Source organism: Castor canadensis, chromosome 3 (assembly GCF_047511655.1).
Source record: "Castor canadensis chromosome 3, mCasCan1.hap1v2, whole genome shotgun sequence".
NCBI classification, from domain to species: Eukaryota; Metazoa; Chordata; class Mammalia; order Rodentia; family Castoridae; genus Castor; species Castor canadensis.
Genome location: NC_133388.1, coordinates 141,873,647 through 141,945,735, shown reverse-complemented (window position 1 = coordinate 141,945,735; position 72,089 = coordinate 141,873,647).

Sequence of the window (72,089 nt, the reverse complement as noted above, 5' to 3'; positions counted from 1 at the left end):
CTAGTCACCCTTAAGCAATCATTAATATACTTCCCTATTCTGAAGATTACTTTCATTTTCAGGAGTTTTATATCAACAGCCCCAAACACTGTTTATTCTTTTTTGTCAGGCTTCTTTCACTTGTTTTAAGGACTTTGTGGTTCATTTATGTTGCTGTGCATATCAGTATTTTTCCCCCTTTTTAGTACTTGAGTACTAAATATATGAATATGTCAAAATTTCATTATATGAATATGTCAAAATTTATTTCCCTAGTCACCTGCTAATGGATATTTGGTCTGATTATAGGTTGCTGTTGGCAGTACTGGAGTTGGAGCTCAGCATCTCACACTTAGTAGGCAGGTGCTCTATACTTGAGCCACATTCCCTACCCCATTTTGCTTTAGTCACTTTTCAGGTAGTATCTTGCATTTTGCTCTCAGGGGACTTAGACAGTGCAGATAAGACCATAGGTATGCCCTACTGCACCTGGCTTGATTTTAATTTTTGAACAACTGCAAATCTGCTATAAACATTTATGTGCAAGACTTTGTTAATAAATATACTTTCCATTTTCTTAGGTTCATATACAAAAAGTAGGTGACTAGAGCACATGGTAACAGTGTGTTTAAATTTATGAGAAACCAATGAATAATTACAGAGAGTGACTGTATTATTCTTGCATTATTTCTGTTATCCATGAAAATGACAGTTATTCTGCATATTCACCAACTACTGGTATTTTAGATTTTATTATTATTATTATTTTGAAAATTCTAATAGTTGTTTAGTCTTATTTCATTTTTATTTTAATTTAAATATCCCTGATGATTTATATTGCTGAGTATCTTTTTATATCCTTATTACAATTTGCATATTTTTCATAAAAATCTCTTTAATTTTTTCTATTTTAGTAATTGGATTGTCATCTTATTATTCGATTGTGTTTATTTTATTTATAAAACTCCATTGTCTGGTTTTACCTTTACACATATGTCCCCACAATGTAAGTTGGTGATGTTAAATTAATCAATTTTTAAATTTCTTTCATGCTTTACAATTTTTGTTTTGTAGATAAGACACATTTGCTTATCACCAAATTGCAAATATTTTCTTCTTTTTCCCACTAGCTTTATAGTTTCATGTTTTATTTTTAGAACTAAGCTATGCTTTTACTTAATATCTGGACATGGTATAAAGTAAGGATTAACGTTCATTCTTTCCACACATCGATGTTCTATCAGTAAAGCACCACATGTTGAAAGAGCTTTCTTTTTTCCACTTAATAACCTTGGCACTGTTGTCAAAAATTCTTTCAACATATATGTGTGGGTCTACTTCTAGGCTATTGATTCTGTTGTGGATTTATATGTCTATCTTTTTTGATGAGAGCAAGAAACCTTGACCTCTATAGGTTTATAAAAGATCCAGTGATCTTTTAGTAACTTGCTTTAGGTATCCTGGTTCCTTTGTATTTCCATTTGCATTTTAGAATTAGCTTATCAAATTGGTACAAAACAGAAATTACATTTAGTAGGAATATAAGTTTTGGGAGAATTATAACATTGAGTTTTCCAATTTTAAAACATGTTTTCTCTCTTCATTTATGTGAATTTTCTGTAGCTTTGATCAACATTGTTTGTAGTTTCAATGTAGAGGTAATATTGTAGACAATATTCAGTGTAGAAAATATATAAGTGAATGGGGATGGTTGCATTCTAATTAAACTGTATTTACAGAAATAGAAAGTAACTTAATTTACCTGAATAGCATTTATTTGCTGACTTATGGTGTAGACTATAAACATTTAAAATAATCACCAGTATGGTTTGATTAGATCTACATTTTATTATTTGCTTTCTATTTTTCCTCTCTAGTTTTGCTTGTCTCTTGCTTTTCTTTTGCTTTTGCAGTGTTGGTGATCAAACCCAGGGCCTTGGGTATCATAAGCAAGTCTCTATCACTGAACTGCATCCTCTGTTTGGCTCCATGTTCTTAATTTCTTTTCTTGTCTTCTTTCTGATTAATGTTTTGTTAAGAATTTAGTTTGATTATTAGATTTTTTGCCATGTCTCATTGTATTATAATTTTGATGATTGGTCTTCAGACTTTATAATACATACTTGAATTTTCAAAATTTTTGTAGAGTTGTACTACTTCCTATGTTATGAAGAAGTGCTATAACCTTATATGTCTTTCCAGCATATTCCTTCATCATTGATCTTTATGTTATGTTTTTCATAAGAGTTACACCTACATAGATTGAAGTTCTGCCTGGCACTTTGATAAGTTTTGCTTTAAGAATATGTATTGTAGCATTAATCATATTATTTTTCTGAAGATTTTGTGTCTGAATCCTTTTTGACTCCAGGAAAACTACCCTTCCCAAGGAATAACCAGTTCCTAGAGATGGTAAACAACTTGCTGAAAGTGCAACTTTCATATGCAAAGCAACCAATCTAAAGAAGCCCATATATAGTACCTCCATACTCTGGCCACTATCCCCAGACTCCTATCATCCCAGGATCATGGACTAGAGAACTGGGACAGAGCTTATACCCTAAAGCTTACTGAAATTATTCAACCTAGCCAACCCTAAACCTGTTTAGCCTGCTTGTTATGCCTTGCCCTTTCCTTCCTGTGAAAACCAAAATAAATGCCCTTGCTCATGTTTTTCTTTCCCTCCTCTGTCTCCTCAACAGCACAGATACTTCCCCATGTGTATCTGCATGGCAAAGAGTGCCTCCTCTTTGGAATTGTAACAGAAGCTATCTTTTCAATGGCAGTCAACTTCTGATCTTCTGGCCTAACCATACCTTATTAACAATTAAACTTACATTTTGAAGTTGTCTTTTAGATTCACCTAGCTGTTCAACATTTCTGGTACCATTCCTGAAACTCCAAGTTTCCTTCTGGTATTATTTCTTTTCAGCTTGAAAGATTTCTATTAGCATTTGTTTCGTAGTACATCTGTTAAGGATGATTTTCCTCACTTTCCTTTCATCAGAGAATCTCTTTATTTCTCTGGCCCCCATGGATTTGAATAAGAAATCAACACTCAAATTGTTGTTTGCCAATATATAAGGTGCTATTTTTTCTACTAGCCTTCAAGACATTTATTTTTGCTTTCCAGAAATTTAATTTGTGTACGTTTAAGTAGGAGTTTCTTTGAGTTTGCCGACTTTATTACTCATTTAGTTTTGTGAACTTATAAATGTATGTGTTTCACCAAACTTGGGAAACTTTTATCTATCATAGCTTCAAAGATTTTTCTTTTTCTGGGACTCCAAAAATTATTTTCTGGACTGTTTAAAATAATTTCCAAAGGTTTCTGTGACTTTGACAATTATCTTGTAAATATTTTTCTGTGTTTTTCAAATTGGATAATTTCCATTGATCTATCTTCATATTCAGTTCCTTTATTATCTGTCTTCTGTTATTAGTCTATTTAATGAGTTTTTGTTTAAAATATTCTATTTTTTTGTGTTAAACATTTCCATTTGATCCTTTAGGATCAAATTCTGAGAATGTCTCTGCTTTCTTTCTGCTAAGAATGCCCGTGTTTTTATTCATGTGAAATATATTTTCCTTTCACTTCTGATTCATGTTTTAATGACTGCTTTGTGGTGTCAAGTTGATTGTTACAACATCTGAGTTATAACTGTTTCGTCATGTTAACCTATTGATTGCCTTTTCTTTTGGTAACTGGTTACATTTTCCTGGTTCTTTATAAGTCCAACAATTATGCACTTTATCCTGGATACCGAAATTGTTATATTGTGTTGACTGTGGGTTCTGTTATAATTTATTAGAGATATTTTTATTTAGATGGCTATCAAAACAAAAGTATATGTAGAGTTTAATGTCTAAAAACTCTACATATTATGTAAGTGGTCATTAAAATATTAAGCTATTTCAGTGTTTTATATGGTTTCTCTAGAAATTATTCTTTGAAGAACAATTTTAGTTCAGTTTGATTTGGAGTTTCTACTTTCTTTTACATATGGAACACAATTCATTATGTACAAATCACTAGCAAAGCTATCCATTTCTTCCTCCAGTGTCACCTTTTTTGATTACTTGAGTAACAAACAACAAATATTGGTAAGGAAGTGGGGAGAAAAGAACCCTCATACACCAATTGTGGCAATGTAAATTAGTACAACCACTATGGAAAACAGTATGGATGCTCCTCAAAAGACTAAAAGAATTGCCACATGATCCAGCAATACCACTCTAGAGATATACCCGAAGGAATATAAGTCAGGTTACAATAAAGGCACCTGCACACCCATGTTTATTGCAGCATTATTCACAATAGCTAAGCTATGGAAATAGCCAAGACACCCCACTACTGATGAATGGATTAAAGAAATGTGATGTTTATATACAATGGAATTTTACTCAGCCATTAGGAATGAAATTTTGTTGTTTACAGATAAATGGATGGAAGTAGAGAACATTGTTTAAGTGAAGTTAGCCAAGCTCAGAAAGCCAAAGACCACATGCTTTCTCTCACATGTGGAATAGAGATCCAATACAAATACAAGCAATATTATGAAATCAGGTTCCCCTAAAGTGAGGTCACATACCATAGGGGGGAGGTAAAGGAAAGAAGTTAAGAAGGTGAATATGGTTGATCTACTTCCTATACAAGAATGAATACTGAATTTTTAAACTGTTGAAATTACTATAAGAAGGGGACTAAGGTACAAAGGAGAAAAATAGAAAGGATGAACCAATTTTAGGTATAATACATATATACATGGAAATGTCACAATAAAACACTCCATATAGCTATCTTATAGCAAAAATGGTTTTATATATATATATATATATATAAAAATAAGAAATAGGAAGGCAAAGCAGGTTTTATCTGGGGGTTGGTACCAGTGGAAGTGGGGTATATTAGGAAAGGTTGTAGGAGGGTGAATATGGTGAAAATATTATGTACACATGACTATAAATGGAAAATGGGACCTGTTGAAACTATTCCAGGAATGCAGGGAAGGAGGAATAAAGGAGAATTGTGGAGGGGTTGAATCTGTTATGACAAATTATAAGAATTTTTGTAAATGTCACAATGTACCTCCAGCACAACTATAACAAAAGTAAAATTTTTAAAAATGAAAGGCTTTTCCTGCAACAAAGTTGGAAATTAAGCTTGTTGTTAGAAGAGTGCATCTTCCCTAAGTCCAACGTTCCTCCTATGTGGTAAAAACTCTGCAGGCATCTGTTGCCTCACATCTCTTTTATAGCTTCACTTCTTAGAAAAGAGCTTTGCTTTCATATAATTGTTAAGCTCGAAATGTAAAAAAAAATACGAGCATGCTCAACAGAACTTTTATTTACTGCTTTGTGCTAGAAGTGACATGTTCACAGGAAACAGCTGACTGATGGCTAATTTAGTCTGTTCAAAGAGTGAAAATTGGGAAGTCAATATGCCTGCAGTTTTCTGTAGAATCAGGATTCACCAGCATATAATTCTAAAGTATTTTGGTTTTTTTTTTAACTTTGTACTTTAATAAAACTTTTGACTAAAGAAGAGTTGCAAATATTTTACAGTTTCCCCTAATGTCAACATTCTATCTAAGCATGGTACATGGTCATAATAAGAAATTAACACTGGTATAATGCTAACTAAACAGCAAACTTCATTAAGATTTCTCCAGCTTTTCCATTCTTATTTTCTATTCCAATATAATATTCCATATTGTCATGTCTATTTCTCCAATCTGAGGCAGTTCTTTAATCTTTCCTCCTCTTGCATGTCTTGACACTAAAGAGGATTGGTCAAAAGGCCCATAAATTTGTTTTTGTATGATTATTTTTCATGAAGGATACATTGCATAATCAATGTACCCTTCTCCTTCTGTCACATCAGGGAGTATGCATTATCTGTTCATAAAACCAACCTTGATCACATTGAGGCAGGATAGCTCAGGGAGAATGAGACATGGGAAATAGAACCCAAGAATTCAGAAATAAACCTTGTATTAAGGAGCAATTTCACTCAAAATGCATAGGCACTACTTACTTTTATTGAAGATTTATGCTCCCCCATAAAGATGCAACATTTAGTTTAAAAAAAAAAAGAAGTAAGAGGAGATTCTCTTCCTTTGAACTTGCCCACTTGCTCAAATAGTTTGTACACTCTGGGAAACTGAGCAAGAATATCTCTTAAAAAGACACTTGTCCTGGGAACAAAACATTTGAGAAAATAACTCTTTTGGTCACAAAAGTGTTTGCAAAGGAAAATATTTATCTCAAGGATAGATACCTGTTATGAAGGGAACATCTGATAGAACCCATCCTTTGTTTAAAGGGATGCTTAGACATCAATTCACAATGTTCCCAGATTTAGTAAACAAACCATACTTGATATATCTGGGTTCAATTAGTAATGATTAAATGTACCAGGTGTCCAGAACAAAGGGGAATACTCATTCCAAGGTAAATTTAAGCCAAAACCCCAACCCACTATTTTTTTTAATCATTAAACACCCCTGATGGGGTAATACTTACTGCACCTGTTAACAGATATGCTTACACCATGTCTTGGTGGTGTACTACCCTTTCTATACTTTGCTTTACTAATTAGCTTTTTTGGTCTCCACCTTGTTGTGTCCTAAAATTCTTTTTCTGAGACACCATCATGAACTCGGTACTTAAAGGCCAGGTAGAAGCCTCCTCCCTTTTGGAGACTTCCTCCCTGGAGCATCACAGGTCCAGTAACAATGTAGTCCAGGTGGATCAGTCATGTTTTTCTGCAATGACGTTATTACCTTTCTTTTCTCATGTTCATCTCATTAGAAGCGAGTCACTGAGATCACTAAGCCCAGAGTACACTTAAGAGCAGAAGAACAGAGAAGTTAAGCTCTATCTCCTAGAAGGTGAATTATCAAGGTATTTGTGAATACATGTTAAAGTTGATGTAATAATAAACATTTTAAGGATTTACTTTTAAGTTTTGCAAGTTTTATGTTTCTTCTTAAACTTTTGTTCATGAAAACTGCTAACAGACACATCATTTACCCTGTTTTGGAAAAGAATGGAAAAAATAACCAAGTATCTAGTCAGAGAGCTCTATTCCCTCTCTAACAGGAATTTTTTACAGGTCTTCTGGGCACTTGGATTTGTGTTATCGATAAATCATTAGATAATGTTTTATAAGTTTTAGTTTCTATACCTGTAGAGAACTGTTTGGGGAAAACAAATTTATTTCTTGTGGTGGAACTGCAAGACCTACCAAGGACACCATCCTTCTGGTTCATCCATATATTTATTCCCCACAGATAAATGGAGCTTCAAGTTATGTAATTTTCTATATCCAGTGATAGGTACTTTGAACTTTCATTTTATCCTTTTCCTCTGAGTCTGAAAATAATTCTTTACATGTCTGTACTTTAACATCCCTGAGGCAATTGGGTTTTAAACTGAATCTGTTAATGGGACAGATAACATGGTCTCTAATAACCAAATGAAGACATTGGTGTTCAAGATTATAGAACTTGTCTAAAAAAGCTGGGTTTAGATCTGAATTTTATACTTGTTAAAAATAGTACTTTTTTTTTCATGACATCATGCTATAGCTTCTATATTTACAAAAAATATAAGATACTGCAAATTCATATTCTGAAAGGTTATATGAGAACCTTGCCAATGAGAAATAGATATGGAGTCATGGCCTGTATTTTTTTTGTCTGTTTACTTTCTCATAGCTGTGTAATGACACTTTTCTTCTGTTTTTCTCTTTGCAATTGGATAAAGTGCAAACCCTTATGGAACTTACCTGCAGTAGGTTCCATAGGGGTTATGTCCATCTCAATTGCTTCTGAAGTGAAGAGTAAATAAATACATGTTACATGACTATTCAGCCAAATCATCCTAGACAGCAAGACACTGACTAACATAATCTAATTAAGGGGACTATATTTTAATTGATATGGATTTCTTGAATGTCATTGATGCTTGATAGACAATTATACCTTGGTTTATGACTCAGGCATTCAAAATCTTATTAATAAGGTGTTCTTTGTAATCTATTTAGTCATATGAATCATATATTAAGCTAATATTTTATTTTATGGACTATTAAAATCAAGGCATATTGGGAAAGGCAGAGGCAATACAAGTGACTACACTTTAGACATAAATCCTAAGCTAGAAGATGGTGCATTTTAGCACAAAGTAATATAGAATTAAAGGCATGAACTCTATCACAAGACCAACAATGTCTGCTCATTTTGTGTCCTTGGACCAGCCTCTCTTCCTTTTATTGTTTTCCTTATTTATAAACATGATTTTAGTGAGATTCAGTGGGGCAGCATTTCTGATGCCTATGGTAGTTTCTGGCATAAATTCTTACTGTATTGCTAGCTGAAAGCATGTACTAGAGTCATAGCACTTTAAGTCCACAGTATCTGATGTTTTGAACTTAGCATTTCTACTTCATTTAGTGCAGTTGAAATAATGTGGACTTTAGAATCAAACAGAAAAATTCTACCACTTAGTGGGTTTTTTGTAACTTTGTCCATTTTATATAATATGTGAACCTGTTTCTTCATCTATAGAAATAAAAAAAACAAAATTGTAAATATTTATTGAAAGCATATTATTGCCTCTAATATTATATTTAAGGCCTCCCCACACAATTTGATATTAAAGAGTTTTTATATATAAAGAATTTTGTATCTTATCTTCCATGCTATTATGTTTTGGATATATCTTGATTTTCTGCCCTTTTCCCCTGTCACCCATCACAGACTTGCACATCTTATATCAATGATCAATTAATCCACATAGTTAATCAATTTATATACAATGAAAATCACTCTACTCTTCTTTGGTGCCACTGTCTGAATTTTAAAAAACATGGATTAATGACACCTTTTCTGAATGCTATATATGAAGCATCTTCCACCATGCCTTCTGCTTCTGAAGCATGTAATTGATTATTCATTATCTTTTCTTCTTTGCAACTTGCTCCTCTCCTTAAGGTTAGAAATGGTTCTATATGCTAACTATATTGCTGAACAAGAAGCCATGTTATAAGGACACATTTACAAGGAAGGATTAGGTCTATTGTCCCTCAAAAGGCATGGTAAAAAGTTTTCCCTCTGGAGTAGTAAAAAAATTTGAAGAGCATTGTATAAACTTTGATTTAATCAAAGTAATCCTATAGAAACTTAGATAAATAACAAATGCTTGTTAACCAGGGTCCTTAATTTTAATATCTTTAGTTACATTGTCTTAAAATGCTTTCTAGATTCAAGGTAAAAATAGAGCAGATTTGATTAGCTTCCTAGTGTGGATTATAATAGTAACAGACTATAAAGGTAGTATATTTTTATGTGCCAACTGTTTGGAGGGATGGAAGAGTGTGTAGGTTTCTCTTTTGTCCCAAGGCAAAGCATTTTTCTACCTAAAAAGTATAAGTTGGTTCCTGTGAAGTGCCTTTGATGGCCAATTGATATTTGCTGCCTCTGATTTTCTATGAAAAATGAATAATTTTCCTTTCTGTGGTTTTTGACTTAAATGGGAACTATTAGGACAACCAGGACATTTATTGTTCTTTTCATGACCTTGATATATACTGTGATACTTTCTTTAGGAAAACATATGGAAGAAAATTGTGATTTCATTTAGCAATGTAGTTCAATCAGTTCTTGTATAATGAGGTTCTTTTAACTGTAAGGTAATGTCTAAGATGAAGAGGAAGAGAGATTGAGGCATTAACATTCTTTGACAGAAAAATCTTCTACAGACAAGTGGCCCAAAAATATTTCCAGATGTATGTCCCAAGCAGTATCTATATACTTTTATCTTTAAACACCCATACTACTCTCTGGAGCATCTTTTAGGTTTCTTTGTGTGCGAAGGAGAAAGAGAACTGGCAAACTTCTGCTGAGGAATGAAGTTCTGGTAGACCCTTATTGTGTTTGTAAATTGGCATTTATGCACATAATACACAGACTACATTTTGGTTTTAGATAATGACCCTTCCCATTTTCAGCTACAATGTTTCAGATGGATTTGATGCCTTTCATCAGAGACTGGCATAGGCTCTGAGTAGTCTTGCAAAAAAGAATGTCACAAGACCTTTGTTAAAGAGTTGATTAAGAATGGACTTGTGGCTCAACTAGTTCCAATGAGATAAAATGAAACACTTTCTGAAATTTTTGAGAAAGAGAATCTCATTCTTTTTTTGGGCTGGAGTCAAAGAGGGCAAAAATAATAAAGCTGCCACTGCAATTTGTTATCACATATAGAACACTGCTACTTATGGATCATATATATCCATAGAAGCATTATTTGAGTTTTCAACTTGGCTTTGCATAGCTCACCTCCCAGATTTTCTGATGTATATGCTAACATTCATTTAACCTTATGATTTAAGACCACTTGAGTTGAAAGTTCTGTTACTTTTGTTAGTTCAAAAAATGGGCAATGCAGAAAGGCCACACCTCTTCATTTTTCTTTCCGAAATGGAAGATTCTTGAGAACTCCTTTGGTTCTAAAAGAACTATTTGGGGACAAAATAGTTATAAAAGAGTGACAGAGGCTCATCTCCACAATCAATGTGTTCTGTGTAGATTGACATTAATTGACTGAGAGGTTCAATAGACTGTTGTGTCCAGTGGACTTGGCCTTTCAAATGCAAAAAGCATTACTTCCTGTGTTATAAAAGCAATTTTGGTGTTACTTTTCTTCAATTTTCCCTTCCATGCTAGTTATATCCATATTAAATAAGCCCAAAGGATACCATAAATGTTTATTCAAAAATTTTTTGTGAAAAATATATGCCTCTGCCCCTCATGACTGAGAAAACAATTGCAATTATTTTTTTAATTACCAACTCTAACTTAGAGTATAAACAGACACAGTCATTCTAGAAAGAAATTGGCAGAATTTAGTGAAATAATTCTACGTATTTCCTGGAACTCAGAAACCACCCTTCTTGCTTAATATTCCAGGGAAACTCTGGCTCAAAACATTAACTATGGAAGCTGATTTTCTGGGTGTTTCCTGGGAAGGAAAGCAGAAAGTAAACCAGATACCCACCAAAGGGAATCTAGTAAGACGTGGAATTTTAGGCATTCTGTAATGCCTAAAATTATGTAATGTAACAGTTGTAGGATGTGAATATGTCTCAGAAGCACTTGAAAAATGAACATGGTTTATAACATATTATTTCTATAAATTAAAAAATACAACCATGCAAACATGTCCCATATTTTAAGTGGTAAACATATATTTAAGGAAACAGTTAAAACATAGGGGTTGTTGAATAGAATGAGAGAGAAATAAGTTTGGTTTAGAGAAATATTAAAAGCAGAAATGGTAATACATGTCAGGTAAAAAATGTGATTAAATCAATTCTTTGCTACAGAAATCATAGCAACATATGAAAAAGAGCTCCTGCTGACTTTTTATCAAGGGTACCTTTGTAAAAATTTACCATAACACAGGTAAAACATTCATATGTGATAAGAATATGAGCTGCCTATACTTGAGAGTTCCCTCATCTATGGTTAAATAAAGAGACATGAACACATAGCAGAACAGTAAGTATTGATAGGTTTTCTGACATGTGCTTTTAGAATACTATATGGTGATGGATTACTTTTGAGACATAGAGACTTGCTTATACCATTGCAAATTAATATTTCATCAGGAACTAAATATTTATTGATATTTGTAACTATAAATATAAATTATTTCATTTACTTTTTAATCTGCTTTTCCTGATTTCAAAGATAGTACATGCACATCATAAAAATTTAGAAAATATTGAATGTTTTTAAGAAGAAAATGAAAATAATCCATATGTATCCATCAGGAGATAAACAATGTGACACATTTTAGAGGTGTATTTTTCAAGACTATCTGCATGTGTGGATTGTCAACACACACATACACACAAACACACACACACCCCACTACATTTTCATATACAACAGAAGAAAGAAAATGTTATAATGCTATTTTCCTATACAGTTCAGTCTACTATAATAAAGAAATAGACTAGATGATTTATAAACAATAGAAATTTATTTCTCACCGTTTTAAAGCTGGAAGACTGAGATTGGATATCAGCAGGGTGGGGTTCTTGTAAAGGCCCTCTGCTCTGTCAGAGTGCCATCTTCTTGTGTCATCACATAGAGGAACGAGTGCAATACAACTCTCTGGAGTCTCTTGTATATAATGGAACAAATGCCATTCCTGAAGGCTCCACCCTCATTACTTAATCACCACCTAAAGACCCTATCCCTAATACCATCACATTGTGGGTTGTGATTTCAGCATATACATTTGGGCAGACATAAACATTCAGTCCATTGCAGCTATTTTTGTAATTTTTAGCTGTGAAATATATTATGCAGATTTCCATATTTAATTAGCTATTCTTCAGAAGATATTTGTAATGGCTTCCTAGTATTCTCTGTTATACTTATTAGCTAAATTTATTTAGCAAATTTCTTACTGTTGGATATTGAGGCTTTTATAATTATTTACTATCATAAACAATACGGTGGGCGGCATCATGGAAAGTTGTAGCTTATTTTTTTCTTAGGATGTATTCCGAGAGGCAGTTTTGCTGAGTCTCAGGTGCATACTTGGCAGTTTTCAGAATAGGACATGTCATAAAGTAGAACTTGAAACTGCCAGGAGAAACGCTTGCATGTTTCTAAGTATCTATAAGCTTAAATTATTTTACATTTGATGGTAAATCAAATATAAAATGACAATTTTGCCTTGAGAATATTTAGATACATGATAAAAGGACAATTTTTAAAGAATGATTTTAAACTAAAGATGAGTGGCTAGAAATTTGCAGCCAGAGTACCTGATATAAATCCTGGCTCTTTTAGTCAGTAATTGCTAAATTTGGAAAAGTCTCTCAACTAATTTGTGTCTTAATTTCCTCATCTATAAAACCCTTTTTAAAGGATTTTCAGGAGTCTATGTGTACACGTATGTGTATGTGCATGTGTGTGTACAGATTCCTAGATCCACAATTGTCTTATTGTTATGGCTCTAAAGTGTTATTGTTTGTTGTTAAAATAATTATTTGACTTAATACTAAATAAAATATCCTAATAGGATTTTGGCACCTTCTACTGTACTTCCTTATTCCATTCTGTCATTCTGGATGAAAGATAAGTAGAAAAAGATCATTTCATCTCTATATGGCAAAACCACACACACACACACACACACACACACACACACACACAGGCACAGAGCCATTGAAAATTCAATTACTTTGATTCTTCCTACAAAGTTATATTCCCTTCTAATTAACACACAGCTCATTTCTCAGAATTTCTCTTTCTAAGAACCCATAGAGGCATAGGAACATTATATGACCATAGGTTGCCAGCGCTGCTTTTTTTTTCAAAACTCTTTAACTCTGGACCCCTCTCTGTTATCTAATGAAAACTAGCTTTAATTCCACTGGTAAAATTTAGTGACTGGAACCATGTTGAATTGTAGTTATTTTAACAAGCTTTACCTTTTAATTAAACACCATGCCTCAGAGGATTTAGTTCCAGTATATGCCTATAATTTTCAGTTAAAGAATTTAGTTCTAGAGGGTTTTGTTTTAGTGAGTTAGGATATTGTCCTCACCTTTATTTTTTGTAGTCTCAATTCTTTCTTTTTTTTTTAAACAGATGCATGGATGCTAATTTTAAATATTATTTCATTCGAAGTAATTTGGTTTCCTGAAGGTAAGAAATTGTTTTGTTTAGTAGTTGTATTGTAAATTCAGTATATTGTAGTAGAAACTGTGAGGAACTTGTGTAAGTCTAAATTGTGGTAACTGGGCTTTGGATAGCTTACAAATGATGTGATGAGGAATGACATATATGTCATATGTACACATAACATTATATGTATCCATATATATATCTTACCCCCTAAAACATTGGGGTACAGTATAAAATAGATTAGTATAGATAGTATTTAAACGTAAAGAACAGGGGCCTGTAATCCTAGCTTTCTTTGCAGGGAGCAGAGATCGAAGGATCAAAGTTCAGGACAAGCCCAGACAAAAATTATTGAGATCTATCTTAAAAACTGAGATGGGTATGGGCACATATGTCTGTAATCCTAGCTAGGAGGGAGTCATAGCTAGAGGATCATAGTCTGAGGCTGGCCTGGGCAAAAGTGAGACCTATCTGAAAAATCAACTAAAAATAAAGAAAAATGGCTAGAGGCATGACTCAAGTGGTAGAGTACTCACCTAGCAAGTGTGAGACCCTGGTTAAAACCCCAGGACCACACACACGCAAAGAAAATTAAGAGCAGGGCGATAACCTATGTTGCAGAATTTGAGAATATTGCTTACTCTATATTACTTTCCTTAATGAGTTCGAAGCAGTTGAGACAGAAACATAGAAGAGAAACAAATGGAGTCCAAGTTGTCAGTGTTGTTTCTGATAACTCCAAAGGTATAACTTTAGAGGTACAGGCAAATGAACTTTGGAATATTCCACATCCATTGTAACTGTTTCTCACATGGAAAGTTTTGAAAGTGTTGAAGCAATGCTGGCATGGCCTGCTTTCCATAGAAAACAGACCAAGGGAAAGCTTCTAGCTAAGGCTTTATTGGGAGATTTAATTTAAGATAGCAATAGTGAGGAATAAAAGGGAAATGATTCAGGGAAGGAAGGAAGGCAAGTAAACAGATGGTGGTGGCCTTACTAACCTGGTCCAAGCTTTGCATGAAGACCTAACTGTGTCTTTGCATTTGGTCACCTTCCTAACAGATGTCCCTGATTCACTGATATTCAGAACAGTGTGCTGGAAGCAGAAGGGGAGATCATTTATTTGTTGCTTCTTCCTCACTTCTCTTTTGCTGGGCAAAATTTGCCCTCATATTTACAACTTGCGTAGTTTAGCTTTTTGGGCACCATCAGAACCTTTGTCAGTTTTGCACTGGGTACTCTCCCGAACATTTAAATTCTGGTCTCCCTTTGCTCTGATGGGAAAGTCTCTTGAGAAGTATGACTTTTAGTCAAACCAAGCCTAACAGTCCTACTGGGGCTCCTCCCCTCTGGCTTGTTGGCTGGCAGGCCAAGAGACATTCAACCCTCAACCTTGCCCTGAAGTTGACTTTGCTTTCTTCATGTGCACCAGGCCCTGGGTCCCCTGGAAATAGGAACCGCGGGACTACATATCAATGAAGCTTCTCTCACAAGGTTTGGGATTAAGTAGCAACACTTCCCACCCACAAAATTAGTCTCCTTCCAAAGAAATCTACCACAGAAAACTGTTTTGACTCTTTTGACCCTTTTACATAGTCCTCATAATGTACCTATTTTAGGAGACTAATATGAATTAGCTAACATTTCCTTTGAAATTTTGACAAGAATCTCACTTTGGAATTTCATATCCTTTGTATCTTTGTTCCCCACTTACATATTTAAATTTGACCTTCTGTAAAATCAGAGTTCAGTGCTTTAGAAAATGAATCTTAGAGCCAGCTGGCTGGGAGTCCATTCTTGGCCAGAATTTTCTAGCTGCTGTAACTTGAGGCAAATAACTTATTATCTGTATGCCTCAATTTCATCATTTGTAAAATACAAATTATATGTAGTAACTGACACTATTATGTGTGAATCACTAAAAGTTTGACATAAAAATTATCCATATGTTGATTGATGTTCACTGAAATTTCTTCTCTGCCATAATAAAATTCTGTGAAAAAAATTACACTTAGAAGTGATATTGCCTCTCCTCTTAGAAAATAAAAACCAAATAAACATGAATTGATAACTGGTTTCTTGCCATATTTTTATTGCTCAGTCTGAGCAGGTGAATTTCTCCTCAATGTCTGGATAGACTTTGAATAGCTGCAGTCAGTTGTGTAATTCTACCAGCATCCTGAAAGTTGGAAACAACTAAAAGCCTATCATGTGTCAATGATCAAGATATTGCAAAACCTTAAAAACTTTTCCTAAAGAAAACCGGTATTCCTACATTCTTACCATTTGGTGAAGATCACCAAGGCTCACCAATGGAACTTAGCTCAGTGAACAATACCCAGCACTCACCTTACTTTAATTATCAAGAGTTCTTTTACACAGTTTATCACTTAATCTTCCTGAAACCCTTTCAACTGTGTTGGTTTTTCTCCTTCTTTTCTGGTCACTCCTTCACAGTTTTCTCTGCTTCTTCCTTCTTTTCTGCTCAGTCTCTTAATTTTTGATGCTCAGTGCTCAGTCTTTAATTATGGTCTATCTCCTCACTGCCTAGGAAATCTCATTCATACCTTTGTCTTTTTAAATTTATTTTTTTGCTTCATGTGTGGAAACTAGATATGTAAGAGAAATGTACATATAGAGAGACTGGTCTTTCTTCTTTCTGAAGGGAGTAAGTGAAGACAGGAGAGGAGAAAAGAATGTTAGAGTGTGAAAAATATTGAAATATTGCATCTGTGTATAGAGAGCATAATGCAATGCACTGTAAGCTGTTGAGTAATAAGAAAAACAGCAATAGTGAAAGAGTAGTGGGAGGGTTAATTTAATCAAATCATGATATATACATGTCTGAAATATCAAGACAAAAACTTCCTTGAACTATTAATATACACTTAAAAATGAAGGACAGGAAGGTAAATAAGTCCTGTCCAAGAGGTGGATACCAGTGTGTATGGGGGGGATGGTGGAAGGACATAATGAAATGGTGAAAGAAGGCAAACATGGTGGATGTATCTTATGTTCAAGTATGAAAGTAAAACAGACCCGTTGAAATTGTTCTAAGAAGGAGGGAGAAGGTATGAGGGAGAATTATGGCAGAAGTGAGTCTAATACATATTGTCAGCATATATGTGAATGTCACAATGTATCCCCCCATACAAATATTTATTATATGTTAACAAAAAACCAAAAAAATTGTGCTGAGTCACTTGCTCCCCCCAAAACCAGTTAAAATGATATATACTATATGATCCCATGTATGCAAAGAATAAGAATATTTGAAATTAATCTCTGATAATAGAAATTAGAATTGTGATTGCCTCTGGAGATGTTAGTATTGACTGGGAAGAAAGAAATTTTTCTGTGTCCATAATAATATTCTGTATCTTGATCTGGGTTGTGTTTGAATAAATTTGTAGAAATTTTGGAGCTTAGCAATTTTTCATTTTGTCATATGCAATTTTTCCTGTATAAATTTTGAAAGAATTTATTTTTGCTATCAGGTACTTCCTAAAAATCTAACAGTAATCTGAAGTCTTCATTGACTTATTTTGCTGCCAATAGTTTCCAAGCCTGTATAGTCAAAGATAATCAGACACAAACTATTCAGGCAGGTACATTTTTAAATTACTTATGCTTGATTATTTCACACAATCCCAACAGTAGCAAAAATCTGGGTTGTTTTTTGGGTTTTTTTTTTTTTTTTTTTGTAGGAAGACAGACGTACTCTTAGGCCATCAAGTAAAAGGGAAATAAAAGGCAACAATTTATTAGATTTTCTTTTTCAATCATCATTCAGAATTCTAAAAATGTCACCCACTTGAAGTCTGAGAAAGTGTGTTCTGTCTTTGGACCTGAGGTTGTGCTTCAGGATAAGTTGTATTTAGTGGAACTTTGCTTGGCAAAGCTTTATCCTCACTATGGAAAGCTGCCCATGTGAAGAGACAGTGTATCTTCACTGAATAAGATTGACAAGAGAGCCTCTTTGACTCAGTAGAAAAATCTCTCCCACCTAACACCACATTGCTGCTCAGGTTCTGCCAAGGTCCCACATAGATTATTTTCTAAGCTCTCAGCTGTTTTGTCAGTTGGATATGTATCTGTTTAGCACACAGTACTTCTATCTTTACTTGGCCCCTTACTAGGCTCTAAAATGATGGACGTTTAGGATAAGGGGCGCCACCTTCTGTCTGGTGTAACCTGTGAAGAACTGTGTAAACAAGGAAAAACAAACAGTAGAATGGAAAAGTATCACATGATTCAGGGCTTGGTAGAGCATAGCATTCTATCTAAAGAGGCAACGTTTCTCATTAGTATGAATTGTTAATACTATTTACAATATTGAACACTTTCTAAGGGCCATGCCAATTGAGGTACAGAGATAATTGTCACATTTATGTGAGTTGGGTTTTGTCATTATCCTTATTTTACAAAAAAGAAAAGTAAAGATTAGGACAATTAAGAAACTTACTCCAAAATTATTGGGCAAGTAAGTACTCTAGGGAAGACTCCATGGTGAGTCCTTGCTATTTGGGGACTGGCAATCTTTTTATGCTTAGGAAATTTTTTATTAATTTTTTAAAATTAAGATGTATTCATTGTATAAGGGGGGATTCATTGTGACAATTCCAAATAGGCTTGTATTGTACATTGATTAGGTCACCCCACCATCTCTCCCCCGTCCAACTGCCCTCTCTTCCCCACTTAAAACAATTGTAAGAGTTTTCCTTGCACTATTTCACATATGAAGTCCATTAACCATATTCCTGCACCTTAATCTCCTTTGTTCACACTCCCCTCTCCCATAAGTAACCCCCCACATACATACTGTGCCTACTAAACACCATTTTAAGGTAAAATCTTCCACACAGATAATTGAAAGGCTTAAATAGGTCAAGGGCCAATCACTGCCCTAAAGCTGACCTAATGCAGGGACCCAACAAGAGGTAGTTACCTTCTTAATTTTCCTCTTGCCTGTTATTTATATTCACATTTTAAAAGTTCTAGCCTATTCCTAACTCTTGATTTCAAAACAATTGCTTTTTTATGATATATATATATATATATATATATATATATATATATATATATATTTATGAATCATTCAAATATACCAGCACTATGTTTGTCACTGCTATGCAATGAACTCACAGATGATAAACTTCTCTTGAAAATAGAATGGTTATCAAACACAATTAGTTTGCCCCTTGGTGAATGTAGAGGTAAAAGTACAACCAAAGGATAAAAGAATGAAGTAAGGTTTATTACGTGTATCAAGTAAGGAGATAACTGGCAATAACTCCCAAGGCAGTATCTCCCCAACAAAGAAAGCAAGTGGCTTACACTTCTGGGGAAAACTCATTCAGATGCATATTAGAATGTTTCCTTATCACATGTAGAGGTACATGTGCCTCTACAAACAAATGTAAGTAAGAGACAAAACCCTATTTGGATAGGTTGCAAATCCTATCCAAATAGGGTAGGATTCTTGAGCATACTTGCTGAAGATATTTCTTCATACACTATGTGTTCAAAAATGGCAGACTGGGGTACTCCTGGGTGAAGAACTTAACATTATAATGAGATTATAATGAGTAGTGCTGCTGGAGGTGTGGCTCAGGTGATAGAGCACCTGCCTTGCTAAGTGTGAAGGCCTGAATTGAAACTCCAGGACACTCCTTTTCCATAAAAAAAGGGAAAAGAAGAGTAATATTTACTCTGGCTCACCTAAAAGAGTAGCTCAGCAATTTTGGCTGGTTCCTTGTGATTTTCTTTAGAGATTTTATCTGGAAAAAAAATCAGCTTTGAAGGACTGTTAAAAGTCATTTAATGGGGAAGCACAGTTTTCTCCCATGTATAGGAGCTTGCTCCAAAAAGTTTCTGCATAGCAGATAACAGAATCAAATGTGATAAATGTTATAATAGATAAATCTACAGAACGCTAAGTTCTTTCAGTGGCCTGGGTTGCAACTTCATTTTAGCTATCGATTATTAAAAAGATTATTTTTTCATATATTTAAAGTTTTAATCTTTTTTTGGTTAAAAAAAAACAAAAAACCTTTTATTCATCTCAGTTTTGAAATTATTCTCCATGATAGTGAAATGAAGGTAAATTAGGTGTTAGTTTTTCCCTGTTACTTATGGGGTCAAGAAGATGTTATTCCAACAACTCACTTCTTATTCATATAACATCAACAAATTGTCTAACTTTCCTGAACTTCAGTTCTTCCCATGTGAGATAAGACTAATAATTATATCCTTGTAGGACTTTTTTCCTCTTATGGGTATATATGGTTTCTCAGCTATTGGTTATATAAGAAATGTTTAATATTGCTCCCTTCTCCTATTTACAACCTATCCAAATAGGGTTTTGTCTCTTACTTCCATTTGTTCTTGTTACAAAACAGCTAATATTCATTCTCTTTACTATTTTTCTTAAGCCTGCACTTTAGACTTTCAACCTGTTCTTTAGAGTTTGGTAATATAATTTTATTTTGCTGTCATCCTTGGTTATATGATCATTGCTATGTTGTCTTTTCAAATGAAAACTCACAAATTAAATCTCTATATAGACATAACAGCTTGTTTATTTATCCCTTCTCATATATTTTTTGTAATTTCATTTTAGAGCTTATAATTCTTTTGGTATAGGATGCCTTTTGACTTGTTTGCTGTAGCTTATGGCTTCATTTTTCTTAAAACATTAAAATATATACCCATTCAGATATATGTCTGAATGTGCCAATTATTTTCATTCTAAATTATTTAGAAAATATTTAAAAACTTGTTACTTTTTTCCCAAGGTTTCTGTCATATCCCCATCATCCTTCATTTTTTTATTATATTTTAGAACTCAGTCCAAAGAAGTAAATTTCTTATGGTTTCATCTATTCTTCAGTGAATAGAATCATTTCAGTAAGACAAGAATAATAATTCATCAAGTGCTCTACTTTCACTAAGCTATATTTCCAAGATGAGTTCATACGACTGAAATTCCACAACACTAGTAGGTCTTACTCTTGAAACACTTTGAAAATAATTTCTGAGAAAGATCACATGACTCCTTCACTTCACAAGCCCCTAACCAAATTAATTGCTTTGGAAAATGAGTACTGAGAAGCTGGAGGCAGAGATATTATTCACTGGTACCTGGGTAGCGAAGTATTCTGCTTTCTCCATGTAATATAATAATTTTTCTGTGGCTGTTTGGCTCATGCGCCAGGTGAATGTTTCCTAAAGACAGATTATCTGTGGTAATTCTTGGTGCATGAAGGTAAAAATGTAAAGATAAAAGGATTGAGGCACAATGAGACTAAAACTTCTCAAATCTAGTAGGTCTCTTTCCTTTGCAAACAGCAATATCATAGTAGCATCTTCTCTTTGTTCAACATTAGGAAGGTGAGGTTAAGTGGCAAAGTTTTAAAATAATTCTTGTTATTAAGTTAGTTATAAATCTTGACATTCAGAACTAGTCTTTGGAAGTTTGAACTAAAAATATTGAGAGGATGAATATTTATCTGTATTTATCTAAAGTCTTTAAGAAATTAGAGTTCAATATTCAGTTTCCTTCTGTTAAGGAAGAGTAATTGAGAGGGTTAGATTTGTTAAAGTACAATATATTTACAGGTAAAATACCAAAGTAAAACTCCACTGAGCGATGAACAGATACTTACTGAAAGACAGGAATGTAGAATGAATCACATTAAGGGAAGGGTTCTAGTGTGAGAGGGAAAATGAAAAGGTGAAAGAGGGTGAATATAGTTGATGTTTTTTGTATACATGCATGAATATGGATCACTGAAACATATTGAAGCCATTTTAGGAAGTGGGAAGTCATTTTAAGAACTCATTTTAAGATAGGGAAGAAGGAGAATAATGGAGGGAATGAACCAAACTGGGGTACATTATAGTTATATATGGACATGTAACAACAAAACTCTCTGTACAACTATTATAAACTTATAAAAATGTCTTTAAAAGTTAATAATGACTATAATGCCCACGAAAATATAGTTAAAAAAGAATTTAGGCAAGTACTCTTGAGCCTTTCTTTGTCTGTTCCTTTGCCTATAATTGCAAGGTATTTTATCTCAAATATAAGGTACTCTATTCTTGTATATATTGCTTTTTAATTTCGCATGTAGGGAATTTATTTTTCTTTATGAGTTAGGTGCTTGAGAAGAATGGCCACATGTCTACATGTTCCTTTGATGACCTTAGTTCATGCTTATCATCCCACAGTCATTGCTAAAAGTCCTCTTTCACTTTTAGAAGGCTGAATATGAATAATATGAACAGAATGATTTCCCCGTGATCAATCATTCTATCAAGGAGAGTCATCTGGACCCTAGATCATGATGCTGATTTAAGAGTTACAAAAAGAAAAGACAGACTTAAGAATTAGGGGAAGGGTTTCAGGATGTAGCTTAGTAGTAAAGCATGCACAAGGCCCTGGGTTTGATCCCTAGCACTACATAAAATGGAGGCGATATTTAAATGTATTACATGGCTTTACACAAGAGTATATAACATGTTATCCCCTCAATTAGTAGGAAACAGAGAAGTGTATTCATGCACACTCGTATCAAGGCCATATTTAAAAATCTTATTAAAATAGAAATAAGTCAAAAACCTCAACATGAACTCATGGCCTATTAAATAAAAGAAGTATGTTTTTGCTCTCTCACTAAAGTAGCTAGAATTTTCTGTATTAGTTTGCTTCTTCCCAGTGATTTTCCAGTGAAACCATGTAATGTTCATTTCAGGCGGCCAGACTAGTAACCAAATCTGTTCTTTGGAGGGAAACTCATACTAAATTTGTAAAATAAAAGGGCAAGGTGGGTCTAAAGCATTTTCTTGAGAGAAAGTAGACCATTCTGACCATGCTAATCAAGAAGCCAATTCTAAGAGTTAAATTGTCTACATTCTAAATAACAGTAAATATGATTGCAATCAAATGAAACAAGCTTGATCTATAAAAGGCTATAAATATTTAATAATATTTGAGAGGAACAAATTACATAAAATATGTGAGGGAGAAATCATATATACTAACATGAGTCCATTGTTTAATGGATTACAAAAAGATACTGTGTGTGAAGCATGCATGTTGGTATATGATCACCCATTAGGGCTTAACAAGCAGCATGCATGGAGTCTGATTTACAGTCACATTCCTTGGCAAACTCTGTCTCAGGACCACCCAGATAAGGAGGCTTTAAGTTAGATTATTGTGGCTTACTGCAGAAAAATAATTTCCCAGGGTAGCTGAAGTAATGACATTAACGGGTATCTTTGGACACTGTTTCCACAGAATTATGACCTAGTCTAGTTAATGCTATTTGACTCAAGAATAGATTGTATTGGATTTCTCCAATTTCCCAACCAAGGCATAGATTATTTAAATTCTTCTTTATTTGTGACTTGTCCTTATAAAGTGATTGTGGTACCAAAAAAACCTATCATTTGAGATTGTCCAATCTGGCAAGACATTGCTTGAAATTGACAGCCCACTATGATATCAGACAGATATGCCATCTGACTGTCCCTCCTGTAAACTCTGAAGCCAAAGGAAGCTGGCTCTCAGGGATCCCATTCTTTCCAGTAATTCTCAGCGTATTTGATTAAATAAATAGGGCTGTAAATGTAGTGATGTAGCTGGCCTGAAAGAACACTTTTTTCTCTCTTGTCATTATACAAATAATATCCTTAAAAATGTGATTTAACCTATCTTTAACCTATATATTTAATGTATATGTCATATTTTTTTCTATTTGCTGTCTTTAAAATTTTCTCAGTACATTAATATTGGACTAAATTATAGTTTTTCATCTTTTCATTACTGGAACATTTATGCCATTTATATATATACTTAGAATGTATAGAATTCATTCTGTGAGAACGGTAGTACCATTTTTAGAGAATAATTCTTAGTGAACCAGATTTTTAAAACATTGAATTTTCACTGCAATTAGATACATGATAAAATTTCTGAGTATTATTTCTCTTCAATTCAGTTCATTTATTTACATGATGGATTTTTCTAAAGTAGTTTGTAGGGTAGGATTTAGGTTTATGGATCTGGATATTTCACTCTGAAATTATCTACCTTTGTAAACTTAAGGAAATAAGTTGCTATTATTATTCAACAAGACAAAGGAAAGATATTGTGTTAATGTGCAAGTCCAACCATAAATCATTGTGTGACAAGTATTTAGGAGTTGAAACAGATTTCTCTAATGCTCAATCATGTCATTTTCTAGCAGATAGATCCTTTCAATTTAATTCCTTATAGAGTTTCTTCCTCCCAAATTAAACTCCACCTTTAGACAGATGGGTCTTTGCCCTGGAGCACAATGGATCACAAGAAATGATTATAAAAAGGAGTAATGTTTTAATTCAAATTGTTCATCACCTTGACCAGATAATTAGGAATGGTACTCCTAATTGTGTTAGGTTTCAGATTTTCACTACCTGATTAGTAGAAACTATTTTACTCTCTGTTGTCTATGTAACTAAACTTTGCAGATAGCTTTAAAAGATACATATGCTTATTGCTGTTTTAACATTCTTATAAGAGAGCATCTTGAACAGTTAGAGATATACACAGATGACCTAATTATACTATGATAACTGGTTATAATCATTTATAGTATTAAAACTATTGCTTCCTTTTGGATTATAGGGAGCAAATTTTGTCTTTTATTAATACATGCAACAAAAACTAGTAATTTTATTGTTTACTCTTCATTGTGTTTTCACTTCCATTTTATGGCCTATTTATATGTTTAATACAGCCTTTCTGCCGCTATATGCGAGAAATATGTGTCTTTTAAATTATTATACCTAATATAAAAAGATTACAGTATTATCAACAATTAGAGATTAGTGTATAAACTTGCTACTTATTCTGTGTTATAATCAGCCAAGCTCTTTATCTTGACAGACATATGTTTACAATTGATCATTGGTAAAGCTAATTTAATATTACTTATTATATGCTTCTATCATCAAAAGAAAATATCTGCTTTTATTTTATCTTTTTATTGTTGTGCTGGCTGGGGGTACATTGTGGCATTTAAAAAAATTCTTATAATTTATCAAGTATATTATACTTGAATTTACCCCCTCCACCATTCTCCTTTATTCCCCCTCCCCCATTCCTGGAACAGTTTCAACAGGTCTTATTTTTCCATTTACATACATGTGTACACAGTATTTGTATTATATTCACTCTCCCACACCCTCTCCCACCTCCTTTCCCCTCCCATTGGAACCAACTCCCTGAGGCAGGACATGCTCTGCCCTCCAATTTTGTAAAAGAAAAAAAAAATGACATTTTTGTTTGCTTAAGATAGCTACACAGGGAGTTTCCTATGGCATTTCCATGTATGTATATATATATATACATTATAACCCAAATTGGTTCATCTCCTCTATTTTTCTTCTTTCTACCTTAGTCCCCTTCTTATGGTGGTCTCAACAGGTTTAAAAATTCTGTCTTCCTTCTTGTATGCTTTTCTGTACAATCTCTTCACAGTAACTATCATTATTTCAAAAGAATTACAAATAAAATATAAATGCATTGATGTGAACAGCAATTTAATATAATGGGAAATATGTCCTTTTAATAAGCACAATTGCCAGCCACCCTGCTTTTACTCACTTCCTTATATTTACCACAGTCCAGTGCTTGATCAATAGTCTTTCTTAAACTATATTTTTATTATTAATTGACAAATAGTCATTGTACATATTTAGCAGGTACTATGTGATGCTTCAATATATGTTTACATTGCAGGAAAAGAAAATTAGGCTAATTAGCATTTCCATCACTTCATTTACTTACCATTTATGGTGAGAACATTTAAAATCTAGTCTTCAAGCAATTTTGAAATATATGATACATTATTATTAACTGTAATCACTTACTGTGCAATAGGTCACAATAACTTACTCCTCTTTATTTTGTTTTGTTTTGAGGGTCTAAATTAAGGCCTCATGCTTGCTAGGCAGGCAATTTACCACTAAAGTCACATCCCCCAGCCTTTTTTTGCTTTAGTTATTTTTCAGGTATGGTCTCCCATATTTTGCCTGGGGCTTATGTTTCTATTGCAGGTCTCCTGCATAGTTGGGATCACAGGCATGTAGCACCACACCCGGCTTATTGATGGCGGGGGGGTGTTGTCAACTTTTTGCCTGGGCTGGCCGTGAACCTTGATCTTCCTGATCTCTACCTCCTGAGTAACTGTGATTACAGGCATGAGCCACTTCACCCCCTGCCCCTTATTTCTCTTACTAATGGAAACTTTGACTAACATACCTCCTTTCTCAAACTATCTCTCCTCCAAGTCTCTGGTAATTTCCATTCTATTAACTACTTTGATGAGTTTTACATTGTAGATTCCTTATCGAAGTAAGATCATGTCATATTTGTTTTGTCTGTTTTGCAGTTTGAGGTCTTATATTTAAGTCTTTCATCTATTTTGCATTAATTCTTGTACTAAATTCTCACATTTAGTAATTTATCACTAAAATTTGGTTAGAAATATTTTTAGTTTTACTACACGGACATCCTTACAGTATTGAAAGTATTTTAAGTATCCTGAAAGTTGAGAATAAAGACATTATTATGTATTTAATCTATGGCTGATGAAACAGTACAGTAAAAGACTGTATAATATTATACAAAGATAGTCATAATATAAAATAAAACAATCAAGTTCTCACTTGTTATATCTTTCCATTTTTTATTTCATGAAAATCTTGTCTCTTCTATTTGTTAGTTAAATACACCTGGGCACACACACATATCTGACAGGAACTGTGGGACATAATCAAGAGATAAAACCTAAGAATTCATGGAAGGAGCTGATTAAAGGTACATAAAACCTATTAAGTGAAAATATAGCAGAAAAATTTCCAAATCTAGGGGAAATTATGGACAACTAAGTATAGAAGGCCTTTAAACCTCAAATAGAAAGACCAAAAAGCTTGCACTTTGGACAAAGTTTAAAATGTGCAATCTGCATTCCATACAGCAAGCAGATATTAGAGAAGGAGCTACCAGTGCATTCTTATTCACTGGTGGAGGGGAATCTACTTAGGAGAAGTCTAAAAGTCAAGACTCTAAACTGGGAAGAGCAGATTGTAGAATTTTCTCTGAAATAGATTGCATTTTAGGCCATAAAGCATCTCTTAACAAACACAAGACAATTCAAATAATTTTCTATATCCTAACAATATTAGGATAAAATTAGAAAGCAATAACAAGAAAAGCTTCAGAAACTATTTGAGTACTTGGAGACTGAGCAGTACATCTTTGAATGATCAGTAGGTCATTGAAATAAGGAAAGGAGCAAAAAAAGTAACAGAATCAAATAAAAATGAAAACAAAACCCACCAGAAGCCATGGGACAGATCAAAGGCAGGAACAAAAGGAAAGTTTATAGTTATGGATGCCTATATGAAAAGTCAGAGAAATGAAATATGAATAATAAAACGATGAACCTCAAGTTCTGGGGTAAACAAGAACAAACCAAACCCCAAACCAGCAGATAGAAATAATAATGAAAATTAAGGCAGAAAAGAATGAAATGGAGATTAAAAAATCAATGAAACAAAGAATTGGCTTTTGCAAAGATAACCGCATTGACAAACCTTTAGCCAAATAAGCCTAAAGACTGAGAGAGAAGACCTAAATTAATAAAATTAGAGATGAAAGGGGGGATATTACAACAGATACCAATGAAACTCAGAAGATTATTAGGGAATATTTAGAAAATTGACATTCCAACAAAGTGGGATCTATGTTTGTGGATCAGCAGTACCAATATTGTGAAAATAGTTATACTACCAGAAGTGATCTACAGATTCTATGCAACCCCATTAAAATTTCAACCACCTTATCCATGGAAATAAAAAAATTAATCTAAAATGTTTGTATGACAGCACAAAAGACCTGTATTAGACAAAACAGTCCTGAGGAAAAAGAACAATGCTGGTGGTATCACAATACCAGACCACAAACTGTACTACAGAGTCATTAACAAAGACAGAATGGTACTGACTTAAAAACAAACAGGTAGGCCAATGGAATAGAGGACTCATCAAGAAGCCCATACAGTTACACCCAATTGATTTTCAGCAAAGATATCTAAGACATATGTTGTAGAAAAGATAGCCTCTTCAACAGTGGTGCTGGGGAAACTGGTATCCCCATGTAGGAGTCTGATAGCAGATCCTTCTCTCTTATCCATACAAAAATTAACTCAAAATGGATCAAAGACCTCTATGTGAGACTTAAAACATTAAAACTACTACAAGAAAGAATGGGGAAAACACAGAAATATTTAGGCATAAATAACAATTTTCTAAATAGGACTTCAATAGCTTATGAAATAAGAGCAAGGATTGTCTAATGGAATTGCATCAAATTAAAAAGTTACAGCACATCAAAGGAAAAAAATTACTAAAATGAAGAGACAGCTTACAGAATGGGAGAATGTCTTTGTCAGCTACTCAGCTGACAAGGGATAAATAGAACATAGGAATAATTCAAAAACTAACCCCCCGAAGAACTAATAATGCAATTAATAAATGGGAAAAGGAAGTACAAATAACCAAAAATTACAGAAGAAATGTTCAATATTCCTAGCCATAAAGGAAAGGCAAATCAAAAATGACATCGAGATTCTATCTCACCTCCAGTCAAAATGTTTTCAACAAGAAAACAAAGAACAAAAGTTTGTGAGAATGTAAGGGAAAATATAATTCTTATACACTGTCAGTAAGAATGTACATTACAGAAGTCATATGGAAATCAGTATGAAGTTTCTCAAAAAAGTAAAATATAACTAACAAATATATATAAAATATAAATATCTTAGCATAAAGCAGAGATACCTATATACGCATGTCTATTGTGGCAGCACTATTCACAAAGGCAAATTATACAATCAGTCTAGGAGTCCTTCTAGTGATGAGCATATAAAGAAAATGTGGTACATATACCACATTTACATATACATATTTTACATATGTAATATGTAAAATTGAGTGAAATTATGTTATTTGCAGGAAAAGGGGTGGACCTGGAGATCATCATTTTAAGCAGTCAGACAGAGTCAAAAAAGCAAATAGCATATATTTTCTCTCACATGTGGATCTGGATTTCAAATAAATAGACATGAAAGTGGGAAGAGGAACATTTGGAAAGGGAAAGGGGACCAGCAGGAGGGGGCAAGGGGGAAAGAGAAGCAGGAGTGCGAGTATGATCAAAATACAGATAAAAATCACAGAATAAGAGAAGAAACAAAAATAGGTATTATTTAAAAATTATTTTCATAAATTTTAATAAGGAACTTGAACTTTCATCCACAAACTGCTCCCCATGCATAACTTTCAATGATGATTTTTAAAATGTTTGATTGCCACTGTGATTGCCAAATATCATTTCTACAAGTAAGTGATAACTTTTTAAAGACAACTTTGCAACTCTTTAAAACTTTACTATGGCTTGCAGTTCTCCTTGTAGAAGTCATTACATCCTTTGTTAAGTTTATTCCTAGGTATCTGATTGTTTTTTTGTTGAGGCTATTGTAAATGGAATTGTTTTTCTATATTCTTTTTCAATCTTTTCATTGATGGTGTATAGAAAGGCTACTGATATTTTTAAGTTGATTTTGTATCCTGCTACTTTCCTGAAGCTGTTTATGGTGTCTAGGAGTATTTAGGTGAGTTTCTCAGGTCTTTAAGGTATAACATCAAAACCACTGAAAAAAGAAATCAAAGAAGACTACAGAAGATAGAAAGTCTCCCATGCTCATGGATTGGCAGAATCAACATAGTAAAAATAGCTATACTACCAAAAGCAATCTACATGTTCAATGCAATTCCCACCAAAATCCCAATGACACTCATCACAAATATTGAAAAATCTACCCCAAAGTTCATTTGGAAACCATGAATAGCCAAGGCAATACTGAGCAAAAAGCAATGCTGAAGGTATCACAATACCCATCTTCAAACTATATTACAGAGGCATAGCAATAAAAACAGCATGGTATTGGCACAAAAACAGACATGAACAACAGTGGAACAGAATAGAGGACCGGACATGAATCCACGCAGCTACACCTACATAATCTTCGACAAAGGTGCCAAAAACATACGATGAAGAAAAGACAGCCTCTTCAACAAATGTTGCTGGGAAAACTAGTTATCTTCCTGCAGAAAACTGAAACTAGATCTATGCCTGTCATCCTGTACCAGTATTCTACTGAGGAAGTGGGTTCCTCAGTAGAACTGAAGTGGCTCAGCAACTAAGAGAAAGCATTGACAAATGGGACTATAGGAAATTAAAAAGCTTCAGCACCACAAAAGAAATGGTCCCTAAATTGATAAGGCCATACATAAAATGGGAGAAAATCTTCCTAGCTAGACATCAGACAAGGGACTGATAACCAGAGTATACAGGGAGGTCAAAAAACTAAGCTCCCCCAAAAATCAGTGACCCAATAAGAAATGGGCAACTGAACTAAACAGAACTTTTTCAAAAGAAGAAATCCAAATAGCTAAAAAACATGAAAAATGCTCACCATCTCTGCACATAAAGGAAATGAAAATCAAAACCACACTAAGGTTCCACCTCACTCCTATTAGAGTAACTGCCATCAGGTAGACCAACAACAACTGTTGGCGAGGATGTGGGGAAAAAGGAACCCTCATATACTGCTGGTGGTAATGTAAGGTAGTACAACCACTTTGGAAAATAATATGGAGGCTCCTTAAAAATTAAAAATAGAACTGCCATATGATCCAGCAATACCACACTTAGAGAAATACCTGAAGGAATGTGAGTTAGGTTACAACAAAGGCACCTGCACACCCATGTTTACTGCAGCAATATTCACAATAGTCAAGTTATGGAAACAGCCAAAATGCCCCACTGTTTACCAATGGATTAAGAAAATGTGGTATTTATACACAATGGAATTTTGTTCAGCCGCAAAGAAGAATGAAATTTTGTCATTCGCAGGTAAATGGATGGAACTGGAGAACATCATCTTAAGCGAAATTATCCAGGCTCAGAAGGCTAAAAATCGCATGTTCTCTCTTATATGTGGATTGTAAACCTAAAACAAATGCAGTAATATAATTGGACATAGGTCACACTAAGGGGAGACCTCACATGGGAAGGATAGGGAACCAAAAACTTGAATGTGGTTGATGTGCTCACTGTATAGGAATGAATATAGTGATCTTAAACTGGCAGAGGCCACTATGGGAAGGGGACTGGGAGTAGTGAAGAGGTCTGGTAGAGATGAACCAATGTGGATTGTAATACACATGTGCATGGAAACAACACAAGAAATCTCCCTGCATAGCTTTCTTTATCTCAAACTAGCAAAAACACCATGCTCTCTTATTATCTTTTATGTTCTTTCTTCTACAAAATCAGAGAACAGGAGGGCAGAACAGATTCTGCCTGGAGGCGGGGGGCGGGGTGGAATGGGAGGATGAGGGGGAAGGTGGCCAAGTAATGTATTACACGTGTAAGTAAATGCAAAAATGATACATGTTGAAACTGTTCCAGGAATCAGGGAAGTGGGATGAAAGAGAGCAGAGGAGGGGGTGAATTCAAATATGATATATTTGATACATTGTAAGAACTTTTGCAAATACTCCAATGTACCCCTACCCAGCACAAAAGTAATAATAAAAATAAATGAATAAATAAATACATTAAATTAAAAAACTTTACAGTGGTTGAGAAAAATAGAGAGCCATTTTGGATTATGATACATATATGCATGGAAATGTCACAATGAAACAGCCTGTATAGCTATCTTGAACAAACAAAAATGTCATTTTCTCTTTTTTTACAAAAGCAGAACAGGAAGGCAGGACAGGTCCTGTCTGGGGTTGGTACCAATGGGAGTGGGGAGGATATAAGGAGAGGATATAGAAGGGTGAACGTAGTGGAAATATGTACACACATATGTAAATGGAAAAAATGGGACCTGTTGAAATTATTCTGGGAATAGGAGTAGGGGACATAGGGGAGAATGATGGAGGGGGCAAATTCAATTATGATATATTGCAAGAACTTTTGTAAGTGTCACACTGTATCCTCAGTATAACAATAACAAAAAATTAAATTACAAAAACATCAAAACTTATATTTAAGCAATTTATGTATTATTCCTTTTCAAAAAATGATAAATGTAATTCTATTTCCAATGAACCTATGAATATATTTCTAATCAAATTGATCTTTTCATATTATTTTAAAACAAAAGTGAAGCCATACAATACATAAAGCATATGCAAATTCAGAGCAGTCTTTGTGCAGGCAGCATAGATACCTCTAAAAAGGCGCATAAACCATAAACAAGTATGAGATCCCTGAGCAAATGAGTACAGTACCTACAGGATCCCCTCCCACTTCTCCCTTCCCTTCCTTCCTTTGCCTGAATGCCTGCACCTGCCAGCTGTTTCCACAGTTGCAGAGGCTGCCTGCCACCTGCTTCCTAAGGCTGCTGATCACACAGTGAAGCACTTCCACCCTGGGCACAGCCCATTATAATGCAGCAGCAAGGGCTGGTGAATGCAGCTTATTTGTTCCAGGAACTTGAGAAACACCATCAGACCCTGCCTGAGTCAGGCAGCCTTCTGGAGCTGCAGGCAAGGCAGCTGGGGCTTCAGGAAGCCATCCTGGTGGCTCTAACAGTAGGGACTTCACTATCCTGGAAACATTTGATTGAGAATCTCTAAAATGATTCATTGTTATACTTTATAAAAGTAATTATTATGAAAATATTCACAATATCATGCCAAGCCAATTATGCATCTTATTTCTAGATGTCTAATGTAATTATTTAATTGGTACATATACAAACCTTTCTCTACCTAAAATATATGCTATGCCAAGCACAAAGGAAGTAAGAAATAGCTAAGAAGTTCACTTGAAATGCACATTTTAAAATTGATAACCCTGGGGGAACAATAAAATTGATATCCTTTCTAAAATCTAAAGTAATTTTTTTTCTTTTCTTTGACTTGGCTCCACTTAACTAGTCAGTATTTATGAAACTATAAAAAGTGATGAAGGGAAAAGGGGCAATGAGGGGAAGTACACATATTTTTCCAGCTGACAACAAATTGAGAATGGAGCAGCTATGGAGTGATATCTGCACAAATGAGTTTGATGAATTTTCCTAACAAAAGAAACCTCAAATTCAGTGCATGAAAACACTAATTATGCAACATAAGTGTCTCTACCATTGCTAATAAAAATATTTGCACTGAGAAGAAAAACAGGTAAATGAGTATCATTCAAGCAAAGATAGTTTATGTGTATATCATAATGTTATATTCTCTCTTCAGGCCACAAGTTGCTTATTTTATAGAGACCAGGGTCAGCTAATTTAAAGAATACGCATCTAATATAGCCTGTAAGATGATTGCTTTAAGTGTACTAGGTGGTGTTGAGAAGTTACAGTAATGATTTATTTTTCCCTTTCTTCTGCCTCTACTGAGCCTCTTCTCCATCTACCCAGTTGTTTTTTGTGTTCTTTATACTTTGTGTTGATGACTGCCTAGATGTTGCTAAAATTTAAACCAGTACTTGGTGCTTTCTCTACATTTCTACCTATTTTGACCTTGATATTATTATAGAATGATATTAAATTATTATCTAGATGAACCTGAGAGAAAATGCAGCTTATGGAACTGCCACCTATTTCAAATTAGTTCAGTTTTCTTTTCTACAAGCTTCCTAAAACAAGGTGGATGACACTATCAGGGAAATTCTAGTAGGAATCCTGAAAGAAGCAAGATCTTATTGAGCCACTGGGTGGAGAATCTCTTCAACTTTGCATTCCAGTTATCTTTTGATTTATTTTACAGGCAGTGTGTTATGAATTGGGAAATCAGTATAATAGTTCCCTTAGGAAACTTTGGCATTGTTATAATCATTTAATACAAAATACTTTGTTTTAAAGATGAAAACTTTTCATCCACATTAAACCAACCACCCATGAGAATGTATCTGATGTAATTTACATTAATCTTGGTCCAAAGTTAAAAAATAGCAATCAAATGGGTTCTAAAGGGTTTAGAGTGGTCTTTCAAAAGTGTGACTGCTGCATCATTAGTATATTTTCCCCACAAAAGCAAGGGTCCCTAGCTGGGATGACAAGCATGAGACACCAATCTGTTATTGGTTGAGAAGTAGTCTCTTGAACACTTTGCTGGGGCTGACTTCAAACCATGATCCTGTGATCTCAGCCTACCAAGTTGCTGAATATAGGTGTGAGCCACTGGCTCCCAGCTTCAAGTTTCATTTGAGTACTGTGGATCTTGGAGCACAAAGAAGATAGCATTAATCTATATATTATCCTTTTTATAGAACTACATAATGACTATCTCATGAAATGAAACTCATTACTTAAAAGGATTTTGATTCTGATTCTAATAATTCTGCTTGGATGGCATTAGATTAGGATTTTACTCTGTAATAATTTCATTGTCAATATTACATGATACAGGATTATAGAATAATAATTAATATTTTAATATTTATTTTATTGCTTTTTAAGCATTATTACAACAGAAAAATAAATTCTGGATGGGATTAACCTGAAATGCCTGTGTTGTATTGACTCTTCCTGACACCATGGCTTCGGTATCACCAAAACCTGATGTTAACAGAGCCTTTCAGCTTTATCAAACTGGAAACTTCACCTTCTTAAAATGCAGTTGCCATGGAAACAGCAGAGTTCTGTGATTTTTGCTTTCAGAAGGTATCGAAAGACTTAATGCCAATGCATGAGCACATGGGGTGATGTATTAACATGTGTAATTCTGTGCTATTTTTAAATTGAAGAGGGGAGGAGAAAAAAAGGGTACATAAATGTTTTCACTAAACCTGCCAAGGAGATCCTATTTAATCTTTATGCCATATTTGAATCATTTATTTATATCCACCTTTGTTCCAAAAAGTGATTTAGACAGCCTAAGTCCTTGAAGCTGTTACCAGACAATTGGAAAAATACACACAACATGTTTGCACCATTTAGAATCATGTCCTCTGCAAAGGTGCTTTCTGTTGAACTTGAGGCTAAGTGGATTTTTCTTTGTCAGGCCGTGAGGCTAAGTGGATTTTTCTTTGTCAGGCCGTAGCTACATTACTACTTCTTTATCCCAGTGCCATGTCCTATGGGATCTGCTTTAAAATTTTCTTTGTGATGTTTTAATTAAGCCTTTCATCTGGCTACTATTTTTTCCCTGATGAAAAGAAGACTGAAACCTCCCCACTGCTACTCTTAGTGGTCTCACCATTGTCTCATCTTTAGGCTCTGGGAAGCCAGGTCATAAGGTTGCATGAGTGAATACTGGGGAGGTGTCACACATGTGGAGGTGAAATCTTAAGGAGCTGAATTTTTATGCAAAATGACCTTGAATTAGTTAAAATAAAAGAGATAATGTATTGTAATAATGGCTGCTTTGAACTGATATTTATATGGAAATAAGGTCTTCAATAAAAGTAAATTTCTTTTTAAGATTCCTTCCACTGGTCAAAAAGTGTGTTCCAAAAGAGATGTATTAAACAGAAAGCTATTCCTCATATACACAGTATGAGTGACTTTCATTGAGGCCCTTCCAGAGGGAAGACTATGATGGAGGAACCCATGGTGTGCTGACATCAAATAAATCAGGGTTCAATCCAAGAGTCTACCATTTGCTGTAATGTTTCTACAGAAATTGCATTGTAATATAAGAAAGAATGGTTAATTGTATCAATTACAAATGATACAAAACCATGTTACCTCTCTGTATAGCTGTCCTTATCTCAACTAGCAAAAATGCTATGTCTTTCTTATTATTGCTTATTTCTACTCTCCAATGGAACTGGAGAAAAGCTCAGAACAGGTTCTGCCTGGAAGGGAGGAGGGTGGTGGGGAGAGGGTGGGGGCGGGGGCAGGAGGGAGAAATGACCCAAACAATGTATGCACATGTGAATAAATGAATAATAAAAAAATGCAAAAAAAGCCCTAAATATAACAACTAAGGCAAGTTATTTAACATCTTTTTATCTCTGAGATCTACAGCTAGGAACTTTACCCAGCCCATAGTTGGTAGTCAATAAGAAACTGCAAAAGACAGATTCACTCAATGACTTAGTTTATTCATCTATTAAAAGGTGATAATAAAGCTATCTCACAGATAATTTGAAAGCTAATAACAATACATAAAGATATTGCCTGGTGCATTGTTAATACCCAATAAATAACACCATTCCTTTGACAAATAGACAGTGAATTGCTGGAGATCAGCAAATATTAATTATTTATATGCATACCTCCAGGTCTAAGCATTGCTCATTACAGGAACTTAGTATTTGTTGAATCAGTACTAACAAGATTTAGGGAAGGACACCCACTAAGTGGCTCCAATATTTGTGTCCTGAGCACAGTAACTCATCCAGGTATTGGCATAGAACCTAAGTTTAGACTGTCTTTACATGATTTTTAAGTTATAACCAAGAACTGATGGAAAAGAACTCCACACTCACTTGTTGGTATAAAACTCTAAGGACATAAACTTGATGATACTTAACAGCCACAGTTTCAGGCTCAATCACACAACCAGGGATTTAGAAGATGAAACTGAGAGACAGAATGAGAAAAAAATAAAGTTACCATCTCCACCTAGCCCTGCAGCTAGCTACTCAGTCCCTGCTTTTTCTGGGAGGATTATGTGAGTGTGATATGTTGGATGAAGGGTAACTGAATATCTCTGCCCCAGGAGGTCACTAGCCTTATGCAAGTATAATAATAGTCTTGTATGGAGAATAAACATTAAAGGCTCAGGTTCCCAGCATTCAGTCTTGGTGCCAACTTTGTAAGATCTGAAAAGACCATCTGGCAAGTTTGTAGTAAGTTTAAAAATGAGATATAGAAAAAGAAATTCCACTCACCACCCGCCAAGCTGTGAAAGGCCAAGTTTGAACACTTATGTTTATGACCAGGCAAAGTGGGCTTCTAGAACCACAAAATGTAAAATCCTCCTTATATGTTCATAACAATCTAATAATTTCCCCATTTTTTGCATGTGGTAGCTAAAAGTAAATGTCTTTCACTTGCAACTGAAGAGTTGAATTTATGTCAAGGATTGTGTCAGATTGTGAACACAATATAAGTATGATTTGAGACTATTGTTCATTGGTATTCCCCAAACACTAAGCTTCAAGCCTGAAACTTAATGGGGTTTAACATACCTTGAATGCATAATTTACTATAGTTTACATACAACAACATTTCCTCTTCACTATAACAGTTATAATCTTCATTTTTATTCAGAAAACTGACATTACATGGAAGATATATCTGGCAAATGGGAAAGTTAGAACGAAACCCAATTCTGACTTCCACATTTCGCTCTTAATTACTTTTCATCATGTGACTATGCTGAGTGATTTGTAAATTACTAAAAGATAGCAAAATTTAGTTTCCAGGAATTGAGAGTTGAGTTATTTATGCAATTGTAACCCCTGGCTCTATTGGATGCTTTGAACAGAAAGATGCCTCTTGGCATCAGCCTTCTGAAAAACTAAAAAAAAAAAAAAAAACATTTTCCCCCAATGGACAAAAGCCTAAGTTAAGGGGAGAAGAGTTCAGGTTGGGAAATTCTTATTGTGATTTTTGTTTCTGTGACCATTTTCCACAAAAGTAACCACATATAGCATAGTAGGGAAATGAGAGTACATCTGCCCTCTTTGACACACTTTTGTCTTCTTTGACACGGAGTGTGATAATTCAGACACTGTCTGAATAAGCATAGGATTACAGGGATCTATAGGGCTCATATTTATAGCAGTGTGGCCCATACTTCTTGCTTCGAGTAGAAATTTGGCCAGCTCCTGAAGACACTCCTCAATCATTCATCAGATTTACACTTTTAAACTGCAGCTGGTAAGCATGCCTCAGACCACAAGCATTTCTCTGGGAAGGAAGATAAAGCATCCAGTGTATATTGGTAGTCATGAGTCAAGTCACCAACAGATGGTTCCTATCCAAGCCATTCAACAGATCAAATGGACTTAAAATGTTCTGTAACATTTCCAAATGACCAAGACCCAAAACACATGGTCTCTTTGACAAGAGAAAATGTTTTCCTCATTAAGTGGAGAGATTAAAGCTTTTCTCTTCTGCTTTCTTAAGTTTTCTTCTGAAAAAGCATGGAAAAAGTTCATTTCTGGATAGCAACATCATTTTCCAATTCATTTTGTTCTCTTATAACTAGAATCTGTGGGAAGCAAATAGATCTCAAGGCCTCTATGCTCCTCCAAGGACAGCAAGAAATGAGGTTGCAGGAAAACGAATACTGGAAGCAAGTCACAAAATTAAACATATCCTTAGTCTAACACATAACTAGATCCAAACAATGACTGGTTAGCTGACCAGGGGCCATTCAATGATTATGCAGCCAGAGCTTCCTATTAATAGCTAGGTATTGTCAAGTCCACTGAGGCATAATGCCAGATGAGCAACGTAGCAATTCATCATATCTTCAGAATCTTGTATTTTTGATAAGGGCCAATATGATCTAAATGGCTCAAATGAGTGACACATCTGAGTGATGAAGGATTTGGGGAGAAACAACTATTTTTTGAATAAAAAATAAGTGTGGATTTTTCACTTTCAAGCATGGGTACCATGTCATAAAATACCAGAAAATTTGTTAAGAAAATTTAAAAACACATAAGGTCTGGATAAACATCATTGCTCAGTGGTGGAGATTATATCTAGTACAATGAGGTCCTGGTTTTAATACCTAGTACAGTAAAAAGTAAAAGTAAAAAACTGTAAGTATATATAAATGCAATCATAGTTTTATAGATACATACATAGACACATACACTAATATAGACCCATAATAGACAGATGTGGACCTACACACAGATCTAGCTTCCAAGAGGTATAAACCTACTTTTCCTTCAGTCTAGATGAACTGAAATTCTAAAGAGGAAAAAAAAAACAAACGTTCTTTAGTGAGCCAAGGATTATAGATACATCTGGGTGTAAGATAAAACTTGGGCTTGGGCTTGGCCTTGGCAGTAGGGGAAATGAGCAAAATTTTAGCAACATGTAGAGCTCGAATGAAAAATTGCATATCTGAGAGCTGTCAAGTAAACAGCCAGATTTTGACATGGAATTTGCTTTGTCCTGGGTCACACAGAACAAAATATGACACCGTCCTAAATATCAGTTTCAGATGTATTGCACATACCAATATAAAAAGAAAACATCTGGCATACTTAGAGTAAAAGTAAGTATAACATCTTCGCAATCTTGAAATAGAAAAAAAGATGGGATACAAAAAGTACAATTTAAAATATTGATATATTGTACTATACTAAAACCAAAATGTATGTTCATCAAAAACCAATGAAAGTGAAAACTATACCTGCAAAATAGGATTAGATATCAATCTAATAAAGACCTAATTTCCAAAATTTATAAAGCATACAAATTTTCAATATGTGCTTATAAGATTTATGAATCAATAAGAAAAGGAAAGACTGCTCTGGGGAAAATGGGCAAAAGGTTTTAATAGACCCTTCACCAAAGAAGATATCCAAATGGCTAATGCAAATCATGAAAAGTGACACGTTTTCCTGTTAGTCATCAAAGAAGGGCAAATTTAAACCACACTATGATACCAATGCACACCACCAGACTGGCCAAAAAGAAACAAACAAACAAAAAAGAAAAAAAATAGAAAATTCTAAGTGTTGACAGGATGTTAGAAACCAAAATTTATCCTCTGCTGGTGGGGCTGTAGACTGGTATATCACATTGGACATCTGTTTGGAAGTATCTACTAAAGCTGAACGTGGATAAAATCTATGACCTATAGCTTCTCTCAGGAATGGGAAACAGGAATGTGTGCATATATTCACAAAAGATGTGTGCTTGAATCTGAACAAAACATCATTTGAAATAACTCAAGCTTGCAAATGACCCATTTATCCAGCAATACCAGAATTGATAATTATTGTGCATTCACATAAACGATGATAACAATGAGAGCAAATACCCAAAGTTACTTGCAACAATATAAATAAACTTCACTAACATGATACGTTGAATGAAAATAAGCTAACACAAAAATCCATGCTGTCTCATGCACATAAAACATAAAAAGTTGGCAAAAATAATCTAGGTTGTTAGAATTGATGATGCATTTCTCTTTGGAGAAATAAGGGAGAATTTATACTGGAAAGGAAAGCAACTATGGAGAGTCTGTTAATACTCTGTTTTGTTTCAAGTATGGCTGCTGATTATGATTGTGTTCAATTTGCAGAAATTCATTGATCAGATCATCACACTTATTTTCACTTTTGTGGGATAAGGGTTGGTAGTACTGGGGTGTGAATGCAGGGTTTCAAGCTTGCTAGGCAGGCATTCTACTGTGTGAGCCATGCCTTCAGCCTCTTTTTCCTGTGATTATTTTGGAGATAAGGTCTCACTTTTTGCCTAGGTTGTCCTGTATAACAATCCTCCTATTTTATACCTCCTGACATAGCTGGGATGACAGGTACAACCAAGCTCAGCTTTTTTCTGTTGAGATGGAGTCTTGGAAACTTTTTGCCCATGCTGCCCTCAAACTGCCATTTTCTCATTCTCAACCACCCAAGTAACTAGGGTTACAGATGTGAGCCATGGCACCCAGCTCACTTTTCATTCTCTATATTATATTTCAATGGAAAGTTTAAAGAAAAAGTTGTAATTTCATTTTTTATTAAAAAATGAAGAACATCTGGATTACAATATTTAAAATATTTTATCTATTTATAGAAAAATAATAAATTATTAAGAATCACTGTTTAGGTATTATGATATTAATATTTTTTTCTTCTATTTATGTATATTTAATAAGTGAAAAATAGCTTCAAAATATGAAATATTTTAAGCTGAAATTGTTTTTTCATAACATTAAATTACATATAATTATCATTTTTAAGTCAAGAGAGCATTAAGACATGCAAATGGACCAGAATGATGATAGTGTTAAGTGCCTCTACATGCTTCTCTTTCCAAAGACATATTTCAGATGTTGCTAATACCAACCAAGCAATGAATGAAAAAAAGAAACACACCCTGATTGTTTTTCCTATTTTTTGGTTATGATGGAGTTTTTGTAATAGCACTGAATTTTTTTCGTTTCTTTTATTTTATCATTTTTACATTTACTTATTGTGTACACGTTGTTTGGGCCACCACTCCCCCCCTCTCCCCTCCCCCCTCCACTTCCAGGAAGAACCTGTTCTGCCTTCTTGTTCTCAGATTTTGTTGAAGAGAAAACATAGGAGATAATAAAAAAGACATAGGTTTTTGCTAGTTCAAGATAAAGATAACTGTACAGAGAGATTCCTAGTGGTGCTTCCATGCATTTGTGTATTGCAACCCACATTGATTCATCTCCTCTTCACTACTTCTTTATTCCCTTCCCCTAGTGGCCTCTGCCAGTTTAAAATTACTTTATTTGGTCCTCTACAGTGAGCACATCAACCACATTCAAGTTTTAGGTTTCCTTACCTTTTCTTATTCTTCCCATGAGCATTCTCCCCTTAGTGTGTGACCCATATCCAATAACATTACTGCATTTGTTATGGGTCTATAATCTGCAATGAGGGAGAACATGTGATTTTTGGCCATCTAAGCCTGGCTAACTTTGTTTAAGGTGAGGTTCTCTGGTTCCATCCAGTTACTTGCGAATGACAAAATTTCACTCTTCTTTGTGGCTGAGTAAAACTCTATTAGGTATAAATACCACATTTTCTTAATCCATTGGTAAGTAGTGGAGCATCTTGGCTGTTTCCATATCTTGGCTATTGTGAATAGTGCTGCAATAAACATGAGTGTACAGTTGCCTCTGGAATAACCTGTGTCACATGCCTTTGGGTATATCCCTAGGAGTGAGATTGCTGGATCATATGGCAGATCTATGTTAGATTTTTAAGCTTCCATATTGTTTTCCAGAGTGGTTGCACTAACTTGCATTCCCACCAGCATATACGAAGGTTCCTTTTTCCCCGCATCCTCGCCAACATTTTTTTTTAACCTTTTCATTTTATTTTTATTATTTTTTTCTTTTATTCGTATGTGCATACAATGTTTGGGTCATTTCTCCCCACTTCCCCCTGCCCCCTCCCTTACCTCCTCCCACTCCCTCCCACCCCCTCTCTACCAGGCAGAAACTATTTTGCCCTTATCCCTAATTTTTTGAAGAGAGAGTATAAGCAATAATAGGAAGGACCAAGGGTTTTTGCTAGTTGGGATGAGGATAGCGATATAGGGAGTTGACTCACATTGCTTTCCTGAACATATGTGTTACATTATAAATTAATTCTTCTCAAACTAACTTTTTCTCTAGTTCCTGGTCCCCTTCTCCTATTGGCCTCTGTCTCTTTAAAGTATCTGCATTAGTTTCTCTGCATTGAGGGCAACAAATGCTATCTAGTTTTTTGGGTGTCTTACCTATCCTCACCCCTCCCTTGTGTGCTCTCACCCGAACATGTGATCAAAATCCAATCCCCTTGTTGTGTTTACCCTTGATCTAATGTCTGCATATGAGGGAGACCATATGATTTTTGGTCTTTTGGGACAGGATAACCTCGCTCAGAATGATGTTCTCCAGTTCCATCCATTTACTTGTGAATGATAAGATTTCATTCTTCTTTGTGGCTGCATAAAATTTCATTGTGTATAAATACCACATTTTTCTTAATTCATTCGTCAGTAGTGGGGCATCTTGGCTGTTTCCATAACTTGGCTATTGTGAGTAGTGCTGCAATAAACATGGGTGTGCAGGTGTCTCTGGAGTAACCTGAGTCACATTCTTTTGGGTATATCCCCAAGAGTGGTATTGCCAGATCATATGGTAGGTCTATGTTTAGATTTTTAAGAAGCCTCCAAACTTTTTCCAGAGTGGTTGTTTTAGTTTGCATTCCCACCAGCAGTGTAAAAGGGTTCCTTTTCCCCCACATCTTCACCAACACCTATTGTTAGTGGTGTTGCAAATGATGGCTGTTCTAATAGGGGTGAGGTGCAACCTTAGTGTGGTTTTGATTTGCATTTCCTTTATGGCCAGGAATGGTGAGCATTTTTTCATGTGTTTTTTGGCCATTTGGACTTCTTCCTTTGAAAAAGTTCTGCTTAGTCCAGTTGTGCACTTCTTTATTGGTTCATTAATTTTGGGGGATTTAGTTTTTTGAGCTCCCTGTATGTTCTTGTTATCAGACCTTTGTTTGATATAGAGCTAGCAAATATTTTCTTTCACTCTGTGGGTGGTCTCTGCAGTTTAGAGACCATTTCTATTGTGCAGAAGTTTTTAATCTCATATAGTCCCATTTTTCCATCCTTTCTCTTAATTGCTGGACTGATGGTGTTCTACTGAGGAAGTCCTTACCTACACCTATTGCTTCCAGGCTATTCCCTGCCCTTTTGTGTACTAACTGCAAGGTTTCAGGTTTGATATTAAGGTCCTTAATCCACTTTGAGTTGATACTAGTACAGGGTGACAGACATGGATCTAGTTTCAGTTTTCTGCAGGCAGATAACCACTTTTCCCATCAACATTTGTTGAAGAGGCTGTCTTTCCTCCATCATATGTTTTTGGCACCTCTGTCAAATATAAGGTGGGCATAGCTGTTTGGACTCATATCCAGGTCCTCTATTCTGTTCCACTGGTGTTCGTGTCTGTTTTTGTGCCAGTACCATGCTGTTTTTATTGTTATGGCTCTGTAGTATAGTTTGAAGTTGGGTACTGTGATATCTCCAGCATTGCTCTTTGTGCTCAGTATTGCCTTGGCTATTCATGTTCTTTTGTGTTTCCAAATGAAATTTTGCGTAGATTCTTCAGTCTCTGTGATGTCATATTGGGAATTTGATAGGAATTGTGTTGTACATATAGATTGCTTTTGGTAGTATAGCCATCTTTACTATGTTGATTCTACCAATCCATTAGCATGGGAGATTTTTCCACCTTCTGTAATCTTCCTCAATCTCTTTCTTCAGAGATTTGTAGTTCTCCTTGTAGAGGTAACTCACATCCTTTGTGAAGTTTACTCCTAGTACTTGATTTTTTTGAGGCTATTATAAATGGAATTATTTTCATATATTCTTTCTCAATTTGTTAATTGTTGGTGTATAGAAAAGCTAATGCTTTTTCTAAGTTAATTTTGTATCTTGCCACATTGCTGAAGCTATATATGGTGTATAGGAGTTTTTGTGTAGAATTTTTAGGGGCTTTGAGGTATAGGATCATGTCATCTGCAAACAGGGATACTTTGACAGTTTCTTTAGCTATTTGTATTCCTTTTATTACTTCTTCTTGCCTTATTGGTCTGGCTAGGAATTTCAGGACTATGTTGAATAAGAGTGAGGATAGTGGGCACCCTTGTTTCATTCCTGATTTTAGGGGAAATGGTTTCAGTTTTTCTCCATTAAGTATGATGTTGGCTTTAGGTTTGTCATATATAATCTTTATAATGTTGAGGTACATTCCTTCTATTTCTAGATTTCTTAGAGATTTTTGTCATGAAGTGGTGTTTAATCTTATCAAGGCTTTTTTTTAGCATCTATTGAGATGATCAAGTGGTTTTTGTCTTTGCCTTTATTAATTTGCTATATTACATTTATTGATTTGTGTATGTTGAACCACCCCTGCATCCCTGAGATGCAACCAACTTGGTCAACGTGAATTGTCTTTCTGATATGCTGTTGGATTCAGTTTGCCATCATTTTATTGAGGATTTTTGCATCAATGTTCATTAAGGAGATTGGTGTATAGTTCTCATTTTTGGATGTGTCTTTGGTTTTGGAATGAGTGTAATACTGGCTTCATAGATTGAGTTAGGCAGTGTTTCATCCCTTTCTATTTTGTGGAAAAGTTTAAGGAGTGTTGGTATTAGTCCTTATTTAAAGGTCTGATAGAACTCAGCAGAGAATCTATCAGGTCATGGACTTTTCTTTTTTGGGAGACTCTATTGTTGCTTCAATTTCATTTTGTGTTATAGATCTGTTTAGGTGGTTAATATCCTCATGGCTCAGTTTTGGATGGTCATGAGTATCTAGAAATTTGTCCATGTCTTCAAGATTCTCAAATTTATTGGAGTATAGGTTCTCAAAGTAGTCTCTAATGATTTCCTGAATTTCCTTTGTGTTTGTTATTATCTCCCCTTTTATGTTTCTGATTTTACTGATTTTGGTCTTTTCCCTCCTCATTTTAGTAGATTTGCTAGGGCTTGCCAATCTTCTTTATTTTTTCAAAGAACCATCTTTTTGTTTCATTGATTCTTTGTATGGTCTTTTTGGGTCTCTATTTCATTAATTTCAGCCCTTATTTTTATAATTTCTCTCCTTCTGCTTGATTTGGGTTTTGTTTTTTTCTTTGTTTTGAGATGTAGCATGAAGTCATTTATTTGACATCTTTCTGTCCTTTTACTATATGCACTCATGGCTATAAACTTTCCTCTTAAACTTTCCTTTGCTGTGTGCCATAAGTTCTGGTAGGTCATGTTTTCATTTTTGTTAACTTCCAAGAAACTTTTAATTTCCTCTTTTATTTCATCAATAACCACTGATCATTGAGCAATGTGTTGTTCAGCTTCCAATTGTTTGCATATTTTCTGCTGTTGTTTTTGTTGTTGAGTTCTAGTTTAATGCATTGTAATAAGATAGAATGCAGAAGATTATTTCTGTTTTCTTATATTTGCTGAAGCTTGCTTTGTGCCCTAAGATATGATCAATTTTGGAGAAAGTTCCATGGGCTGCTGAGAAGAAAGTATGTACACAGTGCAGATGTTGGATGAAATATTCTGTAGACAACAGCTAGGCCCATATGATCTATGGTATGATTTAGTTCTAGAATTTCTTTACTGATTTTTTTATTTGGATGACCTATCTATTGGTGATAGGGGAGTACTAAATTCTCCCAGTACCACTGTGTTGGTCTATATGTGCTTTTAAGTCCTTTAGAATATGTTTGATGAAATTGGGTGCACTGACAGTAGGTGCACATAGGTTGTAATTGTTATTTCCTTTTGGTATATTTCCCCTTTTATTAGTATGAAGTGTCCTTCTTTATATAGTTTGATCAATGCAAGTTTGAAGTCTGCTTTTTCTGATATAAGTATTGCTACTTCTGCCTGTTTTCGGGGACCATCAGCTTGGTGAATCTTCTTCCAGTCTTTCAACCTAAGCCAGTGTTTGTTTCTGTCAATGAGATTGATCTCCTGTAAACAACAGATTGTTGGATCTTCCTTTTTAATCCAGTTTGACAAATGGTGTCTTTTGATGGGAAAGTTGAGTCCATTGACATTCAATATTAATGTTGATAAGCATGTGGTGATTCCTACCATTTAGTTGTTTTTGTTGTTTAAAGATTTGATTGTGTGCAACTGAATCAATGTATTTTCTTCTCCTGTGGTTTGATACTGCCCTTCCTCTTGTGGTTTTGTTTGCTTTCATCTTCTGTGTGCAGAATTTCTTGTAGAATCTTCTGTAGTGGTGGCTTGATGGCCACATATTATTTTAGTTTCTGCTTATCTTGAAAGATTTTTATTGCTACATCAATTTTGAATGATAGTTTTGCTGGGGAGAGTATCCTACAGTTGAAGTCATTTTCATTCAGTGCCTGGAAGACCTCACCCCATGCTCTTCTTGCTTTTAAGGTTTCCATTGAAAAATCTGTGATGATTTTGATGGATTTACCTTTATGTTATTTGGTTTTTTTCTCTCTTACAGCCTTCAATATTCTTTCTCTATTCTCTGTGCTATTGTTTTAATTATAATATGCTGTGAGGAGGTTCTATTTTGGTCAAGTCTGTTTGGTGTCCTGGAGGCATCCTATACTTGAATGGGCAAAACTTTCTCGAGATTTGGGAAATTTTCTGTTATTATTTTATTGAATATATTATAAAACCCTTTTCCTTGGGACCTTTTCTCCTTTTTCAATGCCCATGAGTCTCAAGTTTGATCTTTTGATGAAGTTAGTGAGTTCTTGCATATTCCTTTCACAGCTCTTTAGTTATTTGACTAGTGATTCTTCAGTTTTTTTCTTTAGTTTCTATTTTATCTTCAAGTTCTAAGAGTCTCTCTTCCACTTGTTCTAGTCTGCTGGAGTGGCCTTCCATTGTGTTTTGTGTTTCTGTTTTGATTCTTTTTTCTGAGATTTTCCTTATCTTAGGTCAATTCCTATTTAATATTTTTTTATTTTCATCTTTAATTTATTTATCTCTCTAGTGTTCTCTGTTTCACTTTGGTGTTTATTTAGGGCCTCTCTGAGTTCATTTATTTGTTTCTGCGTGTTCTCATTTTTTTAAATTTTGTTTTGAATTTTTTTTGAGTGCATCTTGTACATTTTGGTTAACCATGTCTAGTGTCTTCCCTCTGAAATTCTCTGATTTCTTGCAAGATTTCTTCTTTGAGGGTATTTTTTGTGGGCATTGCTGGGTTCCTTAGTGTCATTTATCTTTGCTTTGTTTAGGTAAGGAACTAGGTATCTGTTTTCTTCATTTCCCTCTGAATCCTGTATTAAATTATTTTTTTGAGGAGAGTGATTCCATCCCTTCTTCTTCTTCCTATCCGCTTCACTTGGTACTGTGCAACTATGTTCTTGATAAGCTAGTTGGTGGTTTTAGTCATTTGTTTTCTTTCCCTTGATTTAATTTTTGTGTTGTGGCTTTTTTGGTTGTTAGCTGGGTTGGTGTGCTATTTTTGTTCCTGGTCTGGAGGTGTAATTTAGTAATAACTAATTCACAGGTTTAATATCTAACCAGTTGCTTATATATTATATAGAAGACCTCTTGGTGTTAACATCTATAAGCAGTGGGAGTTGGGGGGTTAATGTTTTTTAGGCTAGCTATTCAAATTTGGGGAGTTGGATAGGGTGGCACTAAAAGGGATGGTGGGAAGTTGGATGGGTGAGTGGGGGAAGCAGTGCGGGGGCTGCTGGGTTTTGTAGCCCTTGTGTGTGTTTGGGTGTATTTCTGTTGTTGTACTGTAGGGTGCTTGTGTCAGGGATTGTAGGGGGTTGGGGTTGTGTAAAGTTGGTATAGTAGGTTGGTCAGCAGGTGGTAAGTGTGTAGGAGGGAGGGGTAGTCTGGTGACAGGTTAAGGGAGAATGGTGGGGTAAGGTGTGGGCAGGGGGAGAGAGTGGATGAGAGGGGTAAAATGAGTAGTTGGGAAGGAGCATGGATTTTAACACAGGAGAAGGAGGGAGAGTGAAGGGGGTGAGAGTAAGGAAGAGAAGATGGTGATGGGAAAGTTGACAGTATAAAAAGAAAGTAAGAATAAAAATAGAAATAAAAAACCCACAATAATAAAACAAACAAACAAAAAACAGGAAGAAAAAAACAATAAAATTAAACACCAGGTTCAGGAAAAATAGAATTTCAGTCTTAGTTTAATTTCTGGAGTTACTCCTTCAGCATGCAGTCCTGGTATTGGCATGTAAACAGAAGCTCTGGCGTGGTCTCACCAGGTGATTGGCTTGTGAGTATTGTTTTGTTCTTCTGTCTACCAGTGTGATTGAAATTGTGAGGTAAGGTAGGTTTGCCAGATCATGCAGGATGGTCAGAGCTTTTGATAAACCCAGCTGATAGCTGTGTTATCTTTCAGCTGCAGCTGTTTGGTCAGCTCCTGTCCCAGCGAGGTGGGGCAGTTCAGTTTTGAATGCTGACTTCCAGTTCAGGAGATCATCTCTGTGATCCACTACCTGCCCTGGTTTGGAGGTGGCTTATTGTTGTGTTTGTTTACTGGAATTTCAAAGGTGGAGGTTTATTTCTTTGCCACATCCCCTTTCTCTGGTGCAGGTTGTGTTCCACCCACCCCTCCCCTTTCTGTGTTTTATTACAGTTTGCTGTTTGTTTTTCAGTTTTGCAGGGCAGTTTGGTTTTGGATGTTGCTCTCTGGCTCAGGAGATGATCTCTGTGATCCAATACCTACTTTGGGAGTGGCTTATCACCTGCCCGCACTTAGTCTTCACTGCCTTTCCTATGTTTGTTTACTGATAGTTTGGTACTGAGATTAATTCCTTGTCCTCCCTTTCTCTGGTACAATTTCAGCATTCCACCCGCCCCCTCCACTGTCTATGTTTGATTACAGTTTGCTGTTTGTTATTCAATTTTGTTGGGGTGGATCAGTCTGCCCAGAGGCTGTGTTGGTTCATGTTCCCAGGAGTGGATAGGGGAGTTTCATGTGGTACATGGTGCTCAGCTCTTTGTTCTGTCAATTGGTGCTCAGGCAGGTTTGGAGCTGGTGATGGTGTCAGCAGTGGTGAGAAATGGTGCCAAATTTTCTCAGTGTAATGTGGCATGGGGAGGATTTCCAGGGGCTGGGGGTTCAGGATGTCAAAAGTTTGATTATGGTTGATGCTTTATTTCCACTTTATGGAGGAAGCAGAAGAGAAGGAAAGAGAAAAGAAAAAGAGAATAAAAAATCTGCATGGGGAAGAAGGGTTTCCCCAGGGCTGGACCCACCTTGCTGGCTGTGTTGTGGGTGGCAGCTGTTAGGTGCAATTAAAGGGTGATTTGAGGGTCATTCTTTGATTTTTTTTCCTGCCCCTACTGTGATGGGTGTTATTGTTTTGGCTGGAAGCAGTTAGAATTACCCAAGTGTGGCCCCAACATCTCAGGGATATTTTTGGAGTAACGGAACTTACACTTTCTGCTTCTGTACTCTAGTCACCATCTTGAATCCTTGCCATTATTTTATTGAGGATTTTTACATGGATGTTCAATAAGGAGACTGGCCAGTAATTCTCCTTTTTGGATGTGTTCTTGTTTATTATTGAGATGAGTGTAATGCTTGCTTCATAGAATGAATTAGGCAGTGTTCCTTCCCATTCTATTTTGTGGAAAAGTTTAAGGAGTGTTGGTATTAGTTCTTCTTTGAAAGTCTGGTAGAATTCAGCTGAGAGTCTGTCAGGTCCTGGATATTTCTTTTTTGGGAGACTCTTTATTGCTGCTTCAATTTCATTATGAGTTATAGATCTGTTTAGGTGGTTAGTATCCTCTTGGTTCAGTTTTGGATGGGCATAAGTATCTAGAAGTTTGTCCATTTTTTCAAGATTTTCAAATTTATTGGAATATAAGTTCTCAGAATAGTCTCTGATGATTCCTTGGATTTCCTTAGTGTTTGTTTTTATTTCTCATTTTTTGTTTCTGATTTTACTAATTTTGTGTCTTTTCTCTCCTCATTTTAGTCAGATTTGCCAGGGGCAAATCTTGTCAATCTTCTTTATTTTCCAAAGGAACAGTTCTTTGTTTCATTGATTCTTTGTATTTTTTTGTTTTGTTTTGATCTCTGTTTAGTTAATTTGGCCCTTATATTTATTATTTCTCTCCTTCTGCTTGTTTTGGGTTTTGCTTGTTATTGTTTTTGTAGGAGTTTGAGATGTAGCATTAGGTTGTTTATTTGAGATCTTTCTGTCCTTTTACTATGTGCACTCATGGCTATAAACTTTCCTCTTAGGACTGCCTTCACTGTGTTCCATAGGTTCTGGTAGATCATGTTTTCATTTTCATTAGTTTCAAGGAATCTTTTGATTTCCTCTCTTATTTCTTCTATGATCCACTGACCATTGAGCAGTGTGTTATTCAGCCTCCAATTATACACGTATTTTCTGCTGTTGTTTTTGTTATTAAGTTCTAGTTTTAATGCATTGCGATGGAATGCAGGAGATTATTTCTATTTTCTATTGGCTGAGGCTTGCTTTTTTCCATAAGAGATGATAAATTTTGGAGAAAGTTCCATAGGCTGCAGAGAAGAATGTATATTGTGCTGCTGTTGGATGAAATATTCTGTAAACATCAGTTAGATCCATTTGATATATGGTGTCATTTAGTTCTAGGATTTCTTTGTTGATTTTTTGTTTGGATGACCTATGCGTTTGTCCACTACCACTGTGTTGGAGTCTCTATGCACCTTTACATCCTTTACTATATGTTTGGTGAAATTGGGTACACTGACATTTGGTGCATATAGGTTGATAATTGTTATTTCCTTTTGATGTATTTCTCCTTTTATTAATATGAAATGTCCTTTTTTATCTTGTTTGACCAATGTAGGTTTGAAGTCTACTTTTTCTGATATAAGTATTGCTACTCCTGCCTGTTTTGGGGGACCATTGACTTGGTAAATCTTCTTCCAGCCTTTCACCCTAACCCAGTGTTTATTTCTGTCAATTAGATGGGTCTCTTGTAAACAACAGATTGTTGGATCATCCCTTTTAATGGTGTATTTTGATGGGGGTGTTGAGTCCATTGACATTCAGTGTTTATATTGCTAGGTATGTGGTGATTCCCACCATTTATTTGTTTTTGTTGTTTAAGGATTTGATTGTGTGCAGTTGAATCAATGTTACTCTCTGATTACTTGTATTTGCTTCTCCTGTGGTTTGTTACTTCCTGTCCTCTTGTGGTTTTGTTTGCTTTCATCTTCTGTGTGCAGAATTTCTTGTAGAATCTTCTATAGTGGTGGCTTGGTGGTCATATATTGTTTCAGTTCCTGTTTATCCTGGAAGATTTTTATTGCTCCATCAATTTTGAATGATAGTTTTGCTGGGTAGAGTATTATAGGGTTAAAGTTATTTTCATTCAGTGACCAGAATACCTCACTCCATGCCCTTTTTGCATTCACTGTTTCTGTTGAAAACTCTGCTGTTATTTAGATGGGTTTACCTTTATATGTTATTTGCTTTTTCTCTTTCATATCCTTCAATATTCTTTCTCTGTTCTCTGTGCTTGTTGTTTTAATTATAATATGCTGTGGGGAGGTTCTCTTTTGGCCCATTTTGTTTGGTGTCCTGTGGGCTTCCTGTACCTGAATGGGCAAAACTTTCTCAAGATGTTTTGTTTGTTTGTTTTGTTTTACTAAAGGGACTTTTTATTTCTGGGATTTCTGTTTTTTTTTTTCCTGAAGTTTTCCATCTTTGCTCAATTTCCTTTTTATATTTTGTTTTGTCTTCTTTAATTCACATACCTCTTTTTTATAGTGTATTTGTGTCACTTTTGTGTTTGTTCAAGTCTTCTCTGAGCTCATTTATTTATTTTTGTGTCTTCTTATGTTCTTTATTTTTGGTGTCTTGAAATTTCTTGAACTATGTCTAGTATCTTCTCCATGATTTTCTCAGAATAGCACTGAATTTGAAATGTCTTGAACATACTTTTAACAAAAATTTTAGTAAGTTTTGACATATACCCAAAAAAGCCAGTTCAAGGTTAATGTCTATAATTTAATGGGTCTGTACTTACTCATACATCAGTGATAATCAATGAAATAAACATACCCACCACCTCCAAATGTTGCCTTGTGTTCTCTCTCTTTGTCTCATTTCTCTCTGTTTGAGTATGTGATGCTGGAGAGCTACTTTCTTAAAATTTTAAGGGTATAATACCACACTGCTAACCATAGGCACAAGGTTGTATATCAGATCTCTGAACTATTCTTAGGCATTCCCTCCTTGTAATTCCAACACATTGAGAATATTCACCTTTGATACAGCTCTAGTTTGCATAATATATTGTAATCCTTCACACTTATTTGTTCTCCTCTCTCAATGATCATTCCCATGACATTTTAGGAAGTCTTAAAAGAATAGTATGCTCACAGGTATCCTTAGGAAATACCTATTAAAAAGTGGTTAAAATTTACTTGAGATCATTTCAGCTGCCCAAATTTTGGTAAAATTTTCTAAAAATAGAATTGGAAAGGTATACATTACCTTACTAAGTTTTAATTTTTAAACAGTAATATAAATTATAGTAATTATTTTGCATTTAGTAGAACAAAAGATCAGAAAAGGTAAAGTACATTTCAGAAGTCATACAGGTTCATTCAAATGACTGGCATGTTATTATGAAGAATTGAAGTGAATAGGAAAATAGTATAAACTAGCAGAAATAGCAGATGATTTAGTGTAATACAATTTTCTTAATTTGCTTGCTAAACTATGTTTCTGATCATTCTATTATCAGAGAATTAAGAATGTAACATCAATTAAAATTCTAGAATAATCAAATGGATATATTAACTATCTCATCTAGATACCATAAGCAACATTTATCAACACAGCCACACACTTCTTTTAATTTCCATAATACCATGAACATATTTCTTTGGTGATTTTAATAGATTCAGAAGTGTCTGCTGGGTTGCTAACCTAAGAAGTCATATTCTCCAACTCCTGAGTTGTATCCTTATCAATGTGAAATGTTTGGTCACATTTCCCAATTTAAAGTACCAATAAGCTTATTGCCCATCCTTGTTGCCACTGATTGTCAGTTTATTGAATTATAATTTGAAAGTAAAGTAACTGTAGGCCACAGAGGATGAAGTCAATAAGCATATTGACAGTATTTGTAATTAATCTTTGTGTTAGGATATAACAAGGGAAACAGAAACTATTCCAAATATTTAAAGTAAAGGTGTTAGTATAGAAAACTAGATTTACAGGTAATATAAGAACCTATGGGATCATTAAGATAACTTAGAAATAACTCATTCCAAGAAGCCATTTTTATCCAGTCTAGAAGATGTAATATTGTCTGAATCCACAGACCAGTGTCAAATACTGTAATTCTAATTAGAGTGGACTTGTCATGTCATAACATGAAAGAGACAACTATTGCTAGTTGTTGTCTGAGATAAACAATGAATCTTAGAATGATTCAGTCAGATACAAACACAGTCCTTAATCTCAGATTTATGGAAATACACTGGGAAAAGTTTGGGTGGCATGGTAACAGAAAATAGAATAGAGAGACATGTTCTAGCTTTACCCTCTGCTGAACTGTCACCCTGCTCTAGGTGCACATGTGTATGCATACAGTCACATGTGTATGCATACACATACACACAAACACACACAACTGAAAGAGTGAACCATGAGATTTAAGACTAGTTTCAGCCCTTGAATTTGGTCATTCTCTCATAAAATGACCAACAATTCCATATCCCTGGGATATAAGATAGTGTTAATAAAAAGTTGCCTAAATCAATGAGGGAACTAACAAACCATTTTGAAAGTGGCAAAAAATGTTGATAACAGCATTTATTTTTCTTGTTCTGCCCTTTTTAAAGTAGAATTTAGAATAGACTTGATAGATATAAAATGCTACATAGCTATGTACATAGCATAACTAAACATTTAATTCCATTTATTTATCTATCAATTCTATCTAACAATTCCGTCTAACATTTGCAAAGTAACATATTTAATAGAGCTTTCTTTGGCCCCTATTTGAACTTCTATCACAGATAATTGTCCAATTTTTTTCATATTCTTTCATACCCATAATTTCACCATGGATTGTTCAGACTGTGCTGTTCCTACAGCACAGGAGCAGAATTAATGACCTAGTAAACATCACCACAAACTATTCATGTTAGCATTTTATTACATTTTAGATCAACTTTTTATTTTAGAAGGAATTTAAATTGCAAAACATTGTGAAGATAGTAAAGAGGTTTTTCTTACTTCTCATACCTAGTTTCTCTTATTATTATCATCTTTCCTTAGAAAGTATGTTTGTCACAATATTGAACCTATAGAATACATATCATCAACTGAAGTTCACAGTTTATTCATATTTCTTCAGTTTTAAGTGTCCAACATTCTACTATCCAGGATACCAACTTACACTGAGTTGTCGTGTATCCTTAAGCTGTTCTTAGGTATTGCAGTTTCTCTAACTTTACTTACTTCTAATGACCTTCAGAGTTTTGAGGTACACTGCTCAGGTGATTTGTAAAGTGTCCTTCAGTTGGTATTGTCTGGTGATTTTTCTCAGGAGTTGAGTAATATAATGAATTTGGAGGAGGAAGTCTACGGATGTAAAATGCCACATTAATCACATCATTTCAAGGAATATTTAACATGACTTATTATTGTTGATATTGACTTGATCACCTAGCTAAGGTATTCTTTGTCAGATTTTTTTTTATTGAAATATTGCATTAAGAAACTGCTTTCTAAGTTATGCTAATTAAAAGAAAGTCACTATGTACAGCCCACACTTAATGAGGAGGCCTATATATATCCTCCCTTCCCCTTGAGCATTGACTACTTCTATTAATTATTTGGAATTCTTTTGCACTGGAGATTTGTCTCTTTTGCATTTATTACAGCCATATACTCATAAATACTTATTTTCCATTTTGGGTTATAATCCAATGCTACTTGATTTTGTAATTCAATTATTTTCAGCTATAGACATTAAGAGCTTTTTCAATTGGCTCTAATAACATGTTATGTCATGTTATTAGATTTTTGAGTACTTCCTTAATTTTTGGCACTTACAAGCTGCTCCAGGATAGTCTTAAATATTTTCTGCCACACATTCCTAGTCAGTCACTTACCTAAGGAGACTTGTTTTCCTTTATTAGAGAATGGTATTAGATACCAAGATCTTAGGGCTAAGAATACTTATTGGTACTGGGGTGATATTGCTTTTAAGACCTTTTGGCCAACAGAAAAAATATGGGTCAAAATAAACACATGTGTGACTATGTACCTATATATGGCACTGTGCCACTCCTTTTAAAGGACACCAATTGCTTCTAATTTTTGGAGATTGGAAATAAAATTGATGCAGATGTCCATGTTCCAGTTTTTGTTTGGGAATATTTCAAATCAGGTGGGAATTTAACCATAAGCACAACCACTGGTTTATATGGTTAAGTGATGCTTAGCTGTCTGGGAAACAACCAAAAATGTCTTCTAAAGTAGCTGTACAATTTTTTGCATTTACACCAGCATTTGCTTTCATTGCTCCACATTTTGCCAGCAATTGGGTGACATTTGGGTTTCATATTCATGCCAATTACATGGTAAGACCTTGAGGGGCTAAGGCAGTGTCCTTCAGGGTGGGGTGTATGCTCTAAACCAGAGTCAATGTCTTCTCCAATAGCTGGGATTCACAAGTCTAGGAATCAGTGAGTGTAAGTGGGAATGACTCTGTGCATGGTTCCACCTCTTGATCTACAAGCAAAATGCTTTCTTTTCATCCCTGTAACTTTAGTCTCTGCTTATCTAGAGGTCCTAGTTCCCAGAGGAAGTATGCTTCCAGTGGGAGATACAACAGCGATTTCATTGAATTGGAAGTTGAGACTGCCACCCACACACTTTGTGTTTCTCATGCCTCTGAATCAACAAGCAGAGAAAGGATTACTGTACTGGTTGAGTTGTTGACCCTGATATACAAGAACAAATTTGCTTACTATACATAATGGAGAAAAGTAAATATACGTCAATCATATCAGAAATAACCTAAGGTTTCTCTTAGTAGTATCATGTCCATGGACAAAGTTAATGGAAAAACTGTAACGATGCAATTCAGAAAGGGGTGCTAATGGCTGATACTCTTCAGGAATGAAGGTTTAAATCACCCCACTAAAGAACTACGACCATCTCAGTTCCTTGATCAGCAGAAATAAAAAATGGATGGGAATGAAGTTTGTAGTTACAAATACTAATATGATTGTGTGACCAGGTGCAGAAAAGAGAACTGAAATAGGTATAAATACTTGTTCATTTTATTATGAGTGTGTTGGGCTTGTATTTTCTTGTAGTTAAAAACATGTTTTGTATTTATCTTGAGGATACTTTTTAAACCAAGGGTTATTTAAGAGTTTTTTCTTTAATTTCTTAATATCACTTATCTTTTTTTTTTTACTATTGTTTTTCATTTTATTTCATTTTGCCTTCATTCTGAATACTTCTAATTTGTTTATTTCTCAGAGAATAAGTTTATTTCTAAGTTCTGGGACAATTTAAGCCATCCCTACACTGATCATGTGCACATAAGGATTCAATTTCTTTTTGGAGGATGATGCAATTGACTTAATGTTGTGTCTCCTGAAAGTTCGTATATTGAAACACAAACCCAATGTGATGATATTCTGAGGTGTTGCCTTTGCTAGGGAATTAGCTCATGAGGGTGAAAACCTCATGAATAGGATTTGTGCCCTTAGCAGAAGTCAGAGAGACTAGCTAAGCTTCTTTCTGTCATGTTGAGAACACAGCAAGTAGATAGCCATCTGCAAACCAGGATCACAGTAGACACCAGTGCTGTAATCTTTGACTTCCCAGCCTCCAGAACCATGAGAAACAAATGCTTGTTATTTAAAATTACTGATCTGTGGTAATTTGTTATGGCAGCCTAAAGTAGCTAAAAATTGATGATTTATTATACTTATTTATATGGTTTATATTCTTTTGAATATTTAAAAATATGTTTTATGGCCTAAAGTTTGGTCTATTTTGTTGAATGTTGCAATTTTAAGGAGAAAGTGTATTCTACTACTGTGTTCTGTGGACAGATTACATGGATGGAGTATTCTATAAATATCAATGGGAGAAAACTGGTTGATAGTGTAGTTTAGATCACCTATACATTTATTGTTTCTCTACCACTCAGTCAAGGAAGTATTGAAGCCTCAAAATATAATAGTGAACTTGTTTATTTCTATTTTCATTTCTATCAGCTTTTGTCACCCTGTACAAAATACAATTCAAAATGGATCAAATACCTTTTTTCTTTTTATTATTGTGCTGGGTGAAGGTATATTGTGGTATTTACAAAAGTTCTTACAATATATTATACTTGAATTGACCCCATCCACCATTCTCCTTTACCCTCTCTGCTCCCTCTTCTCCCCCCCGGTTCCTGGAATAGTTTCAACAGGTATCATTTTTCCTTAAACATACATGTATTTGTGCTATATTCACCCTCTCATGCTCTTTCCCTACATCTTTCCCCCTTCCACTCGTCTCATCCCCTACCCCGCCCCCTGACAGAGCCTGTTCTACCCTCCTGTTCTCCAATTTTGGAAAAAGAAAAAAAATCCCATTTTCACTTCTTTAAGATAGCTATACAGGGAGTTTCCTTGTGACATTTCCATGTATATATGTATTATAACCCAAATTAACTCATGTCCTTTATTTTTCTTCTTTCTACCTTAGCTCCTTTCTTATGGTGATTTCAAAAGGTTTAAAAATTCTATATTCATTCTTGTATAGAGAGTACTTCAACTATATTCACCTTCTAAATTTCCTTTTTTTAATCCTCCTTCTCTCATATGTGACCTCCCTTAGCATGACCTGTTTTTCATAATATTGCTGTATTTGTATTAGATCTATATTCCACATATGAAAGAAAACATGAGGCTTTTGGCCTTCTGAGCCTGGCTAACTTCACTTAAAATGATGTTCTCCAGTTCCATCCATTTACCTGCAAAAGACAAAATTTCATTCTTCTTTTTGGCTGAATAAATACCATCCTGATCATGCCTGATCTCATCTGGATCAAATATTTTAATGTAAGACCCAAACCTCTGAAACTACTACAGGAAAATATAGGGAAAACACTAAGATATAGACATAAACATCAACTTTTTTGAATAGGACTCTAATTGCAAGAATTAATACATGGAATTGCATCAAATAAAAAAGCTTCCCCACATGAATGGAAATAATTGCCAGAATGAAGAGACAACTTACAGCAGGAAAAAATCTTTGTCAGATATTCATTCTATGGAAGATTAATATAAAAAAAAGTAAGGACTTCAAAAGTGAAGTAACCTAAATAATCCAATTAATAAATGGGCAAATGAATTGAACAGAAAGTTCTAAAAAGAAGTACAAATGTCCAATAACATATGAACAAATGTTCAATATCTTTAGCTATAAAAGAAATGCAAATCAAAATGACATTGAGATTCTACTTCACTCCAGTTAGAATGGCTATTATCAAGAAAACAAAGCAACAAATGCTGGTAAGGATGTGGGGAAAAAGAACACTCATACACTGTTAGTGGAAATATAAATCAGTGCAGCTATTATGAAAATCATCAGAGAAGTTCCTAAAAAAAATAACAGAACAAAAAATAGAATTACCAAATGATCTTCCTGTACTTTTTCTTGTTGCATTCCAAAGGAATGTAAGTCAGAATACGAGAAAGAGAGCATCACACCCATGTTTATTGCAGAACTATTCACAATAGCCAAGCTGTGGGATCAGCCCAGGTTTTAGCAACCAATGAATGTATAAAAAAAAATTTAGTATATATACACAAGGGAGTATGATTGAACCATAAAGAAGAATGAAATCATGTCATTTCCAAAAAAATGGATGGAACTGGAAATAATCAAGTTAAGTGAAATAAGTCAGACTCAGAAAGACAAATGTCACAAGTTTCATCTCATATGCATAACCTAAACATATATTTATTATATATATGTACATGTTTACACACATGTATCTATCTACATAGATGGATATATACATATAAATATTTGATGTGCGTGTAAAAGGGGAACTGTTTTTTGGGGGGAAGCCTTAGGATGGGGAAGGGGAAAGGAGAGGGTGATGGGAGATAAATATGATTGAAATACATTATATTCATGCAAGAAAATAGTATAATGCAATCCATTAAAATGTTAAAAAGGGGGAGGAAGGATATGAGAGAGTTATAGAGGGAGTGAATATTACCAGTATAAGTATATGTGTATATGGAAATACAACAAAACTTCTTTGTACAGGTAGTATATGCTAATAAAAATGTAATTAGCAGCAAGAGAATCAAAAGATTGCAAAATAAAGGAACTTGTTATGCTAAATGTAACAATGGTGAAGAAAACACATGAAACAGTGAAACCACTGAATACTGTTTTTCAAATGTGCTGTAACTGTATTAGCACATGCAGAGGAGGTGAGTGGATTTGTTTTTAGTATAAAGAAACAAAGTACTGGTCCTCTCATAGCTCCTGGATATGTCTCATCTTTTGATCTTTATTGTCACCAACCTAATATTTCACCTTTTACTTGTACTCCCCAAATAATCTTGTAGCCCCCATTCTTTCTTCTCACAGTCTGTTCTGAATTCTACAGCCAGTGTAACCTTTCTAATAGGTAGGTCTAATCTTGTACCTTTCAAAGACTTCCTTTTGGGCTGTTGGGGTGGTTCAAATGGTAGCGCACCTGCCTAGCAAGTGTGAGGTCCCTAGTTCAAGCCCTATTAGTGCAACAACAACCACAAAAACAAAAAAGGAACAAACAAACGAAACTTCCCTGTGTCTTCAATGTGGCCCTTAGGGTACTGCACAATCTGAATTCTTCCAACCCTAACACATTATTTTTACCCTACTTCTTTTAGTTCACCAGCCTTATTTCAAAAATGTCAGGGAACTTCTTCTGTACAGAAATATTTCATATTTTCTGCCTTCTTTTTACAACGTTTCTCCCACTTCTGCTTCTAAAATTCTCTACACTTAGTTGGCTCTGGTGTTCTGCAAGTCTTGACTCAAATGTCATTTTCTCAAAGATGTGTTTTCTGATCTATAATACTGGGTATTGTGGTTATTCTCAGCAATTCCCTTTTAACAATTCTTTCAAAAATATCCTACTTAGGTTCCAAAAGAACAATTTTTTGTATGTGTTTATATTATTTTTGCTCCAGTTATAGTTAATTGAATTAGATAATTATAATTCAACTGGCATTACAAATACAACTGGCATTACAAATACAACTGGCATAAATTGGTTTAAGAACAAACTCTGATGATAATTGCAGTTTAATGAGTGGGAGCAAAGGGAAGAGGATATATTAGTGAGAAGCCTACTCCTACATCACATTCGGTCATGGCTGGTGACTCAGTCAGTAAGTTTTATAGATTAATAAAGAGCATTGAGGAATTATAGGTATCAGTTAAACAGTAAGGTAAGAAATTTTCAATAGTTTTTGATTCATTTATGAAAGGTCATGAGTCAGGGACTTATTTGCATTGGTTAGTTAGTGTAAGACTAGGGTCTAGGACTGTCAGTACATGAAACACAGTAGGCTTGCAACAAACATTTCTTAAATAAATGAATGCAAAAATACATGAGGAACTTTGTAAACAATTTCTTGACTATTGATCACATGTTCTTTTACACCTTCTTCACTGATACTGCTTGAACCATTTATGTTGACCTTTTTCTTTGGCTTACAAATAATTACCACAGCAGATGGCAATTGTGCTATTCAAAGTTTTAATCCACAATAAGTATGCCTTATGGTACAGTTAAACTCTACAAAGCAAAATTGCCATAGAAAATCCATTGTTATTACTTAAATAGCTGAATCATTTTCCAAAATATTCATAGCATAAAATGCTCTTCTAAAGAGCAGAATGAAAATCATTCATGGTTTACAGAAAGGCTAAACTGAATTTAAAAATTATCAAAGCTTAAGGGATCAAAGATAATATATTCTCTCTATAATTGAACATTTTAAACTCATTTAAGATATTAAATGACTTGAATTGTGAATTGTGAAAAAAATATTAAGTATAGAACTTTATTTAGTAAGTCAGTATAGTATAATAAGAATGAATTTGCAAACTGTATTTTTTTAGGATTGTATTTGGGTTGATATTATAGGTAATGACTTTATGTCTACTTGAGAAAAAAAAGAAACAAACACTTCTCATCAAACACAAGCACAGTAGGACACACTTGATCTTTCTACTGATTCTTTTATATTTGTGCTCTCTTCTTTAGTTGTTCATATTTTTATTACATTTTTAAATTACAAAGGTATTTCAAGATTAGATAAACAAATGCAGACTAAGAGAGAATCATGTTATAAAAACAAAAAAATTATGTGAATTAGTACATAGATCTCAATAATAACTCTGAATTTAGTGGTCTCAATTCTCCAAATGGATGTGGTTGATGTGCTCACTGTAGAGGAGCGAATATAGTAATCCTAATCTGGCAGAGGCCCCTATGGGAACAGGACAAGGAAGTAGCGGAAAGGTCTGGCAGAGACGAACTGATGTGGGTTGCAATACACATGTGCATTGAAGAAATGCTAGGAATCTCTCTGTACAGCTATCTTTATCTCAAACTAGCAAAACCTCTATGTCTTTCTTATTATCTCTTATGTTTTCTCTTCAACAAAACCAGAGAACAAGAGGGCAGAACAGGTTCTGCCTGGAAAGGGGAGGGTAAAAGGAGGGGGGAGATAGCCCAAACCAAGTACACATGTAAGTAAACATAAGAATGATAAAATAAAAGAAAGGGGAAAAAAAGACACAAATTGAAGGATTGGATTAAAAAACCAAGACCCAACTATTTCTTGCTTATAAGAAACATAACTCTCACTGGCAAGGACAAACCCAGGCTTAAAGGGAATGTATGGAAAATGATATTGTGAACAAATGGAATCCAAAAAGCAAGCAGGTATAGTTATATTTATATTTGAAAAAGCAGACTTTAAATCAAAATTAGTCAGAAGATACTAAAAAAGTTACCTTGTATTAATAATGGAAACAGTCCATCAAGAGGGTATAACAATTTTTAATATGTATGTACCCAACATTGGTGCACCCAATTTCATAAAAGAAATAAAACCAAAACACTAATGGACCCAAAAGTACAGATAGACTCCCACCCAAAAATAGTTGGTGACTTTATTACCCCACTCTCATCAATAGGGCTTCAGACAAATGATCAAGAAAAAACTTTAAACTTCACTATTTAGCAAATGGACATAACAGACTTCTATAGAATATTCCATCCAACAGATGCAGAATACACATTCTTCTCAATATCACATGGAAAAATGTTCAAAAATAGAACACATTTTAGGCCATAAAACAAGTCTTAACAAAGAGAACAAAATTAAAATACTTTCTTTTATTTTATCAGATCAAAATGGAATAAAATTAGACATAAGTTGCAAGAGAAACTATACAGACATATAGAGATTGAACAATACACTTTTGAATGATCATTAGGCACTCTAAGAAAGCAAGCATGAATTTTTTAAAATTCTAGAATCAAATTAAAATGAAAACACAACATAACAGAAACTATGGATGCAGTTAAGGGAGTTCTAAGAGGGAAGTTTATAGTTATAAGTGCCTACATTAAAAATCAGAGAGATCTCAAGTAAATAACCCAATGTTGTACCTGAGTGTCTGAGAAAAACAAGAATAAGACAACCTGAAAATAAGTAGAAGGAAAAATGATGAAGATCAGAGCTGAAATTAATGAAATAGAAACTAAAATAAATATACAAAGAATCAATGAAGCAGAGTTGGTTCTTTGAAAGGATATGCATGAATGACAAACACTTAGCCAAACCAGCCAAAAAATACTAGAAGATCCAGAGTAATAAAATTGAAGATGAAAAAGGTAATATTTATGGCAGATACCACTGAAACTAAAGGATCACTGGAGAATATTTTGAAAAGTTATGTTTCCAAACTTTGGTGACTCTAAGTGAAGACAATTCACTTTTTGACACATATATAACCTACCAAAATTGAACCAAGAAAATAAAATAGTTTAAACAATCAATAAAGAGCACTGAGATTGAAACAATATAAAAACAACCAAACTAATAAACAAAAAACCTCCCCAAAAAGAAAAGACCATAACTGGATATATTCACTGCTAAAATCTACCAAACATTTAAAGAAGAACTAACACCAATGTTCTTCAAACTTTTCCACAAAATAAAAAGGGAGAAATATTCCAGACTCATTTTATTAAGCCAGTATTACCCTGGTACTGCAATCAGAAAGAAAAAACAAAAAGGAAAATTATAGGCCAATGTTCTTGACAAACATAGATTCAAGAATCCTCAATAAAAATCTTGGAAACTGAATTCAGCAGCACCTTAAAAAAATTCATACACTGTGATCAAGTTGGCTTCATTCCTAGGATGAAAGAATGGCTCAACATATGAAACTTGATAAAAGTGATATAGCCTAATCCATTCATCAGTTTAGGGCATCTGGGTTGTTTCCATAGCTTGGCTATTATGAATAGTGCTGAATAAAACATTGGCCTGCAAGCGTCTATAGGTGTGGTATTGCTGGATCATATGGCAGTTCTATTTTTAGTTTTCAGGAAGGAGTATAAAATTTTTAAACTTGTTGAAATCACCATAAGAAAGGGAATAATGTAGGAATCAGAAAAATAGAGAGAATGAACAAATTCCATTTATAGTACATATATACATAGAAATGTCACAATGAAACTCTATATAGTATCTTAAACAAAAATGCCTTTTATTTTCAAAAATGGAGAACAGAAAGGTAAAACAGGTTCTGTCTGTGAGTTGGTGCCAATAGGAGGGAAGAAGATATAAGGAAAGGGTGTAGGAAGGTGAATGTAGTGGAAATATGTACTCATATATGAAAATGGAAAAATGAGACATGTTGAAACTATTCCAGTAATGGGGGAGGAGGAATAAAGGAGAATGATAGGGAAGGTGAATTCAACTATGATATAGTATAAGAACTTTTGTAAATGTCACAATGTATCCCAGTGCAACAATAATATAATAATAAAGAAAAAGAAAAAAGTAACATAGCCTATAAACAGAAGCAATGACAAAATATCTGTAATCATCACAATAGACACAGAAAAAATTCTATAACAAACTGCAACATTCCTACGTGATAAAAGTCCTGAAGAAGCTAGAAGTAGAAGGCCTATAAGTCAATATAACAAAGACAGCATATGACAGACACATAGCCAACATTAATACTAAATGAGAAAAATGGAAATAATTTCCTCTAAATCCAGTAATGAGACAAGGATATCCACTGTTCCCACTCTTCCACTCTTAATCAATATAGTGCTTGAATTCTTAGCCAGAGCAGGTAGGTAAGAGAAATAAATAAAATGGATATGAATAGGAAAGAAAGATGTCAAGTTATCACAATTTGCAGGTGATATGATCCCATAGTTAAAATATCCTAATGACTCCACAAGAAAACTATTAGCTTTGATAAACATTTTCAGCAAAGAAGCAGTATACAATAATGAACATACAAATAATGGTAGCTTTTCTATACAATAGTGAACTTGCTGAAAAAGAGTTGGAAAGCAATCCCGTTCACAATAGCCTCAAAAAAATACCTAGGCATTAACTTAACCAAAATATAAAAGACCTCTGCAATGAAAACTCTTAAGAACTAAAGAATGAAATTGAGGAAGACACTAGAAGAAGAAAATCTCTCCCATGTTCTTGTATGGACAGAATAAACATAGTTAAACTAGCCAGCGGTGGTGGCTCACACCTGTAATCTTAGCTACTCAGGAGGCAGAGATCAGGAGGATCACAGTTTGAAGTCAGCTCAGGCAAATAGTTATGAGACCCTATCTCAAAAAAAAACCCATCACAAAAAAGGGCTGGTGGAGTGGCTCAAGGTGTAGGCCCTGAGTTCAAACCCTAGGACCACAAAAAAATAATGTCCATACCAACAAATTCAATGCAATTTGTATCAAAATTCCAATGAAAACTATGCAAATAAAAGGAACAATCCTAAATTCATATGGAAATACAAAAAATTCCAAATAGCCAAACAGTGCAGAGCAAAAAAGAGCAATGCCTGACTTCAAAGTATACTACATAGTCATATAAACAAAAACAGCATGGTACTGATACAAAAGTTGACATGTAGACCAATGGAATAGAAGACATGATCCAGAAATAATCTTAAATAGGTACTACCACCTGATTCTTGATGAAGATGCCAAAAACATACACTTGGGGGAAAAAACCTCTTTAAAAAGTGGTACTGAAAAAAACTGAATAGCCACATGTGGAAGACTCAGGAAACAAGAGCAAGAATTGACAAGTGAAATTGTATTAAGTTGAAAAGATTCCAAACACAAAGGAAACAATGACCAGAATGAAGGGAGAGCCTACACAATGGGAGAAAATCTTTGCCAGATATTCATTCAATGGGAGAATAAACATCCAGAATAAAGAACTCAAAAAACTAAACATCAAAAGAAAAAATAACCCAACCAACAAATGGGCAAATGAAATGCACAGACATTTTTCAAATGAGGAAGTACAAATAACCAATAAATGCATGAAAAAAATATTCATCATCTTTAGCCATCAGGGAAATACAAATCAAAACCACACTGAGGTTCCACTCACCCTAGTCAGCTAATATCAAGAAAACAAGCTTTGGAAGCACTCCACATGCTCCATGACTGATGAATGAATTAAGAAAATGTGGTATATATAGACAATGGAGTTTTATTCAGCTATAAAGAAGAATGAAATTATGTTATTTACAGGTAAATGGATGAAACTGGAGGACCTTATGTTAAGTAAAGTAAGCTAGGCTCAAAAAGTCAAAAGTTGAATGTTTTCCCTTTTGTGGAAGATATATCTATATGTTAAATGCATATATAGATACATACATGATCACATAAGTATATTTATACATACATATATATAGTGAGGAATAGAACAAAATTGTCAGTGAGTCTGACTGAGGGAGTCTATGGGAGGAGGGAGAGGCAAAGAAAATGTTAGAGAATGGAAAATATTGAGACAATCCATGTATATATGAATAATATAATACTATACAATAATCTATTGAGTATTAGAGAAGCATGGTAATAGAGAAAGAGTAAGGAACAGAGGGTTAATTTGATTAAAGTTCGGTATATACAGGCCTGAAGTACCAAAGCAAAACTCCCGTGGACCATCATTATACACTTAAAAAAATGAAGTGCAGGAGTGTAAAACAGATCTTTTCTGGGAATGGGTACCAGGGGGAGGAAGGAGGGCTTACGTGAAAGATGAATAAGGGTAAATATAGTGGATGTTTTTTCATTCATATATGAAAATAAAAGAATGAAACCTGTTGAAATTGTTCTGGGAAGAGGCAAGAGGGAAAACAATGAGCAGGTGTAAATCTAAACTAAGATATATTGTAAGCATATGTATTAATATCACAATGTATCCCCCTGTATGACCATTATACACTAACAAATTTTTTTTAAAAAGAAAACAAATAACAATGCTTGTAAGGATGCAGAGGAAAAGAACTACTTTACCTCTACTGCTGGTGGGAATGTAAATTAGTCCAACCACTATGGAAATAAGTATAGAAGCTCCTCAAATATTGAAAAATAAAACTCCCAAATGATATGCCACTTCCAGGTATTTACACAAAAGAATCAATGTCAATGTGGAAATACTGGTATATCAAGTTTTATTTTAGCACTATTCACAGCAGTTAAATTATGGAATCAGCCTATGTGCCATCAATGGACAAATAGATAGATAGATAGATAGATTTATGTATATATACACACACACATAGATACATATAAAATGATATCATTTCTTGGAAAATGGATGGAACTGGAGATCACCATATTAAGTGAAATAAGCCAGTCCCACAAAAACAAATGTTTCATTGGTGGAAGCTAAGGGAAAACAAAGCAAAATAAAACAAGGTCATGAAAGTAAAAGGGAGACCACTAGGGAGGTGGAAAGTAAAGGCACAAGGGGAAGGGAAGGGGGAAGGAGAAGAAGGAGAAATGGAATGGGTGAATAAGATCTAAGTACATTACATGTACAGAAATGTCATGGTTGAAACAAACCCCTTACTATGTACCATATACAATAGTGGCAGCAAATTTAATATACAAGAATAAAAAAATAAAAAGGAGTATCTACTTCCATTTCTTTTATAGTGACAGGAAATATTCCTTTCTTTTTCCCATTTCTCCTCACTTTTGTCCAGTTATACTAAACTTCTTTCCTAAAAAATGTTACTATTACTTTTACCATAAAAAATAAAGAAAACATCTCATGTATCATATATACTTCCATAGAGTTCAATAAATTCAGGTGTATAAAACTTTCATAAAATATCATTGTACCATACCTAATAACCTGAATTTTGCATTTAAAATTTTATTTAATAGCTTGTTATAGATATTTCTTCCATTTGATAAATTTAGATGTATTAGTTTGGGGGCACATTTTATTTTAAATTAGCATTATTTTGCCTAATGAAACCATACAATTGTAAGTATCTAATGCTAAAAAATATGACTATTAGGCTAATAATATTTTTATGTTTTCTGCTGAAAATCAAATATAATAAGACTTCACAAATATTTAATATTTCTAAATCATTACTTGAAATATTGAACTGAATTTATCATTTCAAATGTGCAAATGTACATCAAATGCAGTAACGTTTAAATTTTTATCTTTAATTGTTACTCCCTCCAAAAAAACAGTAATAAGATAAACACCAATTTTTTTCAAGTTTCATTTCTGACTCCTAGTTAGATTATTTTCATTTCCCCTCATTGTACAGTGTTTAAAGTATTTGTCATGAGGTGAGATACACTGGGAGAGAGAAATGAAAGAACTGCAACAACTGTATTATTTCATGCACTACCCATAGTAATTTCCACAAAATTATTCCACCTACACTTCAAAAATATCAGCCAATTATGCCATTTCTGTGGGGATCTTAGTATAATAGCATTCACGGAAGAATTACAATGATAAAGCATGGAAAAATAGCATTCTTATATTTTCTTTGTCAAAATTTCATAGCTGATATGTTTTTAGCAAGCTTCACTTCCTTCTATGAGAATTCACACTGAAATAAAACCTTTTGTCCTTCCTTCCCCATCTCAGATGGAGTGTTTGAAATGCTCTTTATTCTGTCCTGCATTCCAACGAGTCTATGAGCCTTAAAGAAGACAGCATTAAGAAAACTATCTTCTTTCTAGAACTTGTCTCTTAAAGTTCCCATGAACAGACATGAAGCATTAGCAAAGCTTTCTGAAAACACTGGTGTAGAGTACAAATCTGTTTCATCTGTTCTCTAGCTGAGGTGGATGAATGCTTCAACCTTGAGATACACTTTTATTTTGATTCTATCTGGAACAACATTTCTTTTTTTTTTTTTTCATTTTTCTTTTATTATTCATATGTGCATACAAGGCTTGGTTCATTTCTCCCCCCTGCCTCCACCCCCTCCCTTACCACCCATTCCGCCCCCTCCCTCTCCCCCCCCAATACCCAGCAGAAACTATTTTGCCCTTATTTCTAATTTTGTTGTAGAGAGAGTATAAGCAATAATAGGAAGAAACAAGGGTTTTTGCTGGTTGAGATAAGGATAGCTATACAGGGCATTGACTCACATTGATTTCCTGTGCGTGGGTGTTACCTTCTAGGTTAATTCTTTTTGATCTAACCTTTTCTCTAGTACCTGTTCCCCTTTTCCTATTGGCCTCAGTTGCTTTAAGGTATCTGCTTTAGTTTCTCTGCGTTAAGGGCAACAAATGCTAGCTAGTTTTTTAGGTGTCTTACCTATCCTCACCCCTCCCTGTGTGCTCTCGCTTTTATCATGTGTTCATAGTCCAATCCCCTTGTTGTGTTTGCCCTTGATCTAATGTCCACGTATGAGGGAGAACATACGATTAACATTTCTTGAGAGCTACTGCAAAAGAAATTGACAAAGGGCTCATTCAGTGTTGATGCTCATACAAAAGCATCAACATTGATTTGCATTTCACCTTTAATGACAAGTATCTTTTTAAAAGAGTTCCAGATCCAAGTCAACTGCTTTTCACCTAATGACATATTTATGAAAAGTACCAGGGTGGAGGGTAAGTGGCACTGGCAGATGCAAGTTACATATGCAAACTTGTTTACAAAATTATATGCTCCCCTTTATAGCATATTCATTTACAAAACAGAAACAGAAAATTTCATCATAGAACTCTGTTAAGTCATAAGAGATTTTTATAACAAGTCATGATCTATTAATTCCTTGCTCAACCTTTAATGTATAGTGATGGGAGGGAAACTATTTCCACAATGTATATTCTACTCCAATATTCCAATGTTACTTGCCCACAAAAATGAATGGATTTTTGTTTTGTTTTGTTTGCAACACTGAGTATTGAATCCAAGGTTCTATATTTGCTAAGCAAGCACTCTACCACTTGAAGTATACTCAGGCTTTTTGTTTTTATTTTGTTTATGAGATTTTATCTTTTATCAGTCAGGAAAAGGTGCAATAACAGATTATCTGTCAAATTTCAGGGAATTAAAACATTATAGGATACTTTCTCAATCATTTTACCTGTTGTGAATCAAGGTGGTTCTTTGCTCTGGATTGTATTTCCTCTGGTTCAAAGGATGATGGGAAATAGAATATGCCAGATCCAGTGGCAGAATTAAAAAACTTTAGATAATCTTAAGTCAGCAATTAATTTTGTCATCAGAAACTTTCATGTGTCTTTTTTTTCTTACAGCTCATTGGCCAGAACTAGTAACATGTCGCTATTTAACTAGCATCAGGAATTCTGATCCTGAGAACTTATGAGTGCCTAGAAAAAAGGGAGCCAGAATTTGCTAAATATCACTAATGAGTGCTATAACTCAATGTACTGTCCACCAAATACTTATCTCCTACCTCTCCTGCAGATATGATAGATTTATCCTCTTGCTCTGGGAATCAAATTTGAGATAGTATCCAACTTTGGCATCAGGCTTAACCCAGCTTCTCGTACATCATTTGTTAGTTTCTTTTCCAGGTTGTTATGTGTAGTGTCTCCACAGTGATTGTATGCCCACCTCCTTTTATCTGAAGACCAGTGAACTAAAGTTACCTCAAAGCTTCATTCCCTGTATTCAGTGGTAGAGAAAGAACAAGATAACTACAACACATTCTCAATAATCACAAGACTTTTAGACCAAGCTTCTGGTTTGTTTGGTAGTAAAGCTCTCTAAAATTTTTCAGTCTTATTCCCTATTTACATCAGCTCCACATGCAAATAACCACACCCATAACTATTTTCTAGTCATAGTTATTTAGATTTATTATTTTTCTTTGTTACATCTTACATCTCACCTTGTGTTTTTTCCTTTTGCCTTATTTACAAATACTTGAACCTTTCAGATTTTGGGTGGTGGGTTATCTGTTTAGTCTCTTAGACACTTTTTCTCCCTAACTACCCCTCCTTCTGTAAAAATTTAAGATCAAAGATATACTGTGTGTCTGTTTAGATTTAAAAAAAAATGAACCTTATCACAAGGTTTAATTCTAATTGATCTTTATTTGTTCAAAGTTGTCACAGTTTTACCCTTTACCAGTTATTTACAAGAAACATCTGCCTCTTGCAAGGCTCTGTAGTTAAAATTCCAAACTATTTTCTTTAATTCTGGCTTGCAAGTTAGCCAGTTCTTTCCAAGACTTTGTCCCTTTCTGTCTCTCTCCTCCTTATCAAATATCAACACTAGCTAATACTTGTTTCCAGTCAGTCCTCTCTATATGGCTACTTTCTCTGGGTTCAGTCAGCCACATATTTTTTACCTTCATGCCTAGGGGTAATAGCTCTCTCCTGTTGCTGACATTGGTATTTCCAGGGTTCTGTAAGCCCTGCTACAATCTGTACAATTTAGTAATAATATTTTTGTTACATAATATTTAACTATTCTGTTGATATCTGTCTTTCTTTCCCTTTCCCCCCACCAAATTTAGACCGATACACCATCCAACCAAAAAGAAACAGAGGTGGATTACTACTACTGCCAGAAAATGGAAAACCATAAATATTTGATTAGCAGCAGTAATAACAATAAAATATTCTGTTGTGTTCATCAAAGCAACTGGTATATTCATGGGGAGTCAATCACTTTAAGAATATGTTCCTACCATAGTGAGATGTGTCAAACCATGCATGTGAAAAAGGTCAGGGTAAATGGAACAATTCAAATTCCATTTCTGACTTGAGTTTATATTTGTGTAGATTTTTTTAGATATGCATCACTGGTAAACATCTGTACATTTTGTATGAATTAGTTGTTCCAAGCTATCTTTAGTCCTTTCTTCATGAATTTGGCTTCCTAGGCTGCTCAAGTTCATTCTCAATGGACATCTTTTAACCTGTCCTTCTGCTACCTAAAAAAATTCTCTCCTTATTTAGTCAATTTAAATTTCTGGGAGAAAGGATTTAATAGGCCAGTTAGTCATACCATTTTCATTATCTAGACAGAATATTTTTCAATATGTTTCCATTAGCTGCTATCCCACATGGAGTTTAATATACAGCCTGGTTGTCCTTGAGCCTTATAACCTGTCCTGGTGTAATCAGCCATGGCTCAGAGGGTGATATGAAAAGCATAGACCTCTGTTTAAAGTATCACCCAGAATGGATGAAAATCTGCTTGTAAGAAGTCTACAAGTTGTGATTCCTTCTTGGAGATTACCTTTATTTTATAATGAAATCTCAATTATAAACTGACAGATATTGCTGAGAGTCAATTATAGCTAACTAACTAGATAGTAGGAAATGAAATAAAATGTTAAAAGTAGATGACTGAGAAACAGAAACTCATCAATTAAACTCTTTTAAAAGAAAGAAATATGGCTATTTGCTATCTCTTGTGTTTCCAAACGAACTTTAGGGTAGATTTTTCAATTTCTATGATGAAAGTCACTGGGATTTTTATGTGAATTGCATTAAACATGTGGATT